The 72,089-nt window shown below is 44.8% G+C and overlaps 1 protein-coding gene and 1 long non-coding RNA gene across 2 annotated transcripts; both read left to right on the forward strand.

Annotated features, from left to right (window-relative positions):
- Window positions 1-29,519: 29,519 nt before the first annotated feature.
- Window positions 29,520-31,835, forward strand: SOX14 (SRY-box transcription factor 14). Its single transcript, XM_033150115.1, is given in 2 exon segments — window positions 29,520-30,495; window positions 30,497-31,835. Coding segments are annotated over 2 exon segments (717 nt in total). The 5' UTR covers window positions 29,520-30,118; the 3' UTR covers window positions 30,837-31,835.
- Window positions 31,836-37,033: 5,198 nt separating this feature from the next.
- Window positions 37,034-40,213, forward strand: LOC117046317. Its single transcript, XR_004426563.1, has 2 exons — window positions 37,034-37,241; window positions 40,013-40,213. It is a non-coding gene; the product is annotated as an uncharacterized LOC117046317 (long non-coding RNA).
- The last annotated feature ends 31,876 nt before the right edge of the window (window positions 40,214-72,089 follow it).

Genomic DNA, 72,089 nt, shown 5'->3' on the forward strand with positions numbered 1-72,089 from the left:
GGGATTTGGTTATTGAGGGGATATGAGATCACAGTGGGAGGAGTTTGACTTTCAGATGCGAATTTGAAACAACTAGACACATTTTGACATTCCTAACAGAACAGTGATTGGATTAGTACCATATAGTAGTGTGATAAAAGTGACCCGTTTGGTCAGATATAGAGAGGGCAGAGAAGGAGCTCATACTTTGAATGTGTTCTGCACGAAAATGGATTCCTTTTCTTAATTTCTTGAAACAGAGAGCCAGGCTCAACTAATGAGTCCTGCTAGCAGAAGCCCATGCAAGGACTTGTGCTAATGCAGTAGTGCTTAACTCCCTCTCCTCCCCCCCCCCCCGAATAAGCTGCCATACCCCTCAAATTTGGCCCTGGGGTGTGTTGGGAGAACCCCCAGAACAGCAGGCAAGGTGAGGAGAGAAAGGATCATTCTGTCTGGCAAGCTGAACAGCTTTCCATAGCACTACACTGGATTCCCCCCCCCCCCCGAGCTTGAGGCTGCAATCATCTATACACATTTACCCAGGAGTAAGTCCCATTTAATTCAATGGGATGTATCAGTTTCTATTCATCTTAGTCTCTTTTATGGTGTGCTGCATTTTAACCACACCACTTTAAAGTCTAAGAAATAGAAAGAATACTTCTGTGTTAGCTTTTCTCTCATCCAATGTAGTTGAAATGCCCTGGCATAACTTCCCATTTTCTCCTCGTTGAGTATGACATTGCATGACCTGGAAATCTGTCAGTATCAATCAAGGCACACTTTCATTTCTCTTGTTTGGTTCAGCTATTCTGTTTGGCTTCGGCATCAAATCATTAAACAATGTCAGGCAAAGGAAAGGAGGCAGAGCTGCAAATAGCAGGAGCTCAGAAGGTGTACATTCTGTTCAAGGCCTCTGGTTATGCCACTCTTAGAAGTCCTGGTTGGTCTAAATTCCTAGGAGGAGCACTCTTAGGGCAAGGCAGAAAGGAATGTGTTTGTAGCACAGTGCTCCCTAAAAGAATAATCTAGTTGGAAACATCTTACTTTTAAAAAGCTGGCCATAGTGGCTTCAAAACACAAAACAAACATTAGTCACAATCCATCAGAAAATTGAAATGAATGGGAATTTGAAATGAACAAGAGCTGCTTATGAGCATGCACTGCAGTGTTCTCATGAAGCCCCCATTCCTATCCTCTTGACCTATCCAGAATCTATCATTTAGTGGAACCGACATAGGAATAACATTGCCCCAGGCACAAAATTGTTAGGGATGCAAAATTTCAACTCCTGGTGCTGCCTCAATACAGCTGCACGCTTCCATTGCTGGGCTCTGTTGAAAATGTCTTCTCCATGCAAACCAGGAAGTGACCTCTCCAGACAATGGAACGACTCTTCTTTTCGTATCTCTGCGGCTGCAATCTCCTGGGTGACATGACACCATTAGGCAGCTGAATGTGCATGTATACTCCATTTCCCTCTCTACCACCCATCCTCCTCTGTGCAGCCCCAAGCGCTGGCAACCCACGCTACTCCACTGGCCACAAGACACTTTCTTGTTTTTGCAGCAACAGACCAGACTGCCAGACCAACCTAGCAATTCTAACCTAGATGCAGACTAGCTATGTGTCAGCCTGGGACATACAGTATGGCTGCCTTACAAGTCACATGTGTCTATAGATAATTCACCAGCAGCAATACCAGCCAATAATGCCCTTGTGGAGTCACACTGTTTGCCATTATGAAAAGTGTTGTGAGCATTTATTCCTACCCTTTACTTTTTGCCTTTTAACCAGTTTCCAATTCATAAGAGCACCACTCTTTGACATTTCCTTACATAATCTCTTGGGGTCCCGTTAAGCAGTTAGACCTTTGACTCTTTGAATCTTTTCCAGCTAACTTTTAAACACCTGGTGTTACATTAACCACATTCCTCTAGGATGCTGACCTTTCTGAGTACATAAACATATGTACATATACAGTACATAAACATCTTCTGTGTTCAGCAGGGGTTACTTCCCACAAATTGTGGAAAAGGATTGTGGGTTTAATAATAATTACACTTTAAACAGAGACACCTGCAGTTAACTTTATACTGAATCTGACCATTGGTCTATCCAGCCCAGTCGTGTGTACTGCAGCTGTCTGGAGGTCTCCAAAGTTTTAGACAGATGTCTTGCCCAGATCTGCTTCCTGAGATCCTGTTAACTCAATGTGCATCCAAACTTGTAGCGCCTCCATTTCAAAATGACCCTGCAGTGTCACAGTCAAGCACGCTAGTGCAGAACTGTGTGAATGCTTTCAAGAGCCACCAGGACAGTGACTGGTTACTATTTAGTAAGGCACTAGATGTTACAAGCAACACTGAAGCGCCACTTCGTGTCTCTTTCCTTTCTCTTCTCGGAAACATCTAATCCAGGCATCTCCAAACTTTGGCCCTCCAGACGTTTTGGACTACAATTCCCATCATCCCTGACCACTGGTCTTGTTAGCTAGGAATCATGGGAGTTGTAGGCCAAAACATCTGGAGGGCCGCAGTTTGGGGATGCCTGATCTAATCCAGGAGTAGCCAACATGGTGTCTTCCAGATTTCATCTCCCACCATCTCTAACCTTTGGCCATCCTGTACGAAGGACCCCTCGTGCAAAGGCATTTATATTATGTTCCAGGTGAGGTCCATGGGGATAATGGAGAGAGAAGAACAAATGTTCAGGTGGGGAGCAGAATCATACATGGCTCCAAGTGAGGCTGAGCAAAGAAAGACTTTCAAGTGCAGCAAAGTGAAATAATGCTCCAGTGGAATGTTGCTCTATTGAAGTTAACCAGGAGTCTAAATGGCCCTGCTGGTTGGTGCTCCTGGCTCCACCCCACCCCCCCAAATAAATTTCTGGTGATTAAGGGGGCAGTGCTATGTTCCCTAAGTGCTGTTACCATCAGGGCTGGGGAGTCTTTGGCTCTGCTAGGGGGTCAGGCATATAAGTCTGAAGAGGAGGGCAGAGCAACTTCCTCAGGATGTGGTAGCTGCAAATCTTGGCAGGTTTCTAGCAGAGTGGGTGGTTTCTAAGGGTAATTCTATCAGATATCACCCTCCTGCTCAATCTCTTCAGGCATTTTGTCTGATTGTAAAGGGTTTGACCCCTGAATGTCTGGTTGCAGAAATGTGCTGCTGAAATAGATATGTATAAATGGAAAATCCATAGAAATACCAACATTTAAAATGGAACACTTCTAAATTATGCATTCCAAACCTCACATTTCTCATTGAAACTCAGCCTTGTTCCAAAATGTAAGCGCCAGCACACACATGAAATATTGCAGTTCACCTCAAAAAATAATAATGAACATTTGCTAGAAACTCACAAGTTACATCTAAAATTTTAATTCCCATGCTGGCAACTTTGAAATTCAGTTTACAAATATGGCTTGAGAAGTGGCAAGTTACCTGCTCTCTGGTCACATGACAAAACCATTGATACTGTGATTTACCCTATTAAAGTGCATTGTGTAAATTTCTGGCCTTCAGAAAGAAGGTATTTTATTGCAAAAGTGTTTCAAAATACAGAGACAGACTTCTGCTTAATGCCCCACCATGTCTACCTTTTGTTCACCACAGATGCAGGTTGTCTAAAAGTAGTTGCAGCTCAGAGAGTCATCTAGTGGCTGGAAAATAGACATCTCGTCACACTGTGTGCAGCCCACCTTGACAAAAAGTAAATATTGGCTGTTGCTGCTGTTACTCATGCAGTGCTTACACAGCCGAGACAGCTGGGACTTTGAGAAATGCAGATTCTATTTCTTCTCTGGCCCTGAGGGAAACCTTTATTAAATTCTAATCCCTGTGCAAATTTACTGAAGGGTCTTAATTGGGAAACACCATGGCTGCAAAGGTGTAACTGACAGCTTAATTTGGCCTTAGAAAGTGTGTATTCCTGCTGATGATGTTGACTGAGATGGGAAGAGTCCAGGTCTGCCTTTCAGGCTATTTCTGCTCCAGCAGCAATCACTGTGCAGCATTTCCAGACCTGGTGCATGGTCTAGATGGGTAGCCCAGTCTTGTGCAAAGTTAGATGTACCTGAGAAGCTCATTGATTCCAGTGGATTTGGAGGGTTCAGAGGTGCCTTTGGAAATCTAAGACACTGTCGTGGGCACCACAAAATGCCCATTTCAGGGGGAAACTCATGATGTTCGGAATCCCTACCTCAAACAAAAGGAAAAACACCTGCACACACCCCAGACAAATAAAACATAGACCAGAAAAACCCCACAGGTTATCCCCCCAACCCCCCAAAATGGGCAGGGTGCTTTGATGGGTGGTATGGGATGTGTCTGATGGCACCATGATGCTCATGGGAGCTACACTGGGGAGCCCGGATCTAAATTATTCAGGAGCATCGTGTCCCACATATGATGTCTGGAGCAAGCAATGGGATGGGGCTGCCATTGTTGTTGTTGTTGTTCAGTCGTTCAGTCGTGTCCGACTCTTCGTGACCCCTTGGACCAGAGCACGCCAGGCACGCCTATCCTTCACTGCCTCTCGCAGTTTGGCCAAACTCATGTTAGTAGCCTCGAGAACACTGTCCAACCATCTCATCCTCTGTCGTCCCCTCCTCCTTGTGCCCTACATCTTTCCCAACATCAGGGTCTTTTCTAGGGAGTCTTCTCTTCTCATGAGGTGGCCAAAGTACTGGAGCCTCAACTTCAGGATCTGTCCTTCTAGTGAGCACTCAGGGCCGATTTCTTTGAGAATGGATAGGTTTGATCTTCTTGCAGTCCATGGGACTCTCAAGAGTCTCCTCCAGCACCATAATTCAAAAGCATCAATTCTTCGGCGATCAGCCTTCTTGATGGTCCAGCTCTCACTTCCGTACATTACTACTGGGAAAACCATAGCTTTAACTATACGGACCTTTGTCGGCAAGGTGATGTCTCTGCTTTTTAAGATGCTGTCTAGGTTTGTCATTGCTTTTCTCCCAAGAAGCAGGCGTCTTCTAATTTCGTGACTGCTGTCACCATCTGCAGTGATCATGGAACCCAAGAAAGTGAAATCTCTCGCTGCCTCCATTTCTTCCCCTTCTATTTGCCAGGAGGTGATGGGACCAGTGGCCATGATCTTAGTTTTTTTGATGTTGAGCTTCAGACCATATTTTGCGCTCATCTCTGTGTTTAGATCAGAAGCAGTGCTGAAGTCAGCAAGAATATGGGAGAAGTGATCTGATCTCAGTCCTATGCAGAGGCATAGAAAGGGGGTCGGTGGGGTCGGTCCGCCCTGGGTGTCATCCCTGAGGGTGTGTGTGACAAAATTCTCCCCGGACGGATCTCTGCGCTGCCCCCCTGGACGCCAATTGCCATGCCAATCACTCCCCTGGATGCCGATCACCGCGCTGATCGCCCCCAATGGTTGCTGATCGCCATACCGATCGCCTCCCTGGGATGCTCGCCCCGCCCCTGCGGGATCGTCACTCTACCCCTGCGGGCGGCTAGCCCCACCCCGGATGCACAGCATGTGCTCCGCTCCAGGTGCTGGAGCAGCTAGCTCCGCCTCTGCTCCTATGCTGTCACCTTGAGTTTGGGGGGACAGTCGTTTTCACAGAACTGAGTGTGGGAGATGAGATTCAATGTAACTGTAACATGATACGTTCTATGTCAGAAGATCCAAGCTGCATATTCATTTAATCTAAATTTGCGAGAGTGCATGCATTTGAATGAACGCACATTTCAAAAGACCCATTACTAGTTCTGAGGTAAAAAAAAAAGAGTAATAAAATGAAATAAATAAGCTAGATGTAAAAATATTTAAAATTATAAAATTATAAAACAATACAATATATAAAATTATAAAACAATAGTTGCAATGAGGAGACGAATGTGTAGATGCAACACTGCCCTCTGGTGGATGGAGTCAAACTATGTATGTCTCTCTCTAGGCAGGAAGCAGCAAGGGAGAGTTTCCTGTTTGGTGGAAGGGATGGGTTTTTAGCAGGAAGAACCCAAGTTATGTCTTTGTGGCTGCTTTCTTTTTCATAGTCATTGTATGTGTGCAGCAGAGTGACAACCATGAAGTCCTACACTGATTTGCTACAATACAAAATAAGCAAAAGAGTACTTAAAGGGAAACATAAGAAGCTAAAGAAAGTCAGAATCAGGAGAGGAGGAAAAAAGGCCTTAGAGAGATGAAAGAAGGATGGCATTAGAGGGACACAAATAAGGAGATACAATGAAACATGAACAATACACAGTATTAGAAGAGCCAGTAAAAAAATTCTTGAAAGGAAACTGGCTAAAATCCTAAACAGACAGAAACTCAGATGAAAGTTAAAGAATGTGAGGCTTGATTTATGGTCTATTTTGAATGTATTGTTGTTTATAGGCCAGTTTTCGCACCTGCTCATTGTGAGAAATTCTCATTCACATAACTAAAAGTACAACTCTATGCATGTCTAGGCTAACTGTTTCAGAAAGCTGTCTTGTCTCCTTGACCTACAGACATGGTACTCTTGAGAAGAACCCTGAGTCTATACAGAAAAGAGGCAATGGAGCAGGTGGTGCTCTGAAACTTATTTTTGTGATATGTTTTAAAGTGTCTGATAGCATGGAGAACCCGTGCTGGCCCTATAGTTTGACAGTACAGTATTCTTTTTTACATGCTTTCAGCACTGCTGGAAGACACTTGGAGGCCATGTGATAGCCTGGCATGTGATCATACTAGTTATATATAATAATGCTAAGAACATGGGAAGGTGCCTTACACCGAGTAAGAACATTGCTCTGTCCAGTTCTTTATTGTCTATGCAGACTGGTAATGGGTCTCCAGGGTTTCAGGAAAGGATTCTCCTCCAGCCATTCCAGGATATGTCAGGGACCTTCTCCATGCAAATCAGATGTTCTACCACTGAGCCACTGTTCTCCCCCAAAGAACTGTGGGGTATATGTGAAGAGTAAGTGTACATGATCTTTTACCAATGGCTAAAGTGTGTGGGCTGCATATTTTTGAGTTGGGGTAGAGGATGCTATAATTCTGTTCTGTTTTACTAGCAACATGTCAGTTATGTATCCATTGCAAGTCCAGGCTCCATGGTCCAGAGTCATGAAGGTTTTGGAGCATTTACATTTGGATTACAATTACATTTTGGAGCATTCTCATGGGACTAATACAGGATTTGCAGGCACCCATGTGGTGATCTCCTTTCTTTTTCACTGATTGATTCCTGCAGTCTTGGTTTGTTCATGAACTAAGGACAAAAGCAACTGCCATACATGTGAAGTAGAGGCTGATCCTCTCCACAATTCACAGGTGTATAAGCAATTAATCTCTCTCACTGTCCAGATCGTGCGATGTCACTCCTTAATTTCTGACTTCCTGCCTAGTCTCAAAATCTAGCACAAACTGCCTGTCCTGGCCTTAGAAGTAATCCATGGTTTCCCTCCCTCCCAATAGATGTCCTTTCTGTGACCTTCTCTCACCATCTCAGCCATCCTCAGCCATCTGAGGAAGTCCTGCTCCTTCAAACATCTCCACCTTTCTCCCTTGCCTTTTCCTTATTCTCTTTCCCCCGTTCCAACCCAATAGCAACAGTGAAGCATTACATCTGAGACTGAATTTGGTTTCCCAAATTCCCAAATTGGGGGTGTGGTGGGGGAAGAAATAAGTTCTGGGGTCATGTGGTATTGATGGAAAGGTCAGTGATTTGCAAATAGAATCAAATGAGACCCTTGGGCAAAAATTTCAGCAGACATAGTGGGACTTCTGCCGGGGCAGTTGAATATATTTTGCTGCCCAAGTTGAAGGACAAGATGGCACCCCACTCCCATTCCATAAAACGACCTGATTGGCAGTTAAATCTTGCTTCAAAGCTAGCCATGGGAGAGCATCCTCCATTGTACCTGAGAGCAGGAGAATAGCTGTGGTGGTGTAGGGCAGGCCATGTGGCACACACAGCTCCACCCCCACATCCTGCTGCCAACCCTTCAACATCGGCTACCTTGGGAAGCCACCTGACTCTGCCTAATGGTAGGGGGTGGTCCTGTTTGTGGCTCTAATTCTCTGGTGTGTTTTCCCTGTGTTAAGTTCACTTCTATGAAATAGGTCTTGGGGCAATTTCTAAAGTGTGTTGATCCTTCCTTCCTTCCTTCCTTCCTTCCTTCCTTCCTTCCTTCCTTCCTTCCTTCCTGTGCTGTTTGAGAGTGAATTGTTTTGGTAAGCAACAATGATGCATAACCGCTAAGGAGTGGTGATGGAAGGGAAGAATAATAGCTTAGAATGTGCCGAACTCATAACCTTATGAATGAATGAAAGAACAAGCTGTTACATTGCCTTCTAAGAAATGTTGCCTCTCCTCCTTCTCATTGAAACTACTGCCTGCCTAGAACCTTTCTTACTAACCTATGCTTGGCTTCCTACCTTGGAACTCAGTGGGGCAGCACAGGAAGCAGTACAGACTGTCTTTTCCAAGGTTTGAGTGATGCATCTCTCTCTTTAAGGGGGCCTGCTTATGGGCAGAGATAACACATTTAGTGCCAGCCTGGAAGGCGGGAGATGAAAACACTGGGGCCCTGATCAGTGCAGCGGTGCTTGACTGCCTCTTTCTATCTCTCTCAGGCCCAAAGACAGCTGAGCAATAATCTCACCAGTCCCTGACTGCAGCAGGGAAATCCATGACTTGGCAGCTCATAGGACTCTGGCAGCTGCCCAGGAAATATGGAAAACTCAGGAATTCCAAGCAGCACATTGGACAGGTTTTTTGCTACCCTCCAGTGCACGGCAGGTTTTGTGGTGATTGTCTACTTAAAACACTTCATTGTCACCTTAGCCAAGACACATCAGCCAGGAAATTACCTGCTCTGACTGTTGTTGAGCAATGGTTGGTTCCACATTTCACAGGTCATAGAGTAATAATGTAGTGCAGGGGTCACCGATGTGGTGCTTGCAGGTTCCAGTGTGTGTTGGAGAAACCATTGTGGCACCTGCAAAAGGTCTCAATAAATATCCCCTCAAAAATCCACAGTGCACAAGAGGCTGCTTGTTCTTCCTGCTCAGTTCCTTTCCTACACTGAAAGCTGCACTTCAGGGTTGGCACTCGAGGCAAACTACAAAATGGCAGGAAACAAGTGGGGAGAAAAGTTCTACAACAGGAACAAAGGGGGGAACAAATCGGGTATAGGGTGGGAGGAGACCAGCAGTGCCTCCTATTTACCGAGATGCGGCTGTGGAGGCTGCCAAGGAGGTAACAGATCTGGCTTCCAAAGAGGTGATGCGTTCCTTGGAGGCTGGATTTGCTGCCCCTTATATCCTGCCACCTGAGGTGGGTTGCCTCGCCTTACCTCATGGGTGGGCCTGCCCAACCCTACCCTTTAAACATGATTATTATTTATTTCATGTACGAATCACATGCCCATCTGTTATTGGATGCCAGGATTGGTCACACACCCTCTCTTCCATTCTGAACAGAGGAGAGGTGCAAACATCACTGTGCTGTGATTCAGTGTGGCAGTAGCATTTCCCCCCTGTTGATGAGGGGAGGGGAGTCTGGGGGGCATTGTGGTCTTGTATCTTATTCTGCTATTTTAGATGTGGCAGCCATTTTGTGCTATACCGCACACCCCACAGCAGCCATTTTGTGACTGGCACCCATTACACTTCCACAGAACCCCAAATGTGCCCACTCGCTCCCAAAATGTTTGGCAACTCCTGATGAAGCAGGACATAAATACCAGTAACATATGCTGCTTATTTTGTGTACCAACTATGCCCACAGAGTGCAGTCAACAGGGGCCAGGGGCATTAACCAACCTGGTGGTTGCTGAGGATGGTTGTAGCACCAGTGTAGTCTACACAGTGTCCTCAGCAGGTTTCTTGATTTCCACATAGGGTTGTCCCAAGGAAAAGCTACCTAGAGAGGTGCTGCCATGCATGTGAAAATGGAACAGACACCATACCTGAGAATGCGCCTGTGCGTTTAGAACTGGGAGGGAGCTTCATCCCCCCCCCTTTAAGGCTGGGGTTGCTTCCTATTGAGCCTTACCTTTGCTGAGGAGGTCTATACAGGCAGAGAACTTGTGGTGCCTCCAGCATCAAGTCTGGATTACAGAATCCTATGTGGAGGTCAGAGAGGGGAGAGCTGTTAGCAAGGATTTTCACTATCTGAATGAAAGCTTTAGGATTTCCCTTCACTTCAAAGAAGAGATGCCAATAGAAGCACATCCTTGCCTTGTCACATTGGTAGGCAGAGGCAGTATTAGCATCATTGACATGTAAGCAGAGGAAGCCAGGGGCTCAGAACTGTGGTTCCACGCTGTCACAAACTCACAGGAATTTTTTTTCAAAGCATTGCACCGAGATTCAGCCATGCAACTCCCATTGACTTATGTATTAGTAAAACAGCTAAATCCCCACGCACCACTTTGAACATTTCTCCTTAGGAGACTGAAAGGGACAGCAAGCTTCTGTTTTATTAGATCTAAAAGGAGAATTAAAGGAATATTTGTGTGGGAGTCAAGGAAACCTGCAGCATTATCTTTGCCACTCTCTGCATCCTCCTGAATGATCAGTGCTGGCCCCAAGTACCCCCACGATTAACCTAGCAACAGGGGGAGGGGACTTTCCAGGAAGTTATAGTTTGTTGTTTTTAAAACTTGCTTGCCACTCAATGTATTCTCTGGGTTTTACTCAGTCAACTGTGAATTTATCTTATGGATCAAGTGCCAGATTCCTCAGTTTAACAAAGCCCATTCCCTGGCATTTTGTTCCCAGGGAATAAATGGAGGGCAGGTGTTGTTGTTGTTGTTGTTGTTGTTGTTGTTGTTGTTGTTGTTTCAATGAATTCTGCTGGAAGAGAGGAACAGGAAGTTATCCAGAGCAATGAAACCTAGAGATCTTTGAGTAATTTGAACTTTGAAATTTCTTCCACGAAATGGTCAGATCCAGAGCCCTTAGCTATATCCACCAGACCTCACAGTTCTTTAAATGTTATAGTTACAGGTAGGTACGGTAGCCGTGTTGGTCTGCCATCGTCAAAACAAAATAAAAAATAAAAAAATTCCTTCCAGTAGCACCTTAGAGACCAACTAAGTTTGTTCTTGGTATGAGCTTTCGTGTGCATGCACACTTCTTCAGATACCAATGTTAAGATAACTTTAAATGTTATGATACAGTTCTCAGAAGTTTAAATGCATTTAAAAGAAAAGGCACATTTAAAATATATTGGCACATGTTAAATTGCAGCTTTTCCTGCCAGATGAATAGATCTCTGCCACGGGTGTCCACTTTGTATCGTTTATAAAGTAATCATCTGGCTTTTTGTGTGTGTTACTTTTAACTGTTTTTTTTTTAAGTAGTTTTTATTGTATTCTGTACATCACCTTGAGGTATATATGTGGAAGGTGATCAATAAATAACAACAACATTTAAATATTTATTTTTAGAGGACTTTAAAAAGAACAAAATCCACAGATTAATGCAGAAATGGAATGGGATTATGGGTAAAAAAAATGCAGAGATGACAGAGATAAAAAAAAAACAGGCAGTTTTGTCCACCCATACTAAAATCTCATCCCCTGACCATTGGTCTTCTGAGACCTCTGCAGGCTCTGTCTAGTCTATTTCACAAATGTCCACCCCATTGCACAAATAAAATAATGTTTCTTAGCACCTTCTGAAGTTTTTGTCCTTCTGTCTTTGATCTCAAAAATCGTTGTTTCCCACCCTTTCTTCTTCTACTTCTTCTTCTTCTTCTTCTTCTTCTTCTTCTTCTTCTTCTTCTTCTTCTTCTTCTTCGGCAACTGATAAGGCTTTACTGGGATTGTTGGGATGCTTTCCTGTTTGGTGGAACCAGGAATTCCTAAGTAGATGTGGACATTTTATTAATGCCATCACCACAAAGCTTCTGTCTAACAAACTGAACTCTTATCATCTCACCCTCCTCCCCGCCTCTGTGCAATGGCAGGGGACCACTTTTCCTTGCAAATTGATGTTCAAAGATAATAAGGGTTTTTTTTTTACACATCCCCTTGAAATGCGATATTATTTGCACAACATTCTAATAACATTTGGTTCTTTGTTTGCCTAGGCTATAATTGCTTCTACATGCAAATAGTGTGCCTTGAATAAATGAAGACTTGACTCATTCATGATGCTTCAGTCTCCTTTTTTTCTTTTTCGCTCTAGGATACACAGACAGCCGGGGCCATTGCACATTTATCCATAAAGGTGCGTTGCATTTCCTACAGACATCACATTGGCAAGTCTATCGCCTTGATATTTTGAAAGCAGCATCTTTATTACTCAGAAGGGTGAGGCTAATCAAAGCCTTTCTGGTGGGGGGTTTTCACATGCCTGATTTAGTGCTGAGGCTGCTGTGTCTTGGAGTAAATGTATGTGAGTCTATGGCTTTTCAAAACCATTTCATGTGTACAAGCCTTCTGATTTCCTGGACTCAGCAAAGAGAAGTTGCCTTTCTTCCATTTACGAATATATATATTTTATTGGTTTATCATAAACATATGTACAAGCTAACCACATAATCATACAAAGAATAACAGAAGCGTACATGGAAGATATTCAGTACACATAAAAAAACCAAATTATAGAGATGCAGTTCTACATATAGCCAAGATTTTAAGATGATTCTATATAGCCCAACCACAATGAAGAGTGTGTCATAGGAGGAATACTTACTGTATGTGCCTTTCTGATGTCGACTTTTCAAACCCTAAAACCTTGTAAGTTTTGTGCTGTGTAAATAGGAACCTGTGTTTTATATCTAACCTAAACCCAATATCCTTTCTTTCAGCAGATCTACACTCTGAGGGCCATTTGTTGTTATTGTATTAGCAGTATTTATAAGCCTATTTTTAAAACTGCAAAAGCTATCCCCGTTATTGCTCACAGATTATAAAATGTATAAAGGAGAATGCCACTGCAAAATAGAATTAGAACAAAAATAGAACTTCAAACTGGCGTGAACTTCCTCAGGGTGGGCGTGCCATGATTTTCGTGCCCTTGTCAAAAAGCTCCTGACTTAGGTAGCCAAACTGTGAACAGCAAAGAAACCTGAAACATGACCTACTGTATTAGGAAGATCTCCTGCTAAGGGTAGGTTCATATGAGAGCAGGCAGTCCTTAGGTGTCCTGGGTCTAGATCTAGACCCAGAAAATCTGTGGTCCGCCATATGTTATTGTCCTATACTTATCATCATCCCTGTCCATTGGCTAGGCTGGTTGGGACTAATGGGAATTTGAGTCCAACATTGTTTGGAGGGTCACAGATCCTTCATACCTGGCTTAGGATTTTAAAGATCAACATCAAAACTTTGAACTGGGCCAAGAAACCAACTGGGAGTCAAAGAAGCTAATTTCAAACTGTGAGATGTGTTCCCTACGTCTCCTCCAGTTGTAACTGTAGCAACTGTGTTTTGAACCAGTTGTAGTTTTCAAGAGATCATCAAAAAAATGCAGACTGTGTCTTACTTTGGCATCCACTCAGCTCTGCAGCCTGTGGTCCCTGCTTCCAATTCCTCTGCTTCTTAGTACGTTGGCCACTTATCCTCTGAATTCCCATCTTTCTGTTCCATAGTCACAGCATTAATTCAGTAGCTCCCATAAAGAGCTGGTTCACTCATCTGTTTCCCGTTGCACTAAATGTCTTATAAGCAAAAGCAAACACCTAGATCTTGAGCTGCTACTAATCAGAGTGTGGTTATTTCCCCCCATTATCATGCATTGAAGGGTGAAAAAGGGGGGAAGATCCACTATTTAACCATCCTGACGGTGGCTTGGTTTGTGCACAATCACTTTCCCCATACCTTGAATGGTGCTGCATATTTACCGGGTATTATCTCTCTCCCTTCCTGTCCTCCTCCCCACTCCTTTGCCTAGCTATTAAGTCCCAAATTAAGGGTTTAAGGCCTTTTAAAGGTTATTCTGTAATCCCACTCCCAATGTCATTTGTAATTCATGGTATATTTTCCAGTGCCTTTGGGTCAATACGGGCAGCCAAAATGTGACGCTGTATTCAGGTCATGATACTTTGGCAGTATATTTTTTAACTTTTCGCAATTTGTTATTTTAACATTCTGTTTGCCTTCTCTACAGTGATACTGCAGATTGTGTTCACTGACCTGCATGACTTGTGACCCACCAAGATGAAGTCAGTCTACTGCTCATATATTTTTGGCCTGTCTGGTGCTTGACTGCTACTAATTTGCAGTCTCTGTTTTTGCGGTGCTAGACAAGTAGCACATAAAAAAAATTATAGCATCCCAAAAACAGGCTGTGGGTTTCATTCAGCTTGGCAGGTCATAAGTTTTGTGAGACTGTAGATCTCATTCCTGAATGACTAATTAAGAAATAAACACTCATAGGGAGCTGCCTTACACTGAGTCAGACGATTAATCCATCTAGCTTAGTATTGTCTATGGCTCTCAGCCTATGACTGACCAAGGCTCTCCAGGATTTCAGACAGAGTCCTCTCCCAGCACAACCTGGAGATCTCAGGGACCTTCTGCATAAAAAGCAAATGCTCTTCCAATGAGCTATGGCCCTTCCTTCAGATTAAGACCTATACTTCTCAGAATTTTATTTTGTTTGTCTGCTGTTGCCTCGGGAATTCTTCTCAGTCTGGAAACACCAGTTAACTGAAGGAGCGTCTCCACCCCCATCGTTCAGCCTGGACACTAAGGTCCAGCCTATTATTATTATTATTAACTAGATTGGTACGAAGGCCAAGTGAAAACTATTTAGTCAGAATTGAAAATGGATGAAGAACCCATAACATGCGATCACTTGGGACCTAGCAAGATCCACACTTACATCTTGCTTAAGTTGAGATGTGTTTCCAAATGGAACATTCTGCCACAAATAATCTCGCGCAATTATGAATTTGTTAGTAATATAACTGGATTTCTCTCTGAACACTATAAAGCGCGAACAGTTCCACTGAAAATGATCAAATTTTATAATGATTGGTGTTCTCATTGGCTGCTCCTTAGTTGGTATTCCATCCCCCATAGTGGATAGTGCCTGGATATCTACTGGAAAAGTTAGTAGATATCATCATTAGTCTGGTTGCAGGAGTCTGGACCAGGTTACAGCCATTTGTAAAAGGAGTTATAAAGGGGGCTATGAATCCAGGATGCAACAGCACAGGAATGTGTTTCGATTAACCTGACCGAGAACAGTAAATTAAAAGCAATTATAATCAAAGATCATCCTAACATGTTGTTAATCCATTCTTAGGAATGTTGTTGTTTAGTTGTTTAGTCATGTCCAACTCTTCATGACCCCATGGACCAGAGCACACCAGGCACTCCTGTCTTCTACTGCTTCCCGCAGTTTGGTCAGACTCACGTTGGTAGCTTCGAGCACACCGTCCAACCATCTTGTCCTCTGTCGTCCCCTTCTCCTTGTGCCCTCCATCTTTCCCAACATCAGGGTCTTTTCCAGGGAGTCTTCTCTTCTCATGAGGTGGCCAAAGTATTGGAGCCTCAGCTTCAGGATCTGTCCTTCCAGTGAGCACTCAGGGCTGATTTCCTTCAGAATGGATAGGTTTGATCTTCTTGCAGTCCATGGGACTCTCAAGAGTCTCCTCCAGCACCATAATTCAAAAGCATCAATTCTTTAGTGATCAGCCTTCTTTATGGTCCAGCTCTCACTTCCATACATCACTACTGGAAAACCATAGCTTTAACTATACGGACCTTTGTTGGCAAGGTGATGTCTCTGCTTTTTAAGATGCTGTCTAGGTTTGTCATTGCTTTTCTCCCAAGAAGCAGGCGTCTTTTAATTTCGTGACTGCTGTGATCATGGAACCCAAGAAAGTAAAATCTCTCACTGCCTCAATTTCTTCCCCTTCTATTTGCCAGGAGGTGATGGAACCAGTGGCCATGATCTTAGTTTTTTTTTATTTTGAGCTTCAGACCATATTTTGCGCTCTGAGGTTGTTGATATTTCTTCTGGCAATCTTAATTCCGGCTTGGGATTCATCCAGTCCAGCCTTTCGCATGATGAATTCTGCATATAAGTTAAATAAGCAGGGAGACAATAAACAGCCTTGTCGTATTCTTAGGAATATGGTTGGTTAATTGCTGATACTGTGGCAGGAGAAATTGCCTAATTGGTAGTGATTCTTCCCAACAAAGGGCATTAATATGGAATGTTAAGCTACTAGATATTTTGCTGCACAGAGCTTTGAACATGCTGTTGGAGACAAGAATGCCACCAGTCAGCCCTGACACCTGGGAAAACTAGTGGAAGACCGCACCAGCTTCATTGGTTTTATATCATTGTAAACTATCTCAAAAACACAGCTGTATTTGTTTAAGAGTTTGTTTGCTTTTAAAGTTCTTCACCTTTCTACGCTGGTACCACACTGATAGGCTCAAACTGGTACCACAGGGTAGAAGGAATTTGGATTTTGATCTTATTAGAATTCGAGAAGATATCTTAATGTTGTATATGTTATGTGTTGAGAACTTATTTTTATATAGTTGGTTTTTAAATTGTTGTAACATGAGAAAGGATGGGATTAAAAACCCAAATTAATATTCATAAAGCACTTATCTGACTGGGGGGAATTGTGATATTTGTTTTTGCAGATAGAACTCAAATCTGTGCAATTATACTGAATGACTCATCAGGAAAAGAAATCTGGAGTGAAAACTAGAAGCTATCCTTAGTATTTATGCAGATTTGACGTGTGTGCATATGTGTGTAGAAATCATTCTTTAAGATTACTGTACTTCTGAGGTAAAGTTTTGTTTTGAAGAATTGTATATGAACTGTCTAGGGCTCCAGGCTTTCTATTATGAGCTGTGTATGCCTGGTATTAGAATGAGAGCTGCAGGTGCCTGCCTGACAGCTAACTGTCACATCACCAAGAAAACCAAAATAGTTTTGAGAGCGAGGTCCTGTATATACACAGAGATAAAGGATTGAAATCTGGTAGGTTTTTATTGGTCAAGTCAGTTGACATTCTGCCTCATTCCATTGGACCAGAGTGGTGGCTTGATGAAAGGGGCATCTTTGAAGCGATTGGCTGGAGAGAGGCCCCAGGTGGAAATTATAGGGCAAACTTGAACCAGAGTGGAGTCAATCTTCAAGGAGAGTCACTGTGGGTTGGTTGTTGATAAGAGGAAGACTGTGGCCATCATGGGAAGAAGACAGAACTTCTTATGTTCTTATGAACATCATGGCTTGGAAAAACTGAGAAAACTCAAGAATTGAAATCATTGGCTGGATCTGAGGAGGTATATGAGGGAGTGAAAATGTCCAGAGAGGCAGCCTTCAAGAGTCAGTGGAGTTGTGAAGCTCCTGAGGCAGGAGAGATTGCTGGACCAAGGTGAAAACTATATGAGAAGTCCTAACAGAAACCTGAGAGACTTCAGAGATCAATAGTTGAGGGCCAGAGTGGAGACTGCAAGTGTAGTCCTCAGAGCCTAGTTGATGAGTGCTAACTGGATTGGAGCGTGTAAAGGAAATTGACAATAGGTTTTATATAGGGAGAGGAAATGAATACCTCAACACTGTCTTCTTAATGATACAATAGAGATAAATACATTGTATGACAAAGGAGCTGTGGCCTGACCATGTTTACAAGAAAGAAGGTATCTATATAGTTTTCAAACAACAATGTATTGTGGCTGGAATGCTGGGGACAATGCCTGAGTAGTGGAAGCACAATTTTGGGTGACAATGTTTGTATCACCCACAGGAAACGAGTGACATCTATTCTCCCATTGTACCCTGCAAATGATTGTGTGTTTCTTAGTTGTGAGTCCAACACTTCATGATCTCTTTGGCATGACCTTGGGGGATGATTCCTCATTTTCAGATATTTGGAGTGGGAAAAAGGATTGCCCTCTGAACCAGCCCCAGATGTACCTACTACCCTGGAAGGGTACCCAAGAGGTTCATACCAGTGTACCTGAAGGAGCATCTCCAGCCCCATCATTCAGCTCGGACACTGAGGTCCACCTCTGAGGGACCAAAATCTACATGCCTGAAACCATCACATGCAAAGACACTTGGTACAATTTCCTCTTCATAAGCATCCAATTGAATCCTTTTTAAATAAATGTAAATAAATTTGCATATTACCAAAAACCTAAGTGTTTGAGAATATATGGGAATATGCAGTGTGAGATGACTTACAACTGAATAAATGTTACCATTTTCTCCTTCATTCTCCATTACAGTAACATACAAGACTCCTATTAGTAAATAAATAAATAAGCAAACAAGTGTGACCTTAACTTGCAGCTCCACCACTTAGAATTTGTTGTTACTGATTAAAATGGTCCTCTCCTGATGAATCAAGTCAGGCTTTGACTGATTAATCTAACTGTCAAACCAGTCAAAGCTTCCAGCTCTAATTTTCATTATGATACTTTACATAAAGATCACTAACCAAGGACACAAGTGTAATCTGTGTCATACCCAGCTCAAAAGCCAAAACGACAGAGACCCAGAAAATCCAGTGTTCCTGAAAATACCACAGCAGATCTTCTGCATAAAGAAGAGGATCACAATGGGCTGTAGTAAATCTAGGAAACAACATCAATACAACTTTATTATATTTAAACACCCTCCCCAGAAAAGCTAGTGATACCAATAATTGGAAGGGGCTCCATATTACTAAGCAGGAACAAGTTAAAAATCCAGAAAGATGTTTTTAAAATTGAGAAAGATAGTTAACACAAATTTATGCTACATTGTGTTCTGTGTGCCATATAATCCTTATCATATATAGAAAATACTAATGCCCGGTATAAATAATACTTAAATATAATGCAGCTGCCTAGAAATGTGAAGCAATAAATGCTGGATGAATATTGGACTAAGTTTAAGTATTTTAGGATATATGCTGATATAGTTCAGATAACCACATTTTACGTACTGCCACAATGTTCCATATAATAAGTAGACCCTCCACAAATAGTATCTGCATGTTGTTGTTGTTTTTAAAAATACTGTTTTTAAGAACACTTCAAGTTTCTCCACCTTTAAGAATACAAATGGCAGCCTCACCCAAAAGAGACAGAAACGGACTTATTTGAAACATGAAATGGAGATTCCTTATATTCCAGTATTCTTAGCTTCAAGCTCAGGCAGCCCATGACAAAATAATAGAATTATTTGTAATCTACTCTCTCTAATATCTCCAATTACTGTATATTTTGGAAGAATAGCAGGGGGGCAAGGCAGAAGTCATACACCCAATTTTCACATGTTGGCCTACTACTTAAAACGTCCTGCCGCTTCCCATTCTGTACCACAAATCCTCCCCACTGCTTTCTTTCCACAATACTTACTGCTCATGAAAATGTATAGGGCAATAAGCCCCACCACAGCACACCAGTTTCCTTGAGAGAGGCAGCAACAAAAAGGGTTTGAATGGAGGGTCAGAGTTCTAGGGTGCTTCAAGATCTTGGTGACATCTCTGGAAGTGTAGCAGGGGCCATGGGCATAGCCAAGGTGGGGCAGCTTCCCCCCCCTTCAAGTAAATCAATAAAAATACTTAACTAGCTGAGGTTCTGCCCGCGCCCCCCCCCCCAACATAAAGCCTGCCCCACCTAACATAAATCTTGGCTACGCCTATGGCAGGGGCACCATTAGCCAAACCAATTAACAATAATTGTTTTCAAAGTTTAGCAAAATTCAGAAACAAATGGAATCATTGAACATAATTGGTTTAAAGTATCAAATCCACATTCTTCCAAATAATTAATTTCATTTGGTCGTATTCTGAATCGGACCATCCCTTACTGATATTTCACTTCTAGCTAATTATCACTGCTGCTGGGATTTCTTAGTACAGTCATACCTCGTGTTACGTACGCTGCAGGATGCATACGTTCGGGTTACGCACCGCGGCGACCCAGAAGTAACGGGTTCGGCAGTTCGCACATGCGCAGACGTGTCAAATGCCGTCACACGCATGTGCAGAAGCGCCGAATCGTGTCGTGCACATGCGCAGACGCGGCGCTTCATGATACGGATGTCACGGGTTACGAACGGGGCTCCGGAACGGATCCCGTTCGTAACCAGAGGTACCACTGTAATGCCAGTCAGTCAAATTTATTGGCTAAAAACTACAAACTACAGTGGTACCTCAGATTAAGAACTTAATTGGTTCCGGAGGTCCGTTCTTAACCTGAAACCATTCTTAACCTGAGGTACCACTTTAGCTAATGGGGCCTCCTGCTGCTGCTGTGCCGCCGCTGTGCGATTTCTGATCTCATCTTGAAGCAAAGTTCTTAACCCGAGGTACTATTTCTGGGTTAGCAGAGTCTGTAACCTGAAGCGTCTGTAACCTGAAGCGTCTGTAACCCAAGGTACCACTGTATCAGACTGAGAGAGCTATTTTAGCATAGATGACCCATGGCACATTGAACCCCTATTTGTGTGAGTTGCCTTGTTACAAGGTTCATATTAGCTTTGCCTACCTTTACAAATAAGGGGAGGGCTCAGACTGAGCTGATCATTTTAGCATCTAGCGAACTGAGAGCCACTCTCTAATCCTTGTATTTTCCCATTTCTTCCACCTTTCAGGGGTTTTTTTAAGGTTTACCTGGCTCTAAGGTTTAGTGAGGGGATATAGATAGATAGAAATATTCTGCGGAATCTAAGAACTGTGGGAAATGCATATGGGAAAATCTAGACAATGTGTTATATCTGTCATGACATCAGGCCCTCATATAATAATTGCTGGTGGCTTTAAAACCAGAATGGGGCAAGATTATAAGTTGTTAATTAAACATCAGCTGATCAGTTGTTGAGGAAGAGGGGGTAGAGACTTCAAATGCCATTATATTTTTTCTATCTGCATAAGGGGGGAACGTTATTTACACGCTTCCTTCCTGCGCAGCAGTTCCATGATTGGATTATTTTATGGTTGTTGACCGGGAAGTGACCAATTCCTAACCAGACTCTCCCCCCCCCCTCTGCCCGCCCCAGTAAGGCTGAGGAGTGCCTTCAATATGGAAAGACATACTGGTAGTTAGATATAGACATAGTCAGATAGCTAAGACATACAGTATCGTCCAAGGCTCTAGGCAGGTTTTTTGGCCTGATCCTATTAAAGAAGGAGTGACCAACCTAGTTCATGATTATAACTTACCCTTAACATGACAAATTAGGTCATTTGGTTGACATCTTGGAGGCATCATAGCCATTTTTTTGTTGCAGTCTAATCCTTCCTAGTTAAACAATTTGATTTTGAACGCTGATTTGATTTTGAATGCTGGAGAGCTAAATGTTCTATTGAAAAAAGTTATAAGAGTTTTCAGAAGAGAAGGGTGCCACTCTCCCCCAGCAGATTACTGTGTCCCATCCCACATTGTTCATAATGGTCCACCAGAGAGGCTTTCTAGAGCATGTTTAGTGAGCTGCAGTGGGGAGGAGGGCAGCCTTCCTTAAGTTAACTTTTCTTGGCATCTAACACATTTCCAGCACTTCCCACTCTCGAGTGTAAATGTTAGAAAGTTAAATGTGAATTAAGAGATCCTCTGAAGCCAACAAGATTTAAGAGCCAGTATGTTTTACTGATTTAATAAATGTTGTTAGTTTTCTCCGGATTGTGTTCTTTATGTTTTATGGCCTGAATGTAACCCTGAATTTCTAGTGTTAGGTTGATTCCTCAGTTGTCATGCAACTTAACTTATGGTAATCAGTTAAGTATCCCAGTTAATCAACTTCTTTTTTAAATTACAGATAAAATCAAACATATTTGAACGGCTGAAGGGCCTGCCAGTGCACAGTGCAAATAGCCAACTCTATCCACTGTATATTAGGTCTGATGAAAAAGACAAAAGCAATGCCTTTTCCTTCAAGTCTGTATCCAAAAGTAGCAAATATTTGCCTTTTAGGGAGAAATGGTTATGCTGTTAATTCTAGTAAAAAGAACCTATGGCAACAGAAGCAGGCAGCGCTCAGCTGAAATCACTGCCGATATCACACACACCGGCAAAAAATAATAATAATAATCTGAACTTTCCACAGTACTGATGGAACTTGAGCTTGTTTTTTGTGAAGCTGTTTGGGGATGTTATCACAATAGGAAATATCACATATTTGTTTGATAGAGAATGAAATGAAGGTGACACTTCCTTCTAGCAATAAGGGGTGGTTTTGTTCTGTTATTCAATTTAATAAAATGTGCTGCCTTGCACTTAAGGAAAACTATCCCTTTCCTTCAGAAGCACCACAAACACATTTTCTTGGATGTTCTAGTATATGTGCACATATATTTCAATAGAACAATCCTCAGATTAATCTGCTAAAAGGTTAACTGGCTGAAACTTACTCCAAGGTACTTTCTGATCCTTTCCGCCTTAACTTCCAGAGAAGTTTTACTGCAGTAATGCTACATAATTAAACTTTCTGCAATGATGCTACATAAATGATGGCATATACAGATGTCCATGTAATTTAGGATAAAGTATCCAAATATATGAGAGTTATAATAATGTTTCAGAAATAAATTCTACTGTGTTTGTTGGGGCTTGCTCCCAGATATGTGTACATACAATGTGTCTTTACTCAGAAGTAAACCCCATTCAATGTTTTAGTTCCAGATACTTTCCTATATGACTGCAGCCACAGACATTCATGCGTTACATATGAGTGACAGGAAAATGGCTTTTCTGTGACACAGGAGGGCCAAATTGAAGACTGTGTTAGCCTAGCCTCAGATTTTATTCTTACACCATTCATGTGGCAGTTGAAAGACAGGTGTTCATTTGACTTGCAATGGTCCTTGAATGAGGGAATAAATAAGAGATAACAAAAACTGACAATCCTAAAAGATGTTTAAAAGCTGCAGGCCTGCATTCAGGTGTAACTCTAGAAATTTAATAAATTTATATACAAATTTAATGAATAATAATAATAATAATAATAATAATAATAATAATAATAATAATGTGTTTGGTGAAGGGAGTTAGTGGTTTTATTCTGTTTTCATACGTATATTGTGTTCTCATTTTGTATTTTTTATGTTGCAAACCATCCTGTGGTCTTTGGATGCAGGACAGCATAGAAATTTAATAAATAACAATAATGAAGCAGTTGTTTGTGAAAGAACCTGAAATGCCAGCAGATGCCAACGTGTTTGAGTGCAATTCCAAAAATAACACTGGCATTTATGTCCAAAATAAGAACAGGGGCTTGAACTTAGCCTGAGCATGTTATTAAGAAGTGACCCCCTCTAAAATCAACTGGACTTTCTTCGTGTTAATATGTTTAGGACCGTGGCCTCTTGAACAAGGAAGAAGGCTTTGATCCATGACTAAGGACTCTCAACTTAACTTATCTTTTCTCAGGCTTCAGAACTGCTCCTTTGAGCATCACTGCCGTACCAATGCCACCTTCAACCACCCTTAAGGATTCAGGAATTGGTGGACCAAAGAAATGGTAGTGGTCATCGTCATAGTGGTTATTGGTGACGGTGGTGATAATGATAGCAGCGGCAAGAAGAGTCGTCGGATCTCTTCATTGCTTTAATAGTTTTATATTGCTTTCTGCTGAAACTATTAGCCCTATCCTAAAAAAAATTAAATCAGTGTAAGTCCCATAGTTGCCAATACATATTTAGGATCGCAATCTTAAATCCTGTTACTTGTAATTACTCTGGGAACTCTTCGAAAGAAGAAGAAAGGGATTGAATGCCCGCACTTATTTTAGTGGAGCTAGTGGAATGTAAATGTCTGGATGTGTATTGCATATATATCGCACAATACTTCGGGTCCACATATTTTCATCAGAATGCCGCTCCAGAAAACCACTTCTCACATCGCCAAGGGAATTAACTGCATGTGTAGAGTATGTGAGGGCAGCGAATGGATTGTGATGCTGAAGTTCCTGACAGTCTCTCGAAAACTTCTTACGCACCCTCTGAGACCCTTATACTCCCCCGTTGACTTTGCTCTTTTGTGCGTGAAAAGCAACGCACTTTAAGGTTGATTCATTCTTAGCATTGAAACGAAGTGGTTAAGCTGCTCCCCGCCCCCGCCCCGCGTCTCCAGTTTAACTCAGAAATCATGACTTCTCCGGCGCGTCCGGTTAGATGGGTGCCGGGAAGAGAAGAATACTTAAACCTGGTCGGTCCTTGTCCTGTTGCTTCGCTGCTATTTTCTTCTGCCCCCGAAATAGCAAGCGCGCCCAGTTCTAAACCGGGATGACATTCGCCTGTGCAGAGGGCGCCTCCTAATTGGGCTTGAACGCGATTCCCAAAGGAAGCTGAACTGCCTTCGGGCGCAGCATTTACTCATATCTTTTGCTCTGCGGGAGATAACCCCCCGCAGTTATGACCCCGTCCCCACCCTTCTCTCTTGTATACCTTTTGGTGGAAAGAAGCGAGGGGAGGGGGAGCCAACCCCACAAACTTCCTCGCAAGCTTGCTGAAGTCGAGCGATTTGTCTTTGCAGCAAGCAGGTGGGTTCTCTTTTCCTGAAGACGAGGTCGCTGGAATTCCATGAGGGACTTAGTGGGCTATTCAACAGAACCCCACCCCCACCCCCCATTTGGGTGTCCCTCCCATGGGAAGGAACGATGTGGACACAATGCAAGAGAAAGTGTGCGTGCGCGCGCTCCTCCGTTTCCCTCCCAGGCTGCTTAAACGCGCCTAGACGAGCGCCGGGGAGTTTATTGGCAGAGCAATCTCGCTCCATCAATAGCCCCAACAATTATGGAGTGTTTTTTGAAAGGGTCTTCGACAGCCAACAAAGGGCAGCATTCAACTCCCAAACGATTGGTCTTGCTATCTGGATTATTTTGTAAACCCAGAGACCAAATTTCACTTGTTTCTAAGCGGGGGAAATGATAGCATGCCCCACCTCAAAGAAATACATACTTATCCTCCCTCCCACCCATCCCCAATAACAATGTTTTTGGGAAAATAAATAAATGGATAAAATATAATTTGGCAGGAAAGGAGGAGGAAAGAACCGATATGTGATCGAGCCTGAGTCAAAGGGACAGCACACCCAAGCTCAGGTCTGTAATGTGATTTTCCAGCCTTTTATCAAGCGCGGGTCTTTGCCTCGTGGCTCTGCACACCTTGGTCCATGTGAGCTCCCGACCTTGCGCTACAGTCGGGAGACAGCGCTTCCCAGCCAGACCCTCGCAGCAACCCCGGCTGGAAAGATCCCAGTGCTCTTTGGAGGTGGGAGGAATCCGCGCGCCCGAAGAAGGGATCGTATTAGGAAACTCGGCTGCCCTGCGCAAGGTGCATCTGGCTGCTGACTAATCCCAGGCGACGGCCATGAGCCGCGGGAGAGACGTTTGCTTTGGCAAAGGGCTCTGGGTGGCAGTTTCTCTCCTATTGGTCCTCCGATTCTACCTTCCCCAGCTTTTTTTTAGTTGCTGGTGGGGAATTGACGCAGAGAGGGAACCTGCCCCGAGGCTAAACAATCATTTTAGTTTGAGACTTGAAGTCTCAGCTGACGAATGACCCCTGTACATTTAGGCTTAGTAGGAGGATTCCTCGCACAGCGCTGCGCCTGAGCTGTCTCGGAGCTTTCCCAAGAAGTCGGAGGGGGCGAACGGGCAAGAGGGGAGGTGCTTTGGGTAGCTCCTTACAGAGCCCGATTTAGACCTGGGATTATTTTCGCAGTTGAGGAGAGAATGTGGAAGTTGCGAGGGGGAAAAATCAGTCAGTATCGTGAGCTGTGTTCTAAAAACAGGGCGCAAACCCGGTTCAAGAGCGCGCTTTACGAGTATTTTGGAGAGGACTTTTGTTCACCCGGAGACAAATAGCATCTGCAGCCCTGACTAAGCAACAACACGCCGAGCGCTTCCCCAGCCCACCCCGCTTCTCTTTGCCCGCCTGGTTGGGGTCTCATCCTGGCCTGATAGGCACCATAGTTTCTTTCCCAGCCCCCACTTCCAACGCCCTAATACATTCAGGCAAACGGTGTGAAATGATTTCTCCAGGAGTTTTCTTGCCAAGGAAAAAGTTGTGTGCGTGCGCTTATGCGCGCGCCCTTGCCGCTGCGGGTGCGTGAGGAGAGAGAGGGAGCGCTCACCTGTTCCCAGGGTCCCCGCCTCCAAATAGCCAACGAAATTTACTAAGGAACGTCTGGCCGCCGCCTTTGAATCATATTCCAATTCCCCCGGGGGTAGGATGTGAGGGCAAGGGACGGCGGCTCCTTCCTCCGACCTGGTGAATTATGTATCTTATGTGCAGTGCTTTTTTTCTTTTTAAAAATGTTTAGGGGTACTCTTATTTTCCGACTTATATTGAAATACTGCCCTCAATGAGGTCAGGCTTAGATTCACAACAAGTTTTGTGCGTACCCCCGCGTACCCCCACAAAAGCACTGCTTATGTGTATGTTTAGCGCCGTGCCGCGTGCCATCAGCTCTCTCGTCGGTGTTTTGGTGCCACCGCCGCCTTCAACTTCTGCCCGGGAGGGAGGGGAGCGAGCTCATAGATTATCACTATTGGTCATCTTAAATCTGGAAGTTTAAAAATCGACAGCGGAGGAAAACCCCTCTTTAATCACACCCGTTTATTTAAGTTACATATTGCGTTCAAGCCGTCTACGCGGGCCCTTGCAATGATACCATTCTTGCCGCGTAAAAGCGCGTGTAGAGCGCGGCCGGCCTGCGCCAGGGTTTGCTCGCTGAGCACCACGCCGGGCTCAGAAATAGCAGGCGCGCGCGGCCATTACTTCAGCTGAGCCCACAGGACGGGAGCACGCCGGCGTGTGCGGGAGGAATAAGCTTTATACAGCCATATTCGCGGGCGCCATCCATTTACGACGGTGGTGGGAATTGGGGAGGGTGGGAGAAGATTTCTGATGTTGTCTCGAAAAGGTACGTATGGACATGCATCGCCACAGGCAGAAGACACAAGCAGAAGCCAAGGTCCCAGACTTCAGCTATTTAAATCTTGGCAGCTAACGAAATCCATGTATACCCCCCTGAGCATTTGAAATGGCATGGGTTTACTCTCTCTCTCTCTCTCTCTCTCTCTCCTGTTAGTGTAGTTTTCTATTCAGGAGATCACTTCATATATATTATGCACATGCACATGCAATTCAGGAATCAAAGGCCACTCTTTACCCTGCATTAAAAAAAACCACACCAACAGTGGGTGTTTTTATTATTTTTTCCCTTCTAGACGCTGATATATTAGAAACCTTCCTTGGATAAAAGTGTGGCAGAATTGAGAAGCGGGGGGCGGTCGGATGGAGGATTCCGTTTGAAAAAGACATACCAATACACACGCAGCACAGCACCGATGCGTTACATATGCATGAACCAGCCGCTGGTATGGGGCATGTAACCTCTAAATATACCTTTGGGAGCAAAACGCAGAGGGCCCCGGGCACAGTGGGAGGGGGGAGAATGTCTCTGGCTGAAAAATGATTGTTGTTCTGCAAATATTTGCGATCTATTACATACGCCGTGCAAAGCGCGGGGAGAGCTGGTCGCTGCTGTTTCTTCCCAAGCTCGAAAAACAACAACAAACAAAACTATGGTTTGGTCTCTCGGCAGGCAACGGCACTGATTTCGAGAGAGAGAAAGCCGGCAGCACAGGGATATTTGTGTGCGCGCTTCTGTGTCCCGTGTGTGTGTGTGTACTTCCGAGATCTTTGAAATGAACCAGGATGAGCTAGGCAGCAGGTGTTGCCTGCGGGGAGCGGTTTAAGATGCCTCTCTGTACAGGTGTAAGGGACTGAAACTGGCCTTCCGTTGCTTTAAATAGGTAGTTGAGTAAAATCAGTTCGTCAGTGGAGGTTGGGAGAAGGGGGGGGGGGCTAATGGATAAGCATTATTCTTCAGGGGCCCCCATAACAACGGAGAGGAAAGAAAATGACAGGTTCCCGCCCCGCCCCTTAGACAGTGCTGCAAATCATATTATTTTATATTTGTAAGAATGTTTAACACTACGGGGCATAGCGGATGATATTTATTATTATTATTATTATTATTATTATTATTATTATTATTATTCTGTATTTTATTGAAATAAAAAAATGGATGATGCGCCTATATTTACATCCCGACAGCTTTAAATCACGGATGTAAAAATTACTTGGCGTGCTCCTTTTCCTTTTTTTTTTTTTTTTTTTTTTTGCAAAAATCAAAATCAAATTTGAACCATGCAGTTGCTAAATGAGCCCCAGAATTCCATATTTTAAAACATCCTCTCTCCTCACCCCCCACCCCGAGACTTGGAAAAGGCATCATCAAAGATCCGGATCTACAAAACAAGGGAAGGTAACCCAACTCCTGTTAACTCTGACGCGTCTTTCGAAAGAGCAGCTACAGAGCGAAAGCAGGCGATGGTAAACTATGGAAGAGGGTCGAGGGGCGGGGCGGGGGTGTGGAGGAAGAGAGGGAAGGCTGATGTTGGACCAATTTTGAACTCGGCAGGTGCAGAGAGCCAATAGGCCCTTCAAGAAACCCGAGCTCTTTAGGGATTCGAGGGAAATGGTTTCCATTTAATAAATATTTCCCCCAAGGCATTTTGCGTTAGGCAGCAATTATTCAAAGAAAACAGGCGTGGAGGGGAGAGAGGAGGGAGGGAGGGAGAGCTCCTGTGGGTATTTTGTTCTCTTTAGAAGCCAATCTTTTAATAGTTACCCCCCACCAAAAAAAAGCAACAACAAAAAACCCAGGACAGAGAAAGGCTTAGATTTAAGCAGAGGAGAAGCACGAGAGAGCGCATCACAAAAGGGCATCGTCACCAAAGCGCAGGGGACAATATCTTCCTCGCCGCGCCTGCCCCGTGCAGAGTTCACTCCTAGCCCAGTCACTTAATTCGGGCAGATCTCGTGCTCTTTGAGACTCTTTAGATTTTCGCCACCATAAAGTACGTATTGACTTTTAGTATAAAAATGCACTCCAAATAGCGCTGGAAGTTTAGGTCTATCCTGTTCCACTCCCGTCCACCCCATCGAAGTGCCAGACCTTAATGCATATGGATCCAGCTTCCTCCTTCCACTCCCCCCCCCGCCTCACAGCTCAGCCCCGTTTCTCCAGGTGGGCTTTTGCCAGGCTCGGCCCGGCCCGGCCCAACTCCTTGCGGGGCAAGGGGGAAGCTGGAGAGAGAAGCGTGGCTACATTCGTGCCGCTCTGCTCACTTTTGCTTTTCAACAATCGCACGCCCCCCGTCGCCTGTCATTTCTCTCTTCCTCCGCGCCCCCCCCCCCCGCTCCACATCTCTCTCGCAAGCCAGACTTGGTGCTTTTCTGGTGGGGTCGAACACAAGGGGGAAAACATTAACAAGACGCCCTTGTCCTTGGCTCGTGCTCTTGCCCCATTGACAAATTTACTCCGTTTGTTTGGACCCCACTCCCCAAATTAGGGGGAGGATTGCCACTACTCTGCCACCCCCCTCCCTGCTCAAAAGAGCTCTTTTCCACCCACTCCGCCCTAAAAACGAGGGGATGGGTGGAGTTTTATTGGCTGCTGCTATTAGCGCGCCGTCTAACAAAAGCGGCCCCTTTAATCCTGTGTCTTTAGTGATTTCTGCCCCTCTCCCCTCCCTCTCCCCCTCCTCTTTTTCCTCTTTCTCTTCTCCCGCTCTCTCTCTTCCGAAGGTATTCGTTCTCTCTCGCTCTCTCTTTCTCTGGCCGCTGATTGGGCGATCAGGTGAAGGGAGTGAACGCCCTACTCGCCGCTCCGTCAAGCTTGCGCGCCGTCCCGAACAGCCTCGCCTTTGAACTTCCCGCTTTTGGCTCCGAGTCCGCTCCTTGTCCTCAGTCCCTTGCCAGCGGAGCCAGACACCCTACGCGTCGCCACCGATCCCCGGTTCCAGGGCCGTCGAGGGGACCCCCCTGGCAATCCTCTGGAGAGAGGGAGAGAGAGCGCCCGCTCGCCGGCGGACTAGGCGCCCCTGGATTGCCTTTGGCCTCGCTCCTCCGGCTCCTTCGCCCTGCGGCTGCCTCCTCTTCTTCTGCTGCTTGCTCGCTCGCTCCGCTTCTCTTCTTCCTCCCCTCCCCGCTCCCCAGCCATCCATCGGGGTACCTCGGCGGAGACTGGATCGTCCGGAGAACTGGTATGATCAGCTGAGCGTGGTGGGGGGTCGCCTTGGCTGGAAGGCAGGAGGAGGAGGCGAAGCGGAGCCAGGTGCGCGGGGCGGGGGACAGCTGGCGGCGGTTGGGCTGCTTGACGAGGCGTCCGTCCGGCACACCACCATGTCCAAACCTTCCGACCACATCAAGCGCCCCATGAACGCCTTCATGGTGTGGTCCCGGGGCCAGCGTCGGAAGATGGCCCAGGAAAACCCTAAAATGCACAACTCGGAGATTAGCAAGCGCCTGGGCGCCGAGTGGAAGCTGCTGTCGGAAGCCGAGAAGCGCCCTTACATCGACGAGGCCAAGAGGCTGCGCGCCCAGCACATGAAGGAGCACCCCGACTACAAGTACCGGCCCCGTCGCAAGCCCAAGAACCTCCTCAAGAAGGACAGGTATGTCTTCCCTTTGCCTTACCTCGGAGACACTGACCCCCTCAAGGCGGCCGGGCTCCCCGTGTCAGCCACGGACTCTCTGCTCGGCTCCCCGGAGAAGGCGAGGGCTGCCCCCCACCTCCGCGCCCTACTCCTTACTTGACCCCAGCCAGTTCAGCTCCAGCGCCATCCAGAAGATGACCGAGGTGCCCCACACCTTGGCCACCAGCACCTTGCCCTACGCCTCCACCTTGGGATACCAGAACGGGGCCTTTGGCACCTTGAGTTGCCCCAGCCAGCACACCCACACCCACCCGTCGCCCACCAACCCCGGCTACGTGGTGCCCTGTAACTGTACGGCTTGGTCGACGTCCAGTTTGCAGCCTCCCGTGGCCTACATATTATTCCCAGGCATGACCAAGACTGGAATAGACCCCTACTCGTCAGCGCACGCCGCAGCCATGTAACCCCCCCGGCAAGCTCCCATCATTGACAGCCCCACATAGGGCAGGCGGCCTGGAAACCCCCACGTCGCCATAGCCTTGGTTTGCCGGTGGAATCGGAAGCCCTCCGTGGTGCATGTGATATTGACCAGACTTCAGAAACAAAGATATTTTAAGAGCCTAAGCGAAAGCCACCTGAGCACGGGAGAGATGTCCCGGAGACCTGATTTCACCTGGGGAAAGACTTTTAAGACTCGACTTTTTCCGAGGGTGGGAGGGCGGGGATGGGGAGACTCCGAGACTTTGTAGTCAAATCCAAAAACAAACACACAAAAGGTATTTTTCTTTCTGCACTTGGGGCTCCGAGGGGCCCCGAAACTTGTAAGAATTGTAAATGTGTCAAACTTTTAATTGCCCTTTTTTGGCCGAAAGGCCAAAACATCTTTGATGATGATGATTTCTTTTTTATTTTATATCTCAATGTCTATGAGTTTATATGATCGGATGTGAATCGGACTTGAATTCCTAAAATCCCGGAAGTATTCTGACTTAACGATTTCCTTTTTTTGCACATTAAAAAACAAGAGTTAGCTGTGTTATATATCTATATATCTATTTTACCATCCAGCACTAATAGCTAAAATTGCTTTTCATGTCAAAAAGATTAAAAAAGAAGAAGCTCTTCAGAGATATTAAAAAGGGTGAAAAACGTTTATATTTCAAACATGGTATGATAGTGTTTGCTTAATTTAAAACAGATAGTCCTTCAATTTGTGTGAATCAGTGCAAGTAGACCTAAGTTTACTTTTAGACAGAATGTCAGATATGAAGTCAGGCAGTAGAATTGTTTTTTTTAAATGGAAATAAAATTTAAAAAAAATGAATAACACGGTGGTAATTTAAATATGTTTTAACAATGTATTGGGGGAAGAATTGTATCCAGAAGGATTTTGCCTCGTTAATTCTGTTCATTTGCTGAACAAAGACATTTTGAATAAAGACAATCTGTCGTCGAACACGTCAGTTATGTGCTTGTGAATCTAGTCTCGATCCACACAAAACAAAACCTTCTAGACAGCGAGGAAGCTGGCTACGGCTACCTGCGCCTTGGCGGTGTGGTAGGGCCTGCAAATGCTGCAGAAAGTAGGATCAGAATACAAACAATTTCTAATATCGTCCTGTAAGCTCGATGATTTTTAAAGATCTGGGCACAATCTTCCGGGAAATTATCCTGCTAATGAATTGGGTTTTTGTAGGGAAGGAAAGCAGTTGCTCAGTCTTTCCTGCCGTGGACGAACTTCCAGGGAGATCGTGCCCATAGCTTGTCAAACTCCTTTTCACCCACCCACTTATTTATTTATTATATTTCGATTTCTGGGTTCCTCTGCTTCTAAGGCCCAGGGGGGCGTGTATAATGCTACATTCTCTCTCTCTCTCTCTCTCTCTCTCTCAAAACCAACTCTTCCTATTTTACAGATTGGGAAACTGAGGTTGAGTCAGAGACAATGACTGGCTCTCGGTCACTCAGCGAGTTCCCCAGCTAGCGATCTGTCCTCTGGGCTGCTCTGAGGCCGCAACCTTAGTAGTGTAAGCTCCACCGAACACAGAGTGGGGACGACTTTTGAGTAAACACGCAAATGCTTGTGCTTAGGGGAGTCTTTAATGGCATTCTGTTTGCGTATTTACTGCGAATGATCTCCCGTGCATTCAGTGGGCATACTCCTAATTAATTGCGCGTCGAACCGCAGCCTGCCTTGCAGCAGTGTTTTAAGAGACTGAACCGGTTTAAAGCAGGGCAATCGGTTACAGGTTTGCCGTTTACTCAGCAGTTAAGTCCCGTTGTGCTCGGTGGGGCCCATTCTCAGGTAATCCAAACATAGGATTTGCAGTCTGGTTGAGTGGCAAAGGAATAAATCTCACCTTGTTTAGGATTAGGAAGGAAAGAACTTTAAAGGGAGGTGCAGGAACAGTGGAACTTAATTAGATGGACTGGTCCATATTTTGCTTTCAGGGCTGAAAAGAACTGATCAAGTTCTCGAAATGTTTCAGGGGTAGTTGGAGGTACCAAAATATTGACCCCAAACTTAAGCAGCTATGCGATTATGCCTTGGCGGGGCTGTAGCTTTCCAAAAGCGAGGCGGCACAAAACAGCTCCGAAGGGCTGGGAAAGCCCGAAGGAATTCGCCTTAGCCTCGTCTACCTGCCTAGTAAAATGTAGGAAGTGAAGAGCGCTTCTGAGAATGTGCAGAATCCCTTCCGGCTGAACTAACGGCAGTTTGTGGGACTTCTCGACCTCTAGAAATTCAGTTTCCTCGTCTGCACGTATTGCAACCAGCGCCCACTTCGCCCTCGTTTCCCAGGTCCTGGGATCATTTAATGTAGACTCCAGACCTGATGATTTGATGACCTCCGCTCTTTCCATGTCAAAATGTAGGACTTCACTTCTTTCCAAATGTGGTGAGACAGCTCTCCTGCCCTCTGGTCCCTTTTGGTCCCTCTGCTGAGTGGGGGTCCAGGAGTGCCTCCGGAAAGTCCTCAAAAGCGCCCCCACCCCCAATTTCCACCACCTTCCCTGCCCACGTTTCCACATTTCACTCCCCCCCCCCCAATATCCCAAATCAGAGGGCGCAGGCCTGGAAAGAGGAAGAAGCATCTCGGAAGGGAGGCTGGAGCAGGGCAGATTAGCATCTTGTCCCAAACAATTAACAGCGTTTGGCGCCCCTATTCATCAGGTCTCTCCTTTTGTCCAGGAAAGGATTTTTCATTAAAAGGGGAAGGAGGGGAGGATAGAAAGAAAGGATGGGGGGGTGAGAGGGGGCGAGAAAGAGAGAGAAGAAGAAGTAGCAGTTGTCCATCTGGCTAAGCTGAATAGCCAACGTGATCCATGTTGTAGATGTTTTCTCATTAAGTGCTCTTTGGAGACCGCTGTTAGAATTAAATGGCATAACACAATTAACATACACGGGACCTGAATGGCAGGGTAAGCAGAGGAAGAATAGATAGATAAATAAATGAGAGATCAGGCGAAGGTAAACAAAAGAGCCGAGGAGAAAAGCTTTGAAAGGCGAGGTTAGAATGGCTGAACCACGCTTGTTTAGCATGACAAAAAGAGAGAGAGAGAGAGAGAGCCCACTTACAAATGGGCACAATTAAGACCTGGCTTGACTCGGAGGCGACAATCAGAGGCACAGTTGCGAGGGGACACTCCGAGGCAAGCCGCAATGAATGGACCCCACAGCGGAGGCGGAGGAGCTGCGCGCCCGGGCTGATTTAACCCCAGTTGACAGTTGCTGTCAGGCCCTGTGATAACACTCATAGCTCAGCGTCCTTTAACATCTAGCTAGATTAGTCTTAACGCTGCCCTCACAGGTACAGGCGGGAGGGCTGCCGTCAGCTGTCTCCTCCTCTGGAGATTTGGGGAAGGGAGTCCGGAGGGCTGGGACGGGGGCGCCAGAAGCCCCACGTAGAAAGGCCTGGAGGGGCGCGCGCGCTGGAGACTCGCCTCTCTCGGTCTCCTGGGTTCCCTTCCTGGGCGCTAACGCAACGGGCTGGCTGGACTCCTCCGTTTGGTTACAGCGTTGACTTGAAAGGGCGAGATGGAGAGGACATTAAGATGGTCCCAGTGGCAACTTGGCTGTTTGGCAAAATGGACTTGCGGGGTGTTGCGTGTGTGTGGATTTGTGCTTCTCTAGAAAACAAATAAATAATTAGGTTATATTGCACCACCAACGCCGCCTCTCAAATAAATAGGTTGATTGGTTTTGTAAAATACTGTCCTTACTGTGGTCATCGTGTAGTCGATATGTGATGCTGAGATTTACCTGTTGCCGTGTCGCCTCAAGGGAATGCAAAGCAGGAGAGGGGAGGGACCGATTTTTTTTTTTTTTCTTCTCGCAGGATCTTTCTCCTAGAGCTTTTGGGTCACACAGGACTCTTCGTCAGGCAGAATGGAAAAGGGTGCCGATTGAGCAAGGTTACATATTCCACTGCTCAAACTCGCCATTTAAACATATTCATTTTGCGAAATTCTGTTTTGATTTCAACGATAGATGTGAGGATGTCATGTCCACACGAAACTAGAGCTGCTAAATACTTCAGCACCCCAGGCCACCCTTTCTATTTTATTATGTATTTTAAGGTTAACCCAACACCAGGAGCTCCACGGAATATACAGCTCCTGCTCATATTTACTACAATCTAACGATTTTGCCGAGTTTATGTTGGATAGTTTCCACTCTGCTCTATAAAGAGTCCTGTGTGATTCGAAAGTTTGCGCATTGCTATCCTTTTGTGTTCTAGACGCCACAGAAATTGACTCGTGGAAGTTTGTGTGATTACTTTCCTCTCACAGAAATCCAGACGAATGCCAACAGGGCAAAACTTTAGGACTGTCTTGAAAATTCATCGCTTGTCCCCATCGCCCGCCCCTTGCAACATTTCCTCATTCCTCGCCAAATTACCACCTCTATCCGGCTCCTTCGTTTGCAGGTGCGTGTAGCTTTTATGCGTGCAGAGATAAAAATATTAAATAATCGCCATGACACCGAAATGAACCGATTACCGACTTTGATGTCAAAAGTACTGCAAAAGAAGGCGAGAGAGAGAGAACTATTCCCTAAAGGGAGAGAACGAACTCCTTGTCAAACCTGTTTCGCCACAACTATCTCCTCCTTTCAATAAAATCATTAAACAAAAGGCTGGGGGTTAGGAGACACCACGCCTTCCAAGCGCTTCCCAAAGAGCAGGGGACGGCAAGAGGATCCCATTTAGCCCTCAGTCTCCCTACCCCCGTCCTTTCTCTTTCTCTGGGTTGTCTGGGGTGCTCGGTGTGCCCAGTCCCTACTGGTCAGCTGGAGAGGTGATGGAGATGGACCCACACAGCTGGAGAGGAGGGAAATTGGGGGATCATGCGGAGAGATTATTTCATTTTTATTGATCGGCCTAGGATTCTGCTGAGCGAACGTGCGCATGGTGCTGGAGTTTTGAACCACTACTCAACTTTGGGTTTTGGGAACAATGCGGTCTCTCAACAAGTGAACACGCTACACTTAAGCCGATTGGTACACCCTCCCCTGTCTTCCAAAAGAAATCTCAGTGTGATTCTTTAGAAGGCAGCCCCGCAGCCTGAAACCAACGGGCCCTTCCTTCCCAGTAAGAGAGTTGAGGAGTGAGAGGCCAGCCCGATTGACAGCAGGGGGGGAGTGGCACCCGATCCTCAAACCTGTTTGCTTGCGAGCGATCTGGCTGAGCTGAAATAGATTGCCTATGACGCGAACCTGGGAGCAAATCCGCTTGAACGCAGCAGGATTTACTCCCGAGTAAACACGTTTAGGGTTACACCGCCGGGTCCAATGCGCAGCCCATTCTAACCGGCAGCAAAATCCTCTCTAGGTCTCAACGATTATAGATTGCGGTGTTATAAGATCGCGATATATTCAAGCAACCTTGATGAAGTGGAATGAAGATCTGGTCTTCCTCGTCCACAAATCATTGATTTCAAATAAGCTCCCTTTGAAGGCGGGCGGGGCTGGAAGTTCTTAATCCATTTCCCTCCTTTCAGGAAGGAAAGAAGCTATTCTTAGCTAGCTGTAAACTTCACTGACTCCCACTATTTATACTTTTTCCTAATCCTCTCCAAAGGCCACCCCTCTCAAACTCCAGCCAGGGGGGAAAAGAGGGGGTGCGCGCGCGCGCGCGCAAAAAAAGCGCCCCCTCATTTAGTTGCAGATGGAAACGCTGGATTCTTGGCCAACTTTGCTGCGGAGGGGATTAAACGAGCGAGGCCACGGACGTGCTGGAAACTTTCCTTTGAAAGGACACATTAAGAAGTCTCGGAGAGCTATTACTGGTTTCTGCTGATTGGTGATAATAAGGGCGGAAATTCGCCGCCGAGGACTATCAAAGCCATTCAAAGGGACTCTGGGAGATCAAACAGATCCCAGGTTGTGATTTGACAGTGCGGTTTTTTAAATATATTTTTTAATCCCTGCCCCCCTCCCTCCGTCTGGCTATATTTCATTCATTGTACTGTTTTTTTGCTTTTTTTTTTTTTTTAAAGGGAACGGGAAACCAGTCACATCATCTTCATTCTCTAGTCCATGAAAGTAATTTTAAGCAACGTCAATGTCTGGGGGGGGGGGGGAGGGAGGAAGAAGATGGAGACTCTTCTGGAAACGAGACTCCAAGAAATAACCCCAAAACGAAATGCGCGCGCCGCCGCCTCCTTGCCGAAAGGGGCTCTAGATTTGGAGCTGTCAATTCGGCAGACGCAGCGAGCCGTCGCTTATCGAGCTGCATCTTGTACAGAACATCTGGCGGAGCAGCTTCAAAGCGGCGGGGGGGGAAAGTTGCGCAGGTAACAACACGTTCTTCGCCGCATCGCCAGACCGCGATCGACGCAGATCCGGGCAGCTGCTGCCTCCGAGCTAGGTGGGAGCTCGCATGCTGCCTGCAGGAGTCTCGGGGTGGGGGGTGGGGAGGAGGATGTGTGGGGTGGAAAGCGACGCCTGGCGTCGTGGACGAGCTGCGCCAAAGCAACGCAACCTCCCAGTCGCACCAGGGGCCTTTCTGCCCAAGAGGAACTCTGGCCCAACAACTCCTCCAAGGCCTTTACTTGGCGAGGCAATGGGCCAAGCTGGCTTCGTTAGACTCCCTTTGGGATCTGCTTAAAAGAAATTAAGGAAAAGTGGGTGTGTGTGTGTGAAGTTCTGGGTTTGTGAAATTGACTAGACCAGCGGAAGTGGCGGTCCCTGGGCTAGTTAATCGCAAAGGTCTGGAGATTGAAATGGGTTCACGTCCCTGGCCGTCGGTTTCAAGAAGGCCAGCCTCGTGGCCTTCCTACCACTCAAGAGGGGAGATCGTCGGGACGGAGGAGATGCTTGAGGAGGAGATAATAACAGCAAGGGAGGCAGATGGGTTGAGAAGCGGGTGGGGACGGAAGGAGAAGCAAAGTTTTAGTGGCACAGCTCCCAGTCCTCGAAGGGGATGGGGGCGAAAATGAGGAAAGGGACGCAGAGGCGATCCCGTAGAGGGATGGAGGAGATTCTCAGACTGGGGCCCTGGGGTGAGTGTTTGGAGGCCTTTCCTCGCAGATCCCGTGGGAATCGGTTAAGCCTTGCAGGCCAGTCGTTTGCTTTTCAATTCGGGAGCGATGCTGCAGAGGCGTTTGATCTCTCTGGAGTTTACTGTTCCTCCTGCTAGGTCTTCATCTGCCTTTTAAAACGTTGTGTTTTAATAGCATCTTCCTCTCTTCTTCTTTCACACGCCTCGGCTTCGGTTCGGCCTTTTATAAGCACATCAAGGCAAGATCCAATCCTGCTTTCTTCTTTTTATTTTTCTTAATTTTTTTTATTACGACAAATCACCCAATATACTTCATTAGGGCCGAGCACGCCTCCTTTGAACCAGCTAAGCAAGAAATAACGTGCAAGTTCCGAGGAGGGAAAGATCACATTCCAAAAAGTTTGAGGGACTAAAAGGGGTCGAGAATGAAAGACTGCTCCTGTTGCCAAATTTTAAACCCGTGCACGGTAAGAGAAGCTTCTCAGGGCGGGCGTGGAAGAGAGAGAGAGAGAGAAGAGAGAGAGAAGAGAGAGAGAGGAGAGAGAAAGGAGAGAGAGAGAAGGGGAGAGGAGAGCGGAAGAGGAGAGAGGAGAGAGGAGAGAGAGAGAGAGAGAGAGAGAGAGAGAGAAAGGGATCAGGCGGCGCCAAGGAGAGGGAAAGAGGAGCGAACGTGCACGCCGGATTCCAGCGTCGTCGTCTGCACCCAACTGGCACTCCGGCGCAAAAGCGTCGAGCGCTCAGCTCCGGATGGGGCTCGCGTGCGCTCCCTTGTCTGGGCTTTGTGGTCCGCCCCCTCCCCCCCGCCCAGCCCATTGTCACACTGCAATGCAATGGGATTTGCACACTTGAGGTGTAATAGCATTACTGCATTAATTAAAATTTTCATTTCACGTCCAGATTGTTTACTTATCTGCTGGAAACATATGTTGAGCGAAGTTAAGATTCTGGACTCTGCACTGTTGCCCAAGGTGCAATTCAATACCGAGGGTTGGGAGTGGGGTTGTGGGGCTGGTGGTGGGGGGGGGGGGGAGCGGAGGAGAAAGAGAAGATACGTCTTCCGATTTATTATTATTATATCCTCCAGCCTTATCTTGGTGGCTATAAATTATAAGGATACCATTGAGCTGAATATTAAGATTATATTCTCTCTCACCCCCAATCCCCGCGCCCCTGAACATCGCTTCCTAAAGCTGGCCAGATCTCTGGCTCTTTGAAATAACCAAGCCTGCCTGCCTCCCTCTCTCTCTCAATCCCCTTCCAGCAGTCCTACCTTGCTTAGCAGCCAGGGGGTACCCCATGGCAGACAGACTCCCATCACCTCTCTTTGGCCATGGAGAGAAGGTGGAAGAGGAAGTCCCGGATGCCCGGAGCGGCTCCTGATGCTGAGAAGCTCTGGATCATTTGTGTGCCTTCAAACAGAGATGCGCTTCTTTAAAACGTGCAAAAAGGCAGATATATTTCGACGAGAGAAGCGTTGGCTTCACCGCCCGAAATGCTTCCTCCACTTCATTGCTTTCTATTTTTTTATATTAAAGAAGTTTAAAAAGCGTTCTAACAAACCAGCAGACATTTCATTCAGATCCGCCCCCCCCGCCCCCGCCGTGTCTCATCCGGATGGACCGGAGAGGCAAAACCTCTCTCTCTCTCTGGTCTATTTTATTTAAGCAGCAGAGCTGCTCTGGAAGAGGAATCCAATCTCTCCTTATCTCGCCCAGGCCTCCTTTCAGGCTGAGATCAGAGCAGGGAGGATGGAGGGGGGGGGAGGGGAGGGGGGAGGAAAAGAAGAAGAAGAGAGAGGGGGGTAATTGTTCTTTATTCCCCCTCCCCTTTTAATTTAATACGGCAGCCACCGCTTTCAGGTCATTTATATGCCTAATTTAGTGATAAAAGTCAATAAGCAAGGATCACAGCGTTGTCCCCTCCTTGTAAGTATTTCAGAGGAAGCGAGGCTCGGGCGGAGCGCGGGTGGGGAGACAGTGAGAGGAAAAGCAGTTTCCAAATCCTCGGCTTCAAAGCGTCCTTCTGGCTGCTCAAAAAAAGGGGTTGTGTGTGTGTGGGTTTTTTTTTTTTTTTAAGTGTAATGAGGCTGATATTTGTTTGGCGGTAGCTGTCAAGCCAGTGTGGCTCTTTTCTTGTAGGCACCGCTTGCCGCTCCCTCCCCACGACGCTCCGGCAGGACCCCACCGCGCCACCAAACGCGAGAGTCGGAGAGCGAAGCGCACGATATGATGATAGAATCGCTTCTTCCCCAGGATCCCCGCATAGGAACACCGCGGTGTTTCACCCCGGTTTGGACCAAGCCCCTGTCACGAAATAAACAGATTGCTTCTCCGTTTGGGGTGTGTTCTGCGGGGTGGGGAATTGTCGTATGTGGTATAGGCGAAGAGGCATTTCCCTACCCCCCCTCTAATTTTTAAAAGAGGAATGGTAAGGTGTCACCCTCCCTTCCTGGTCTATCTGTAATTGAATCTAGGTCAGTATTCTAAAGCAAGAAAAGTATGCTTCTGACTTTCCTACATCAGCCTAGAATTTAGGGGAGGGAAAGGGAGGGGGGGGCTCCTTGCAATTTCATTTAAAATGTAATGGTGGGATGAACTGATAAGCAAATGGTATGGGAGGGGGGGCACTGCTTAAAGAAAAAAAAATGGCACGGTTTTAATATGCTTCCAGGTGGGGGGAAATGATTTACATGGGAGTTTATTTCCTCTTTGCTGATATGAAAGAATTACAGATACAAAACCCACTGATCTATAGAATAAAAAAAGAAAGAAATGTTATTTTCCTGTAAAGGTATCAGTTCATTTATATTCATTTAACCATCCATCCATCAATTTAGTTTCTCACTCCTTGCACATACTCCTTAGCTCTGTTAAAGCTTCCCAACCAATATACTTTTCCAGAATATACAATGAAGTTCCCACTTTTAAAAAATAAATAAAAAATCATGGGCTGAAGTAGGTAAAGATGAGACCATTTCCACCCTAGGGAAACACAAACACACATTCGCCCCCTCTAGAGAGAATGAGCACTGCTGAAGTTGAATCAGTTGCATTCATTCATATACCGTTTATGAAACCGATTCATCTTTACCAATACCCATTCTCAATATAGAAATATGTGTACAGTCGTATGGTTTAAGCACCTCTCTTCATAACATTCATTTTGCTGATAACAGACATGATTAATATGCATCATGCATTTATATTGTAAATGTAAGATTAGTATTCAGATATATAGTACAGTACAGTATTATACACACACAATGGGATTGTGTTGTTTATATTTGCGCACCCATTATATACACATATACATTGGGTGATATCCAGTATGCATATCCTGATTTATTAAAATCAGTGAACTTGAGTGTCCATTCATGCCAGTGAGTCAACTCTGAGTGTGACTAACACTGAATAATCACCCAGATATTTATATTGTGTTTATTTTCATCATTAAACACAACATCTACACTGCAGTCAACACAATGTAAATGTGCATATTCAATCGTTAATGAAAGAAACGAAATATATATATATTTTCATTTAGAAAGAAAAGATCAGATTAGAGTCTCGTACGAATAGTCCCAGCTGGTTTTAAAATCGGTAAGAGATTTTAGCTGGGTTGGGGTGGGAGGAATTGAGAAAGAGAGAGACATTTTGCTCTTTGTAAACAGTATTTAAAGAATGCAAGGCCAGCCCCTTTCTTCCCATCAGCAGAACATCCTAACATTAAAGTCAAGCAAGACCATTATAGAAAAGCTCATTCTTATCTTTAGAGTCTGCACATTTGGTCAAGATATGGAGTGCTTTAAAGGGCTTTTCTCCAGTGTTTGACTCTGGCAGGCTTACCCAGGTGAGAGGTTTCAGGGAAGGAAGTGGGATTATTCACCAGCAGGGGTGGGCGTGGGGGGAATTACAGATTCAGGCTACTTGTAATTAATGGCTTGTTCTTGTATGTGTATAAATATATTTTAAAAGCTGGGGGGGGGAGGAGTGGGGAGTAGGAAAGTTAGATGTTTTAAATTGGACAAAAACAAACAGGGTAAAACCCAGAAAAAAGCTATGATAATTAAGTGTGCAATCCTGTGTACCCTTAAGTATGACTTAAGTCCAATTCAACTCAGTAGGATTTACTTCTGAGTCAACCTGTATAGACTTGGGCTCTGTGTCTCAATGGAATCAAGGAAACTTACAGTGCAATCCTATATATGTCAGAAGTAAGCCCTATTAAAATCAGAGACACTTACTCCCAGGTAAGTGCTTATAGAATTGTGGCACAAAACTAAATACTTCCATCATTATTAATGCATATATGACTTCCTGCCAGGATAGGCTTCTTAGGTGGTTTACAAAATACTTTAAAACAAACACCATTTACACAAAGTTCCATTTTACTTGTAAATAAGTCTCACGGTTTGGATGTACATTCAGAAATAAGTTCCACTGTATCCACTGTGACTTATTCCCAGGTAAGTAGTCACAGGATTGAATCTTTAGGTTTGATTAATTTTAAGTGATTGTGCCCAGCTTGTGTCTCCATTTTTTTTTTACTTCCAGCAAAAGAGTGCCTGTTTCGCAACTTATGTTTCCTTTTCAATCTTTCAGAAATATACATCTAAAAACATACTTGTAAAATGCTCCAAATATTCTTAAAGCTATGACATAAGCAACGTGACAGAGATTGTTCTTGTTGAAACTTATACCCAGAAAGAGATCAGGGTCTGAATGGGAGCTGCATGTTGTGGTTTGAGCCCATCCATGCACCTCCCAGGCACACAAGCATTTCATACAATAGTAAGGTTAGCAAAAGAAGAAAGCTGTTTTAAAAAAACAACCCAAAATGCTGGAAGTTAATGCATTTGTAATGCAAGCAGTAGTAGAAATCAGAAAGATTGGCACCAGCAAACTATATTTCTTTTTCTTAAATAGTATTATCAAAATGGTGCGATGTGGATTTTGTACTTGACTTTGGCAGAGGGTTTCTAAAGCAAGCACACGAGCCACACAAAGGCCTTGTCCTTCCTAACCAGCCTCATTTCAATCAGTGGGAGTTTGCCCATCCATTGCCATGAGCTCCCAGAGGGACTCCAGAGACCCATTTGGGTTGGGAACTGAAACGCTGCTGCAGAGTGTTTAATTTTATTAATCTTTTAAAGCCCACCGCTTTTGAACAAATGCCCATTTAAAGCAGTTTTGCATAATTACATGTTTCGGTCGCATTTGAGTTGATTCTTAATTTTTATTATTATTATTATTATCTTGGGTTGCATGGAAGTGCTCACTTTGCTGAAACTGAGTCTGGCCTCTTGAGTTCTCCCCCCCCCCTCTGAGATGCTTTTGGAATTCTCTGCCTTGCCACAAGAAGCTTTGGTCACGCAGAACTGTGCCAGCTCCTAGGACTGGTGAGTAAATCATTCTAGCATCTTTCAAATGCTTTCCCTCTGCCTGTTTCTCTGCTGCATTTGTCCCAGAATATAGAAGTTGCTCCCGTGCAGGGTATATGCTTCTTTATTTTATGTGTTCCCTTTCGTTATGATCACACAGAGCTGGGCTGCTGTGGTGGGAAGGTGAAGCAGGCTGCTTTGGAGTGCGAAACTGGGGGCACAGCGGAAAGCAGGAATCGATGACTGAACAGTGCAGTAAGATTTTCCAAAGTGTTTGTCCAACCATGAGGTGCATGTGCATGTGTGTGCCAGCCATTTGGTGACTTGGTGCAGGCAGCAAAATACTCTGGACTGGTCATGTAATCACTTCACTTATCCCATTTGCAGAACCACACAAAACACTGCAAAGCCAGCTTCATCGGATTGCCTGTCCTGAATTTTGCTTGGGAATCCACTTGAAGGTATTGTAACAGAGCTGCTTCACACATCACAGATACAATCCTGCCCAAATTAAGCACTTTTATATTAGACTGAGACCGTGTTCATACTGTACACTTAAAGCACCCCTAAAGAATCCCAGGAACTGTAGTTTACCCCTTGCAGAGCAACTCTGAACAAACTACAGTTCCCGGGATTCTTGGGGGGGGGGAAGCCATGTGCTTTATATGTACTGAGTGTACATGGAGTTTGATGAGAGAGTTAAGCACCTGCTTAAATCTTGAAATCAGAGGGACCTAACTTTGGCTGGATTGAGCCCTACACTTTAGATGTGCATGTGAAATGTTTGTTTCCCCCCCGAGAAAGTTAAATGTGAACATGCAGAAATACGTGTGAGACCACAGCTCAAAGATTATGCACATCCAGTGGCAAATACATGTTTAAAAAAAGGTAAAGGGCCCCTGACCATCAGGTCCAGTCGTGTCCGACTCTGGGGTTGCGGCGCTCATCTCGCTCTATAGGCCAAGGGAGCTGGCGTTTGTCCGCAGACAGCTTGGGTCATGTGGCCAGCATGACAAAGCCGCTTTCTGGCGAACCAGAGCAGCACACAGAAACGCCATTTACCTTCCCGCCAGAGCGGTCCCTATTTATCTACTTGCACTTTGATGTGCTTTCGAACTGCTAGGTGGGCAGGAGCTGGGACCGAACAACAGGAGCTCACCCCGTCGCAGGGATTCGAACCGCCGACCTTCTGATTGGCAAGCCCTAGACTCTGTGGTTTAACCCACAGCGCCACCTGGGTCCCAAATACATGTTTACCACTGGGTAATTTGAGAAGGGCCCTGTCAGCTTATTGAGACCCGTACGTGGATACTGTATACATAAAGGATCAAAGTGAGGGCAGCACAAAACAAATGAATAGATAAATCAGAGTGTTTGTATCACACATGCACACATGCTTCACACATGAGATTCTTCCCATAAGTTGCAGCCTTAGACATCCAAGTAAATTCAACATAGCAAATGCAGACTCTGTGGGTTGAAGATCCCAGTCACAATGTTTACGGGTTCTTTCAATTCTATATAAACCGAGTGTTCTTGAAGCCATCTACATATTGTTTGTCAGGTTACTGGTCCCTTAGAGCTGCTTTATGCAAGTGACCTAGTTCATGGCAATCGATTCTTGTTGACCACATTGCTTACTGGCTAGTTCAAGTTGCCTTCTCTGGTGAGCTGCTGTGGGTCATGTGTCTGCTGGATGTGGGAATCATGCATCTCACTGGTTATACACACATGTTCTTGCTTTCTTTTTAACCTGGGTTGTTGTTCCCTTGCTCTCTGTCTCAGCTCTGCATCTCATCCCTTAAACTCCTGCTTGCCTTAGTTGCATGGGAACTAACCTCTGGGACCCTCCTTTCTGGAGAACCTTCTTACATCTCCTTGTCTTGTCCTGATGCCTCTAAAGCTTCAACCCTGGGAGCCCATCTTCAACTCTGGACTTTTTCCAGGAAAGGTAAGCACTAGAAATCATTAATTTAGTAAGTTGTTATGGACTGTTCCTATTATAGCCAGTTGTCTCGTTTTGTATATCACTCCAGAATCTGAAAATGACCCTGATTTTTAGTCTTCTGCCTTGAAAAGTCTTGATATGCCTTACTGGCTTAGAGCAAGGAAATGATACTTGCAAGATAAGAAAACCTTAAAGTCTCATGCCTTCATTCTCACTATTGTGAGGGGAAATATTGTGCCGTAGAAGATCACTGCCTAAGCAGGGGTACAGAAGTGATGGTTTGCAGGCCAAATTTGGCCCCTGGTGCATTTCCTACTAGCTCTCATTTGAAACCACTGCTCAGCTGTTTCCTGAACAGCTGGAGAAGGGAAATTGTATGGAATGGAGAAAAACTTCCCCTCCTTATGCTCTCTCTCTCTCTCTTTCTCCCTCCCGCACCTGACTCTTCCATCCTCTTTAGATTATACTGTAGAGTGCTTTGGGTGACCCCCTGTCACTTTTCACTCTCCAAATCGTCCTGCTCTGGCCTTTTAGCACTCGTGAGTAAAACTAGGCCAACCTGCTGCTCTTTTTGGGCCTGACTTTATCATTTGGTGACTGGGGTTTCTTGGGGTCCTCCTGAAAGGTTATATGATGTGGACCTGTGTGTGCACACCCTTCTTGCTATTAAAGATCACTTTCGGACAGTCCATCATTACCTCTTCTCTTCAGTGTTATACTGAACATCCTGGCAAGGCATTTGGCTTGGCCAGAATTTTGATCTGTTCAAGGACAAACAATGAAACTATTGAACCAAAGCATTATTTATTCAGGAATGTATAACATAGCGTCAGGCATGCCCAAAAAACGTGACCCTGCAGTCTGACTGGTACCCCGATACCTCCTATGATTAATGAGGAATTAGTTCACAGGGGCATAGAAGATATTAGAGAGCAAAGAACTATTCCTAATCTGCCAGAGATTGTCTGCGACATGCCCATCAAATGGTCAGTGAAAAAAATGAATGACAATGACAATCACTTTTCTCTCCTGAGCCAACCCAGCAAGGGAAGATTGACCTTTGGAGAGCAAATGACATACCACAACCCTTTGAATTTGTTCAGAATTTATACTGTACCCTTTGCTGTGATCACTCCCACCACTTCTGAAATTCTCATGAACGGTGGACATTTAGGAAAGGCATGAACTGAGGCTGCCCCACCAGTAGAGGTTTCATCCAGAAAATCAAAGCAGTATGGCATCCGTATGATTCAAGTGCTTCTTACGGGAATCTTAGATTATGCATTTCACAAACAAGGGATAGAACAGGTTGAATGGTTTCAAAAATACATAGGAGGCAAAGGAAGAGCACTTTGTGACCATAAGAAGGTTTTACTGTCAGGATGCTTGTTTGTTTTTAATATTAGGAATGCATTTTTTTTATTTTGCAAAATGTAAGAGCTAGTGACTGTTTTTCAAGGAGCCAGGGAGGAGGAGTCACATTCTTCCTAAACGCTACACCATCCCAGTTGTTAGTTGCTAGGTTGATTTTTTTTGGTTTCTTTTCTTTTCTTTTTAATCTGGTTTTTATTGATAATGCTGTTTTGCTGTATTTTGTTATGGCTTTGACTGTAAGTCATGTTGAAAGGACCTTGCATAAAAATATTTAAATAAAGCAGGTAGGGGACCCTGCAGAGGCCAGTCCTGCTTCTGAGAGCTCTCAGGATCTGGCGCCAGGTACAGTTCCTTTACAGTGGTACCATGGGTTGCAGATGCTTCAGGTTACAGACGCTTCAGGTTACAGACTCCACTAACCCAGAAATAGTACTTTGCTTCAGGATGAGAACAGAAATCGTGCTCCGGCGGTGCAGTGGTGGTGGCAGTGGCAGTGGGAGGCCCCATTAGCTAAAGTGGTACCTCAGGTTAAGAACAGTTTTAGGTTAAGAATGGACCTCCAGAATGAATTAAGCTCTTAACCTGTACCTGATCCATGGAGTATGGTGTCAAGGCCTCCTCAGCGTTCCCTCATCCTCCACGAGTAGTTCAGGACTGGAGGGTGTGGTGTGAGCTTCTACACTCTTCTCTCCAGTCCCAATGCCATTGCAGGGGCTTGTCTTGGGACAGCGGAGGGCAAACAGCATTCAGCCCCTGAATCCAAGGCACCTCTCCATGTCAATGTTGGTGAGCTTTTGAGCTTTCAGAATCCATCCTATGGTGCTTGACAGGCCTCTTGCTTCCCTTCAGCCATATAATCTTTGACTTCTGGTGACTGAGGATGGTGCCTGATTGCTGCTCTCTGTTGACAGGGATTTTGAAATGTTAGCTCATGAATACAAGCCTGGTTCCACAGCAACAGGTGTGGGGGCAGTGGGGGGGTCGATCTGTTCCCTGCTTTTATTCATCAGGGGAATCACCATGCCAATGTTTTCTCATTCCTCAGTTTTGCATCCTCAGAGTTGGAGAGTGGTTGTGGTGGGACACGAGATGTGCTAAGTCAACGTTTTCTCAAACAGGGGGACCCTTTCTACAGATTTCAACTCCCCTCACCCTGCAGCATTTGCAGCTGCCTCACTTTGCCTAATGTTAGGGCTAGGCCCCCTGTGTACTTGTGCTATCGGGTACATGCAATCTTCCCTTGAGTGCGGTTCTCTGCATGTAGGATGGCCATTGATGGGGAACAAGCGTTGGTGATGAAGGGCACCCACAAATGTAGGGAGGGGAGTATGTGAGAGGGAACTGGATTATTCTTCCAAGTGACCAATCATTTAGACAAAAGCTCCATTAACAGTGAAATCATTATATGTATCTAGTCAGAAGGAAACCCCTTTGCATTCAATCGGAATTATTTCTTTAAGACACTTATATGAGTTGCAGCAGAATTATGGAATTAATTGTTAAAATATTATTGAAGTTTTGATGATAGGTTTTTTTCTGCAGCTATAACTAAATTAAAAAAAAGAGATTTCTAGTATTGTAATGAAGCAATGTTAGTGTAGAAGACCAACTTCAGAAGAATACAGTACATGATTTATGTTACCGTGTCTGTCTTTGCACCTGCCTATCCCCCGAAGCTATTCAAGTTTTTCTTATTCAGATTTGGTTTCCAAAATAACCCAAACTGGTAATAACCTCACCACAATTAAATCCAACAGCCTCTGGCCAAGCTAATCTGATCGTCAGTAGTAACATCTAAATTAGCCAAAAATAATTACAGAAACAAGATTCAAAATCAGGGAGAGAAATGGAAGCATTAATTGGGCACATGCGAAGAGGCAAATGTTTCTGAGCAAACGTCCTGTAGAACGGGAACATTTTGGTGGCGCATTTTCTGGGCTGGCTTCTTGAACAAACCTGTTTCCAATGGTATAGATCAGGCATGTCCAACAGGTAGATCCTGATCTACCGGTAGATCACTGGACGTCTGTGGTAGATCATTGGTAGATCATTGGCTCCCCCCAAAGAAGCTGAACAACTGTGGCTCCCCTAAAAAAGCTCAACCTTTTACCTCCTTCCTGAAAAAACTCAACAACTTTGACCCGAACCCCCCCCCCCCAAAATGGGCCTTCCTCCTTCTTTAAAAAAGCTCAAAAAGGGGGTAGATCACTGCCAGTTTTTAACTCTGTGAGTAGATTGCAGTCTCTTGGGAGTTGGCCACCCCTGGTATAGATTTTGCTTTGTTTGATAAATGGCCATTTGCGTAGCTGAATTTGCATGGTCACATTGGCAAAGTGAGCAGTAGGGGACTTTGTGTGGAATGTCAGATAGTTTTTGTTCTCTAGATGTGCTCAGCGACAGCCAACATATACTTGATCTCATTTTTGTGGGTTGCCTAGACAGGGAAACATGACAGATTGTAGGCTATATTTTTCCTCTTTTTGTCAGGGTGCTGAAATGGCAAGGCAGCTCTCCCTGTAGACTCGTGAGTAGTTGCTAGAGGAGGTATAAATGATCTCCTTCTTAACTAAGGCTTTGATTATTCCAAACTGGAATCACCAACTTTTGGGGCTCTTGGACCCATTTGCAAACCAGAGAAACCATTGTTGGCAGGCATCCTCAATAACCAAGCATATTCCCAAACCTATTTGATTGGCTACAAGGCAAATAAAAGGGGAGGGGACCCTGTGAGCACCAGGGAAGGTCTCTTGGGGGAACATCTGTACTCACGGGCACCATGTTGGTGACCCCTGCTCTAGAACATCGAGTAGAGAGTGACTTTTCTTACCTGTAGCCCAATCAATACCACTGGAGATGATGTCTGCCCTTCTACTTGTATTGATTGATGGAGATAGGGAACAATGGAGTGGTGTTTTATGGCAGAGCCTGTTGGTGTATTCTTCCTTTGAGGATGTCAAAGCTTGCATTTGCAGGGAAAGAGCCAAAGCTTAGTGGTATAATATGTGCCTTGCAATTAGGAAGCTCCAGGTTCAATCCCTAGTATTTTGAGATTGGATCTCAGGTAGCAGGACTGAATTACTGAGACCCAGTTACTGAGTTACTGAGACCCAGGCAGCTACTGCACTCAGATTAGACTGCACTGCGCTGCACTCAATGAATCAATGGTTTGACTCAGTCTAAGGCAGCTTAATTTTATTTATACCCCTCCTTTCTTTTACCACGTGGCTGACCTGAGACAGTGTACAGGGGGTTCCTGGGTGGCTCATACAGGCACTGAGCAGTTCAGTGGTAGCCTCATGTACCTTCAGACCATACACCAGGACAATATGTTTTCTGCTTTCCTCTTGTGTAGTTTCTGTTCATTTAATGCATCTCTCAGTGTTTAAGTTAGGTTGTAAAAGAGAGACAGGCGAGGAGAAGGCCAGGGAGGGTAAAAGTAAGCAAATCATTTTGAAGTTCCATGACTGTTAAAATTGTCACCGGGACTTGGTGCTTATCAGACTGGCCCAAACTGGAGCAGCAGTTCTCCAAGTTATTCTGGCAACTAAGGCAGAGAATCCTGCAAGGGGAATTTTGAATGAAACTTATGGCATAGCTCAGAGTGTGTGTAGGGTAGGTATGCTGTCAAGTATCAAAAAAGACTATTACCTTGGACTTCATATGTTCACTCTTTGTTTGTTGATAGCAATCAATACAATGTCAGGGATGTTTGGCTCTGAGGTTTGTTAGTAAAGAGGAAGGAAAAAGGAGTGATATCTGTTCAACTATTTCAAATCACTGAGATGTTAATGTTTTATTGCCCTCTTGGGAATAAATCTACACAAATAATAACTAACATTGCTAAACAAATTTCTGCCCTTTCAACGACACCCAGAACCATCTCTGTGTGGCAACTGCCTTGCTAAGCCCAAGTTTATGTAACTGAAATGCTCGTGCACTTTTCCGCTGTTTTCCCAACTTCTGTTCCCTCACTTGTGTTGAATTTTAGATTGTAAATAAAAATGAATTGGCAAATTATTATTATTTTTTAGATTATAAACTCCTCAGGGCAGTGATGTGTCTTTTTGTAAGACACATCTGTAAAGTGTGCACCCATTAATGGCTCTCTGCTGCTGCTATTGTTGTGATGGTGGATCCAAACTTCCCATGTGTGGAACTCTGCTGGAGTGGAGGGAGCAGTATTTGCTGTTTCTGCCTTCTTCCTGCAGCCCCTGGACCTCCCCAAGAATGTCCTCTGGAGAACTGGAGGATTCTCCAAAACCACGTGGGAGGAGTTGTGGCGGTGGTTGTGCAGGAGGGAAGCAAATCAAATGAAAATGGCCACCTTCTCCTTCCCCCAGTGGCAGCCCTCACTAGATCCCAGTTCCTTCCGTGAATGGAAGAAACCTTCCCATTTGCAGAAGGACAGTTCTGGATCCAGCCCATCGCCCCCACCATGAGCAGCAGCAATACTAGCGTAGGAAGAAATTACCACCATCTTAACCACCCCTTCACACAATTTCCCCTCTCTTAAAAAGCGAAACAGGGGAAAAAAAAGTCACCCACCAGTCTTAATATATAGAGGCCCACACATTTATAATTCAATTTCCTTGCAGCAGTTTTGTGAAGCAATCTCTGAACTTGATGGTTCCCAGGTTGGCACAGTGGCTCCCCACACAGGAGCCTTTACTTGCTTGGTCTTTCCACAACTGTTCTGCCCCCCAACCTGAGCTGCACAAGAAGAATTAGAAAGCAAAAATGCCATCTTTACAGGGAGTGAGAATTCCCCCCCCCCCAAGTTGACCGGTCTCCCTCAATTCCTCACTCCATTAACTAGCAACACTTTAAGGCAATTATATTACATCAAAGGATGATTTTATTATGGAAAGTAATTACAAGGAACAAGAAGGAGGAAAAGAAAGCGAGAGGCTTGAGTTGGCCAGCCTCCTCAGCAGTTTATAGCACCTACTCTGTACTTCCATTCCAGGCAAAATGGTCATCTGTTCCTTATAAATCTTTGGACTGATTCCATCTGGGAATTCACCATTGTTTTAGGACATTTCCACCGCTAAAACAGAAGAGCCTGCTGGATCAGGCCAATGACCTGTCTAGTCCAGCATCCTGTTCTCACAGTGGCCCACCAGATGCCCGTGGAAATCCTGCAAGCAGGATTTGAGCATAAGGGGACTCTCCTCCTGTGGTTCCAGAAACTGGTATTCAGAAACAATGCTGCCTGCAGCTGTGAAGGCACAGCATAACTGTCATGGTCTATAATCATCTACCCTCTCTCCTCCATAAACTTCTCCTTATATTATTTTTAAATTTGTATAATCCTCTTTTAAAAAGTTTTGCCATTTTCAGGTGGGATTCCACATACTGGCAAATTCAAGATACACAATTAGACTTCATCTGGAGGTCTTATCCAAGAAACCTTTTCTCCACCCCGCCCCCCAAATATTAAACTTTTTTGCAAAAGGGAAAAGGATGAGCAAATGGTGCTGTGAAGTGTGGGATGAGACTGGCTCGACACAACATTGTCTAACCTCCTCACAAGCAAATCAGGCTGAATACTCACTAAACTGCCAATGTCATCTAATGTCCTTTCAGGATGAAGGCTCAACAAACAGGTTGTCTGGAACACCTTCCAGCATCATAGCTTTTATGCCTGTTGTCTTTGTCCATGGAGTTTTCTTGGCAGGGATACTTGAGTGTTTTGCCAGTTCCTGCTCCAGGTGGATCATGTTTAGTCAAAACTCTCCACTATGACCTGTCCATCTTGGGTGGCCCTGCACGCCATAGCTCATAGCTTCTTTGAGTTATTCAAGCCCTTTTGCCGTGACAAGGCAGTGATCCATGAAGAAGGGAAGTACACTTTAGTTTGTCCAATTTACCATTTCTGATGGGAATAAAAGGCAATTGTACCCTCCTTTTGTCACTCTGAATACCAAATGGAAACTGAGATTTCTTGGGGCAGGACAGATTAGGAGAGATACAGTTTAACTGCAGAGCTGGGGATAATTTCCTGGTTTGTTAATACTTTTGCAGGGAGTTTGGGAGCTGGGGCACTTTGGGAACCCCTCAAGATGATATCACTGCAGTCCCTTTACAGAACTAAGAATGTGGATGAATTATAGTCCAAGCCCACCAAATAAATAGAATGCCCAAATGGGATTTCACCCAAGGGTTCAATATTGGTCACAGCTCTAGCTCAGAGATGGCGAACCTTTGGCTCTCCAGATGTGGGTGGATTATGGCTGCCAGCATCCCCGAGTGTTGGCCCTGTTATGGGAGTTGGGAGCTCATGTCCTGCCTGCTGGCTTCTCATCGGCATCTGGTTGGTCCACTTTGGGACCACATGCTGGGCTAGATAGACCTCTAGTCTGACGCAGAAGTGCTCTTCTTAAAGCAGGAGTAGTAAACTGGAGTGAGCTGCCCCCTAGAAGTGGTGTATCACAGAGATGGAAAGACAACTGCCTGAGTGGGGGTGGTTATTGGGTTGTTGCTTTTATTTTGATTATGTATTTTGTGGTTTTATATACTGATTTTATTCTGTGAACTGCCCTGAGACCTCTGGGTATAGGGCAGTATATAAATTCAATTAACAACAACAACAACAACAACAACAACAACAACAACACTTTTGGAGTCAAAACTGCATGGATGTAAAATAGAATATGACAAGTCCTTGGGGAAGTTTGAAAAGCAGGCTCATCAGTCTGAGAGACCCTAACCTAGACAAATGGCTGTGACAATTGAGTCCCATTTCTCTCTCTTTTCAACTTCCGTGCTCAGATGCAGATTCTGAGAGAGCAGTGAGGACAACCGTGGCCTCAAGCTGAGGACATTTCTAATTTTGCTGACCTTCCTTTTTTTGCTACATGATCTATCTTCAGGATGGCTTTTTGTCCCTTGTGTGAACATAGTGCACTTCTTCAGTGATAACAATTCAGCCTGTTTCTTCTGTTATAAAGGATCAGGGTGGGAGATGGTAATAATGCTCTTTTTCTTGCAGAGAGGGTGGAATGTATCCTCTCTCCCTCTTCCACAATTTGGAAATAATTGCAAGCATATTCTTTCATTGAACTGGTTGTAGCAGATATTATCCCCCAGTCATTTTATTTCAGTCCAAACAAAGAATTGTACAGGCTGCGCTGCTCACTTCAGTGTTGCGGAACGTTGCGGTCCCACAACCTCAGTTCACAAGTGGAGCTCCTGCAGCACAGAAAAGACTGGGGCATCCCATGCTTATGAGAAGGTCTAAGTGGTCAGTGCATCTGGCTGCAAGGTGGGTTAGGCTGAGAGGCAGCAACTGGCTCAAGGTCATCCAGTGAGCTTCATGGCCGAGTGGGAATTTGAACCCTGGTCTCCCAAGTCCTATTCTGACACTCTTACCACCACACAACACTGTTGCCAATAGGCTTTACAGCTGTAGTTTAATGGGCACAATATTTGGCCCATACTCCAAATGCCTGGTGGCAAATGATTGGCATAGCTAGGCAATGGTTCTATAATTTTATCTCCTTTTCTTCAGTTGTTTCATGTTACTGGCAGCTGTCTCAGCCTCACATTTCTTCTTTCCACATCAGTCCATCACATACCTGAAACATGCAAGTGCTAACTTGATGATAGAAGGAATCATCTCCATTTCCAGAATAAAAACTTGATAGATGCAGTTTGGGAAGTGTGTATGTATGTGAGAGAGAGAGGGGGGGCCCTCACATGAGCCTCAGACAGCAGGGCCCAATGGTCAGAGATGATGGGAATTGGAATCTAACAACTTCTGAAGAGCTACAATGTATTTTGATTTTCAGTACTGCTGAATGCTACCTGATTGCTTTGTGGATCATTTATAATCAGGGATTTCCCCCCTGCCAGAAGTGACTGGAACTCAGTTCTGACCCCTCTCAGGTGGGCCCCATTGCCATTATAAGAGAACAAGGGATATGTTCGTGGTGATTTCCGGCACCTCTTTTTCTAGAAAAATGGCACTGTTTATAATACTTCATCCAATGCTTATTTTAGTACACTTATTTTCAAGTGTGTTTAATTAAAGCGGGCAAGGCTTTCAAACTGACTGTGCTTAGCATTGGGACATCAGAGCATGTTAACTGTAGATTAATAATTTGACCCCAGATAACATAACCATGATTCATCCACTCTCTTAACCCCAGAGCTTAAGCAGTCTTTTCATCTCTGTGTCATCAAAATTTATACAAAGCAGGAATCAAATGCAAATCCTCAGGAAGCTGGAACTTTCTGTGGAAACTGCTAGAAAATGTTTTCAGTCTTAAATGGAGGGAAGTTAAAGTGACGTTCATAGACAAGAATACTAGCAGCTGTGCTGAAACCTGTCCTCCGATTTCTCAGTTTTTAAAAATTCCACTGCGAAACCAGCTTCCATTTCCCCGCCTCTTTCACAGGGCCTTTAGTAATTCTTTAGGATTTGGTTAGTGTTGGGTTGGGCCTATTTTATTCTTGTGACGTGGCTGTGGGTTGTATGTCTGTCTCTCTCCTCCCCCCCCCCCCGCAATGGATTTATCATATTTGGGCTTTACTGAGACATGCAACATTTCGTGGCATCTATACAGTTCAGTTGAAAAGATCAGTTGACCCCAAGCCATCTGTACATGTGCATACCTGCTGTTATCATCTGATTGGCAGGTGGGGCTGAATGGAGACTTAATTCAGTAGGATTCCTCCCTCTAATAAAGTGTTGGCACCATCTTGTTGGCCAGAGCTATGTTCACAGGGCAGGTTCACACGGGAGTTTTTCTATTCATGGAACATTTTTCTGAACCCTCTGCAGCCTCCCTGGCTGCCAGGGCTTCCTAATCTGAATAAGCCCCATGGGAGACGTTACTTAATTATGTCTCCCCCAGCTTTGTTTGAAGCCTGGGAGGCCTTCTCCAAGCACCAGAGATCAGTGCAGTCACTGTGTTTATTTTTAATAGAAGTCCAGACCACTTGAGCATACAAACCACTGATCATTGGGTCTTATGAAGCCTTGCTAAAAGCTGTTCATTGAGTATATGTTGTTACACCCACTATGTATTCCCAATGGACCAAATTATATGTGTAAGCAGTCTTCAAATAATGTGTGTGTGTGTGTGTGTGTGTGTGTGTGTATGCAGCAGGGTTAAAAAAATTATTTTTTTTTGTGAGGGATGTGGTGGAATACAGTGACAACTAAGCAGTAATATCAATCAAATAGGGGATCTTGAAAATCAGCCCATGATTTAGTCCCCTTTTGCCCTGTACTTTTGTGGGCAACAGTTTTATGCACCCCAGTTTGGAGGGTACTTCAACCATAGACATGCAATCAGTAATATTATTTGCCTTTTGGCTTCCATACACCTCATGAGCTAAAGACGTCCTGTAGTAACATCTCATTAACAGATGCCTTATTAATATTGATGGTTTTTTGCAGTTTAACTTTCTGTGCCAAGGTGGACCCCCACAGCCTTTGCTTTTCCTCTAAAAATAAAACCAAGTGTGCTGAATCTAGCTATGACTGCCTTAGTTGTTGGGTAATGCTCTCATTTAATGGCTTTATTTAGATCCATTTTCTGTATGCAAATCCTTAGGATTTGGCTTTGCAGCAGCCAGTTTAAAGCAGTGTTCATCCAGCCAGCTGCATTTGTTCAAGAACCCTGCATGTCCTGCTTTTCATCACCTCTCTTAAAGGCATGTGCGTGATGCAGACATTTTGATGGCCCTCTGTTTTTGGGTTTTTTTTTCATTAGCATGTTGGATTCTTACTTCATTAGCGATACAAGCAGCATGTTCATAGCCCACCACACGCTGTGCATGTCATCCAGCAATGAATGCCTGATATTCTCTGAAATCGTAGTTGACGGCTGGAGTACAAGCCCTGAATTTGGGAAGCTGACATTTAATGTTGCGGTCTTAAAACTTATCAACAAAGCCTTCAGGTTTTCCTTAAGATCTGTATTTCAAAAACAAATTGGAACAAAATTTCAAAGTTTAATCCGATTCTCTTCCCCCAATTTGAACTTGTGCAACATTTCAGCTTGTTGACCATACCGCCAGGTCCCAGTGTCATCATGGACAAACAAATCAATGCCCATCACTGCCCTGTTCATCTGCATGGGGTCTTGTGTCCAGTTTCTTTAAATGAATCTCCAGGTGAGTGGGCTTGCAAAAGTAGGGACCAAGTATAGAAGTGTCTATTTTTGAAAGCGATATTCTTCAGATTTGCTGACAAATGGTGCTACTGGAAGGATTTATTTATTTTTTTATTTGTTATCTAAAAAATACAGCTACTGAGGAACAAATAGGGTGATGGAGGATTTTCAACCGCTTTCCCTTTTTTCTAAGTAAGAACTGTTTGACACCCTTGAGAGGTTGTGGACTTGCCTTCCTTGGAGGTTTTCTCCTGCTCTGGAGGGTAGGACTTGAACCAATGGCTTCAAGTTACAAGAAAGGAGATTCTGACTAAACATCTGGAAAATCTTTCGAAGAGATGTTCAACAGCTGAACAGACTCCCACAAGGGGTGGTCGTCTCTCCTTCCTTGGAGGTTTTTAAGCAGAGGTTGGATGGCCACCTGTCATGGATACTTTAGCTGAGATTCCTGCATTGCAGGGGGTTGGACCAGATGACCCTTAGAGTCCCTTCCAACTCTGCAATTCTATGATTATTCAAGTTTAGAAAGTTTAGAAATGCACATTCCTTTTCTCCCGTACATTTTCCAGTATTTTCTCTTTTGCTTTTTTCTGCTCTTCAGCTTAGAATAAATGTACCTAGAAAGAGTTCATTCTGCAGGAGAACTGGCTGTGCTCCTCCAAGAGAGGTGGAGCAGCTCTACTCAGTAACCTGCAACTCAAGCAGCTCTGTTAGCAGTCTGCCTACGCTGTGGTTGATTATCAGATGAAAGGAAAGGTATGCGGAATCAGTCCCCTTGTTCATCCAGTTCAATACCATCAATACCGGAAGTTGCCAGCCTGTGGCCCTCCACACATTGTTGGAATACAACCCCCATTAGCCCCAGGTAGTATGACCAATGGTCAGCAACATCTGGAGGGTCAGAGGTTAGCAACCCCAGTTAGCAGTGGCTCTCTGGTGAGTTTCAGACAGAAGCTTCATTCCTAGTACTACCTGCAATGGCTGGGGAGTGAAACGGAGAGAAGGAAATGCTCTGCTGCTGAGCTATAGCCCAGGCATCCCCAAACCTGGCCCTCCACCCATTTTGGGACTACAACTCCCATCATCCCCAGCTAACAGGACCAGTTGTCAGGGATGATGGGAATTGTAGTCCCAAAACAGCTGACGGGCCAAGTTTGGGGATGCCTGCTATAGCCCTTTCCCATCTCTCTGGGTGTCTGCACGTCTGCTTCTATCTACCTGGGTGAGCAGTGCCAGTGGGAAAAAGTCTGCTTTATGGAGAACATATACAGCTGATGTCAGGAGTGGGAGTCAGGAGCAGGCTGGCAATAAATCACACAAAGTCAGTGAAGTTAACTTCCTTATTCAAGGAAACATGGTCAGCTCAGGAGGCCAAGCCTAGTGAGCACAGCAACTTGTCCTGGTAGATTGTGCCCCAATGAGGAAGTTGTGGAGACTGAAGATCCCTGCCTTCCCAACAGTTGCCTAAGTCTCCTCCTCTCCCAGGTTCTTCCCAAGCAATCAGAGACTCTGCCACTGTGCCTGTCCCTGCTCTTACCTCTTCATACCTCTTCTGGTTCTAGGAGACCAGGGGAGAGGGGAGCTGGTCACAGCAGAGGGGGAGAACCCTCTGGCTTCTTCATCAGCCTGACTCATCTCTGCCTTTGGTACCCCTTTGCAGCCTCCACTTCTGCCCCTGATTCTGGACTGCTGTCTAGCACATACTTTTCCTGCTCACTATACCCTGTTGCGTCTTCAGCTTCTGACACCTCCGCCTTCCAGTCTGCCCCCTCTTCTCCCCCCGACCAGTCATCGTCATACCACCACCAACCCCGTGGCTCGGAGCCTTCTTCCCTTGGAATTCCCTTGGAGGGTTCCCCAAGCTGGCACCTCCCACCACTCCTTGGCATCTGGCCAGTCCATGACAGTTGAGCATGTCTCCCTATAACCATGATGACAGCAGAAGGGTGATTCTGCATGTATCAAATACATCATTATACATTAAGGTCTCTATTCCCCACCCGCTTGCCACCTGATGTGGTCCCTGTGGAGATGCTAGAGCTCACATTTGAACTCCAGAGTCCCATTGAGACCCTGGCAACAGTGTTTATGTGCTATTCTAATGCTGGTTTGAGCAGCCTCAGTGCTTTTTAATGCATAGCATTACAGTGAATGTGCCTTATTCTCTCCCTTGCTGAAGGGGTGTCTGGAGGGATGTAATTCCAGTCTCTTGCTTCTGCACATCATTATTTACAAGGCACAGCAACATGACCACACCAAGCATGGAGAGAGACACTATCAAGCTGTAATTTGGCAACTGGCACGTGTGTGAGTGCAAGGATGTATGCACAAGATGGACTAATACTTTTATTTATTTCTGTAGAGCAGCAGTGGGGAGCCTGTTTCAGCCCGAGGACCACATTGCCTTCTGAAAAACCTGTTTCAGGCATCCTTCCAAATTCGTACGTATATCCGAATTGTGCAGTGCAATGTTCTCCATGCAAACAATATGTACAAAGTTGCATATATTTTGGGAAAGCAAGCATAGAAATTGGTGTATTATAGATGTATGAAATTAACATAGAAGTATGCATAGCATTGGGAGAAATTGCTTGTAAAAATGTTCACACCAGTCAAAACTGCAGCCAAAACTGTGTTTTTAGGAAAAATTCACATTAAAATGCTGAATAATTTTCATGGATGGGAGTCATAGAATCATAGAAGGGGTCATCAAGTCCAACCCCTGCAATGCAGGAATCTCAGCTAAAGCATCCATGACAGGTGGCCATCCAACCTCTGCTTAAAAACCTCCAAGGAAGGAGAGACAACCACCCCTTGTGGGAGTCTGTTCAGCTGTTGAACAGCTCTTCGAAAGTTTTTCCTGATGTTTAGTCAGAATCTCCTTCCTTGTAACTTGAAGCCATTGGTTCGAGTTCTACCCTCCAGAGCAGGATGAAAACAAGCTTGTTCCCTCTTCCATGTGACAGCCACTTAGATATTTAAAGATGGTTATCACATCTCCTCTTAGTCTCCTCTTTTCCAGGCTAAACATACCCAGCTCCTTGCAGCAGGCAGAGGTGGATTTAGGGGTAATACAACCAGTTTTGTTGTACTGGGCATGGAGCTTTGGGGATGCCACAACTATGATGTAGAATGGAAGGCAAGAGGCGGGGTGGGTCAAATTTTGGCACCCCACAGGGGCGCCACTGAGATTTGAGACCTACTGCAGTAGGTATCGCTTGCAGGCTACGCTTGCTGCAATTCTCTCTCTCTACACAGTTATTGAAAATGTAGGGACTTCTGCATCTGGCTATCCTAATTGGAGGCACTTTCCCTGATGTGGATGAATGAATGGTGGACAGGATGCATGCTACCAACTGGGGATTGCTCCGCATGGCAAGGCGCTCATGTGAAATGTGCGGCTGCACCAGTGTGTACCGCACCAGGACAACAGGCCAGTTCCTTTGCCCATTGTGCCTCAGTAACACCGTGTTTCTTGTTACAGGAACATCCTCCTTCTCTGCTTGACGGGGGGGGGGGTACTCCATGCTCCTAACCCCTACTCCACTGGAGGAACACAACAGTTTGGTGCCATCTCGTGGCCATAGCAAGTAGGGGCATTTAACAGCAATGTCACTTGGCAGAGTCACGTTAAAACTGTCTTCCACAACGTTGGACATGTCCAGTTGAAACATGCAGCAGCTGCATCACAAAGGACACATTTCTGGCTGATGAAGAGAAACCAAATCTGACAAAAGACGACAAGATCTGTTGGGGAACAATCAGTGAAATGTTCATGACAATGAAACTAGTTTAATGATTTTGCAAAGGTGATGTCAATAGCCTGGCGACGGTCATCTGCCCGATTAATTGATGTCCTATTGCTTTAATATTTGTATGCACAGATTTTGAAAAGAAAATGGATGCATATTCCAATAGAGAGATGGGATATTTGCACTTTAGAAGCCTCTACCTCATTACTGCCCTGTTGTTTCTTCATGCCATGGGGTCGCTGAAGGGGGATTGCACTATATTAAATCATATGGCGCTTTACATTTTCAATCATCTATTTGCCCAGAAGCAAATAAAACAAATACAGTATAGTGCAGGACATCAGTTTCAGAACTCTGGGCTGGTTCATGAAATATAGCTCTCCAGCGCCACACCATGCTCGGGAAAGCTTTTCTCTGCCCTTATCTCTGAGAATTCCTACTATTGTGGGATAGTCAGTCTCGTGCAGATCTGGGATTATAGAGGCAAGGCAAATTTTAGCTTTGAGATTTTTTTTTTTAAGTTTTGGATTGAAAAAATGGCTGCAGCTTTATTCAAATCTCAATGAAAGGGCATGTGGTTATGCAGAGTTCAGTCAAGCAGCAAATATCACATTATGTACCCACTCCTTATAAGCAGGCCATCCTGCCTTCCAGACAGGAGCGCCCATGTTTGCATATCTGTGTCTGCAGTGAGAGTCATAATAACGTGCTGTGGCTGGTGGGAAATGGCCTCGGATGTTTTATGACTTCCCATTATTATACCAATAGACATCGCCACCACTACAACAAGAATACAATGTTGTTGGTTTTTTTTTTAAAACCATTTATTTGACCCCCCCCCAACCTTCTGGTTCAAAAGTACCACTCAAGGCACCTTACAAAATTTAATTTTACAATTACCAATTGAATTAAAGCATTTCTAAACAGTCAACCAAGGAGACAGAATCAGCGGTTAAAAGCAAGCATAAAACTGAATTCAATTAGGTTTACCGAGACCCACAGAAATGTATAGTCTTAAACATGTTCATTAGTTTCAGTGGGTCTGTTCTGAATAAAACTAGTTGAATACCTCCCATTACCATAAAAGCATAATAGAATAGACAACCAATGAATAGTCAACCGTACTTCATGGGGCTAAGTGTTCCATAATCTGGGGGCAGCCACTAAGAAGGCCCATTTCTCTCAACCATAGGAGCCAACTCCTAGGGGCCAAGGTTCCTTTGCCCCCAATAAAATATGTCAGGGGGCCAGGGTCCCCAAAGTTGATGGTCATTGCTATTCAATTATGTGGGGTGTGGCTTAGCTGGCCCCCCAACTTTTTATGCAAGTTGGCACCCCTGCCCTCAACCCATTCTAAATGTGTTCTGCTCTAAGTGGGACTTCTCCTTATTTAGGGAGTGGAACAAATTATATGAAAGGAGGCAACATTCTGGATCTAAGTCATGTAAGGCTTTAATGCTCTGAATTGTGTGGCTATTGCAGGAGTAGTGTAACATGGCCCCATGCACCAACATCTTTGCAGCACTATTCTAGACTAGCTGGAACTTCTGGAGAGTTTTCAAAGTGTGTGTGCTGCAATAATCCAACATGGATGTAATGAAGGCATGTGTTACAATGGCCTTATCTAACCTCCTCCAATGGGCACAGTTGACAAAGACATTCCTGGACACAGTAGCCACTGTGGATATGCCAAGCCAAGTCCAGAAGATCCCACAGATGAACATCTTTCTGTTCCCTTCTAAAACAAGTTGTTCTATAGCTTCCCCCCTTCCTTATCAGGAGCATCTCTTTCTTATCTGGATGAAGCCCTCATTTGTTAGCCCACTACTACCTCCAAGCATTGATTCAGAACATCAGCACCTTCCTTGGTATTAGAAAAGCCAAGAAAGAGAGTTGTGTGCCATTTGCATGTTAGTGAAAATGCACTTTAAATCCTTGGATGATCAATTTCAGTGGTTCCATGTAGATGTTTAATAACACTGGGGCCAAGTTATTGCTGCAGACCAGCAGAAAGCTAATGGCCAAAGCACTTGAGCACAAGTTCCCAAAACAACCTTGTGGAACCGATCTTCAAGGAAGGACCAGAAGCATAGCAAAACTCTTCCTCCCATTCTATCCCTGCCAAATAGTCTAGTTGGACAATAGCAGCTACAATGTTTAATTGGTTACATTTTAAACTTTTGATCAACTAAAAAGGGGCACCCAGTTAATTGGCTATAGCAGGGTTTTTTTGTTTTTGTTTTAAAAATAATAATCAAAGTTTTAGAAACAGCAGATGGCAAACTTCATCATAAAGAAGTATAGATTAATTTAATATAAATAAATAAATTGCTGCAAGAGGCTTCAGCTCTGACATTATTAACAAATGTGCTCACTCAAATGAGGACTACTGGTCATAGTCACCAGCAAAAGCCTCCCATTTAGATGTGTACTCTCTTACATATATCTGCTTATTTAACCTTGATAAATAAAGATATACTTCCATAAACATCCATGCATGTGTATTTATGTCACTCCAGGCGGCTTGATGAGGAGCCTGTTACCTATGAAAGATCATGTGGTGATTAAACCCAGAATCTCTAAGATACCAAATACAGACCCTCACATGACATAATGTAGGGTGGGGAACCTCAGGTCTAGTGGTTAAATGTGGCCCTCCAAATCTCTCTGTGTTCCCCAGGACTCTTGCTAGGCCATGCCCCTTTCCAGGACAACTCTGCTAGTGCTACATGCCATTATTGAGGTGCTTTTGCCTGGCCTCTCAAATGTGTTCTTGAACTGTGTTGATGCCTCTTGCACGCCTAGATGGCGAGAGGGCCGTGTAAAAACATGCCAAGTTATACCGTAAGAGTCACATCTATTACTCCATTCAGTTTTGCCACCCTTTTTTTTTTAGCACAGAGAGAAAGTGGCCCTTGGGGTTGGGATAAAAAAAGTTCCCTACCTCAGTTTTAATGTGGTCGCTCAGCTACAGGAAAGCCGAGCGAGTCAAAAACCCCACAGTTCTATAGCTGGCTGCAGTGAAATGAGCTGTGGCACATCTAAACCCAGAGTGCTGGTCTGTTTACAAAATGGCAACGCGAAACCGAAGTATCGGGTCGTGCGTATTGTAGGTACGACGGGTCAAGGGAGCAGTGCTTGCCCTACTCCTTCCCCACCCTGCATGCTCTCCAATTAAAAGGTGTCACTGAAGGGGTTTCATAAACTGAGCTGCATGCACTGGGATGATACAGGATGGTGGCATGGGGACTTGACGCTTCTGAAGACTGCTCAATTATTCACCCCTTATTTCTGCATATACGAAAGGTTAATCCACCCGGTGCTTCCCTACGCAGGGAAAGCAGCTCTTGGGATGCAGTTTCACATTAAGTCCCCCCCTTCCCCCCTAGTGGGTTTATCGAGCATTATCTGTCCTCTGTTTCTTCTGTTTGCGGTGGGGGGGGGAAGTCATGGTTCGGGCACTGTTGCTCAGGAGGGACACTGTCTTGGGAGGAGACCCACTATAGAAGAGAAGGAAAGTGGAGATCAACTTGTAAGGTTTTAGTGCCCCTAGCAACTGCTTCCCTTTGTTGCCAAGGAGGTCCATTGTCCTAGGGATGTATATGCTTGCAATACCCATTGCCCTAAGTGTACCTGCATCCTATTTGCTTCATTCAGTGATGATAAACCTCCCCTTGTATTGAAAGCCGAGGGCTTTTAGTTCATCTCAAGATACCCATGTAATTTAGGCTGGTTCCAGCCTCAATGCTTCTTCCTTCTTCCCGAGGGGCATGAAAGGCTGGCAAATGTAATCATGACATCATAAGAGCCTTTTGACTTTCAGACCAACCCAGATTATGCTAAAATGGATCACATGCTGGATCCTGGCTCTTGCTTTACAGGTTTCGGTTTACTTCCAGTGCAAGGCGTGCAGAAACAAAATAGGGTGTACAGGAACACAGGGAGAAGATAGCTCAATCACAGCTCTGTAACATTGCTAAACCCAGGCAACACAAACATTCCCTCTATTTCTGATGGTCCCTCTGCTCCATGATAATAGAATACTGAATGACTCCTGGAATGGGTTGGGGTGAGCTGGGGGGGGGATGGAATGGTGTATCCTGGGAAAGGGCCATGGTTGTCTAGCTGGCACTGAACACTGAACACCACCATTCCATGCTACACCATTTTCTTGCAGAATCCAAATCATACAGTGAAATCATATTTTTTTTAATGATTCCCTGTTCCCCACACAAAGAGATGTATAGAACTGTACGTATTTTACTTGTGTCCTCCTTGTAAACATGGGAACTGGTGGCGAAATCTGGCAGGAACATACCAGTATTAATAAGGAATTATGGAAGTCCAGAAGGGAAACAAAACAAAAACAAAACCCTGCCACATCTATCACTGAGCTGAGTATTGTGCTGACCTTAACTCTCAAACATGTCTTCTTTGAGCACTGTTGTTCAATGCGAGCCCCAGAAGTCCTGCACTGAGAGCAATCTTCAGACTTGGAAAGCTGTATTATTGTTTAATTCGGAAACTTTAACCCTGTTACATGGCTGAACAAAACCCTTCTCTAGAGAGCCTGAAGTCATTAAAAACTGTTGTCATTATTTCCTTCGATTATTATTAAATGGCACAAAACACTAAAAAGGGAACACAGAGTGACATTGATCAACAGAGATGAGTAGCTTAAAAAATAAGTAAAGTTACAATTGAGGTCAAAATTACAGCTGAAGGGCTTGGTTATTGCCAATAAACAACAACAACCATGATGCTGATGTTTCCCCCATTTTTTTTTCTGGCACTCAAGACAGAATGGCTTACAAACAGTTTTGGGAAGGAATTCCACAATGAAGGCACCAGACCACTGAATTGGCCCTGATCTGTGAGGTTTGCCCATTGTGGTCTGATGATGTCAGTGTTTGTGGGGTGCCTGGAGGCATCTGCCTGGGGATACTAGTCTAGATAGTCAGATTTTGGTCTGACTGAGCAGGGAGTCTTGTTATCTCAGTCATGGATGGGGTGGGGAGCAGAGGGTGAGAAAAGGCTCCTAAGCAGGCCGACCTTATAGCCCCCCCCCCACCAACCAGTTTGGTCTCCCAGTGGTGATACACTACTACAACCACCAGCCTCCCTGTCCCCACATGTATAAGCAGACTTACCCTGGTGGGGTGGCACTAGGGCTACAATGGGCTGAGGAGCCCTGTCACTGGTGAGTGTGAAGGAGTGGGGTGACAACCAGCCTTCCCTGCCCCTTGACAGGGACTAGAGTGTCACCTGGGGAACCAAGACACTGAGAAGCTCCTGGTCCATCAGAATCCCACTGCTAGGAAAGCTGCTTGCTCATGAGACTGAGGGGGAGTTGGTGGCTAGAGCAGTGGCAGAAGCCAGGGGGCATATGTCGTAACAGAGACTGGTTGGCCAGTCATAGCCTGAATCTTGTAGGGTGTGGTGGGCCAGTATCAAACACCCCAGTATGCTGGGAGCTAATGCCAGGTCTTGAGAAAATATGCCCTGAAATAAATAAACAAATAAATATTACTGTGGGTTGAGCTTTCTTCGGCAATACGTTGCTTCATCAAATGCATGAAACAGACTCACATACCCTCCAACATTTCTCCAATGAAAACTGGGACATCCTATTCCATCATCATTACTCAACCCATTTGACTGGGTTTCCCCAGCCACTCTGGGTGGCTTCCAACATATATAAAACCTAATAAAATATTAAACATTCAAAAACTTCCCTATACAGGGCTGCCTTCAGATGTCCTCTAAAGGTTGTATAGTTACTTATCTCCTGGGCTCAGGGGGGGGGGGTCACATAACTGCATACCCTTCAATATTTCTCTGATGAAAATAAGGATGTCCTAAGGAAAAGTGGGTCATTCTGGGATCAGATCAGAAATTGAGACTGGCTTCTGTAAATCTGGGACTGTCCCTGGAAATAGGGGCACTTGGAGGGCACTCTGAACTCAGTGGCACGTACGTATGTTTGAGGCACATGTAGGATGGAGTAGCAAAGTGTTGCTCCATCCAATGAAACAAAGAATGCATTAGTTATAGGAACAAACAATGCATCCTAATAACTACCGGCATATTAAAAACAGAACTTAAGATTTACTAAACATTGAAACATGGGTATCTAGGCATTACAGCTGCTCAAAACATGAATAACCACATTTTAGACTGTTATTTGCAACAAGGGGAACATAACGTTACCTGTTTAATACACAATAGCAATAATGACTATTATATTGGATTCCTTGCCTGACCTGCTCTGTAAGGTCCCTCAGCAGTTACCATAATGAAGATGCTGCTTCCTTTCACTAGCAGTTACATGCTCTCAATAAGTAAGTGTCACAGCCTAGGGCTTTGCCTACACAAGAAATATGGATCCAAAGTTGAAGAGCTTTTAAGGTCCCACGGAAAACCCATGAAAACTGAAAAGTGCTTAACATTGGGTGGATTGTGCCCTGACTTGCTACAGCTCAGAGGCCAGTTTAAATCTAGTGCTGTGCTATTATGATACATGATTCTGCCAGTTGTGCAAGGGGGGTGGAGGAGGAAAGACAGGAAAATGACTTTGAACTGCTTTTCATCCCACTAGATATGGATGCCAGCAAAACTCTTGTTGCTTTGAAATGGAGCTTCAAATAAGGGATAAGGGAACCCTGAGAAGATTTTATTCAAAGGAATAGACTTCAGATGTGAATCACGTAGAAAAGCCACTGAAAAATTATGTTCAATAATTTTTTATACCCAAAGCAGCAAGGGACTATAACCTTTAAGATACTGTGTTTGCAAACTGGTTCACTAGTCATTAGAGAATTGGTAAGCATCGGTGACTCCTCTAGTAGGTAGCTCATGGACCAAAAATGATCAAGGGTCATTTCCTGGTAGCTTCCTAAGTCTGCAATCCTATGCACAGATACTATGGAGTAAACCCTACTATGTAAAAAAGGTTTTTCCTTCTGAATAAAAGTGCACAGGATTGTGATGTTAATGGAAAATCATGGCTGACATCCATAAATTAGCAACCCCGAAGCTGTTACAGAGATGCTCTATGTGACTTCTCCAAAGTAAATTATTATTATTATTATTATTATTATTATTATTATTATTATTATTATTACTATGGACTGGCTCCTTTAAGAATCATATGATTAGGGAATTAGGAATGAGTGAGAAAAAGTGTCACACAGATCATCTTATCACCTAGGAATTTGTAATTGGCAAATCCAACATTTTGACTTGCTCAAAGGTGTTGTATAACTTGGGTGTGTGTGTTGTGTGTGTATATCACAATACTGTAGAATCACCATGCGATTTTTGATCATGTGAAGGACTATTCATGGGAGATGGAAAGAGGGTTCTCCTTGGACAAGTCAAAGAAGGCCTGCACCTTGGCTATCCTTTGAGTTATCCTTTGGGAAAATTGAGGTTTAGAAATAGCTCAGATTTGTGATGGGATCCAGTGAGTCAGCACAGTGCATACAGTAACCGATGCCCCTCTTAAAAGCTGCTAGTCACACTGGATTGGTGACCCCTAAACTCTGGGTGACCCTAATGCTTTTCTATTATTCATCCCACCAGGCAGATCTCACAGATAGGGTTAGGAAGGTCAGCCCAATTTTAATATGTTGACTGGAGGACACCATAGGCTAGAAATTGAGCTTGTCACACCAGAGTGATTCTCACTGATGGTATTTGATTTGTCATTAATATTAATTTTTTTTCTTTGATGGACACTTAAAGAGATTGCCATATACTATCAGTCTGTGACTGGGTAGCATTTAGCTTTTGAGGAAAAAAAACACATAAACATGTTTCCTGTAGGGTTATTATAATAAATGCAATAGCATCCTGCATTCCCCACTAAGGTGATGGGTGAAGAATTCCACAGGGATGCTGATAATCTACCTGTCCTTTGGAAACCATCCACAACACAGGGTTGAAGGTATTTTAACTGACAGACAAACCCTCTTGCATTTTGACATGCCAAACTGTTGCACTCGGCTTCCAAATTACCACCAACATTTCAACATACTCCTTTGCATAAGCATTTCAAAGTGGAAAATGGAAGTTATTCCAGAATGAGCTGGAAAATGGGAAGCAAACATTCTTGGCAGAGTGTGTGGTCAGACAGAACTGCAGGATGAGATGACTGTAGACTGGTGTGAAATCTTCTTGTCACATCTGTGTATGACCCAGTGAACGACACACCTTTGCTTCACATGACAGAAATCCAAGCATCATGAAAGAGGTCCATGGCATGATAATAGTCTGCAATTTTATCAGGACAAGTTATTTGTTGTTTACTGTTGTAATAATTGTTTTCCTCAAATTTATCTTCTGTACCATGAAAATAAATAAAAACATCATGAAATGTTTTTTTTGTTTTGTTTTGCTCTCAGGCTGTACATTAGATCTTACCACAGTTATTGCTTAAGATAGGGGTAGCCAATCTGGTGCCCTTCAGATGCTGTTGGACTTCAGTTCCCACCAGCCCCAGCCAGCATGGCGAATGGTCAGGGTTGATGGGAGATGTAACCCAACAGCATGCAGAGGGCACCATGTTGGATATGCCTGATCTAAAGGCCAAAACAAATGCAATGTGGAATCTGCTCCTCGACTGGCCCTTGGCCATATGCCAGCCATCACTTTTAAGAGCAACCCTATGCTTGCACACTCTTCCACAGGCCCTGCCTGGCCTATAAGCCACACACGATCTTTTGGACTGGGATCTTAAAAAAAAACAAACACCACACATTCCCTCCCCCCATTACTCTGGCACCAAGCAGCTTTTAACCAAAACCTTCATTGCTCCCCAATGCACTGCAAGTCAAGTCGTTTTGTAGACATTGTGGCTAAATCAATCAATAGGTAAGTAAAATGACTGCCACCATGAAAAAAACATGTTTACTGTTGTAATAATTGTTTTCTCAAATTTATCTTCTGTACCATGAAAATCTATGTTTTTGTGATGGTAGCCATTTTTAGTCAGTGTTCTGGAATAACTCATAGATTCATGGGGGAAACAAAGTAGGCAGCGGAAGTCACTTGGTGTCAGGTAGCATGCTCAACAGTCTTGACAAAGTAAGTCCCTCCTGGTCGAAACCTCATGAACCAACAGTACAGGAGGGACACACAGAATGGCACTTTGCCAATGCTTTCTCTTTCTCCCTTTTCATTCCCTAATCCTGGAGCTGTCTCTGGTTCTTAAACGTCGAAGAGCAGCACAAACCGCAAATCAAAGTCCTTAGGAGTCAAAGTTAGTTTAGTAATAAGCAACTGCAACCTTCCCCTCTCTGCTTCTCTTCAACCCACACACACATTTAAATGCAAGATATTAGTAAGTATTAGGTCCCTTTAGGTTTATCAGAGAGCACAGTGTCCTTGTTAAAATAACACTGTGCAGTAGAACAGAAAATAAGATGTCACGGCAAGCTAAACTCTTCCACTTTTGCAACATACTAAACAGCCTTCTGGTGAGAGCTGAAGGCAACAGACTCATCTACCTCTCTGAGGTTATTTCATTATTTAGTTTGTATTTATACCTGGCCACAGGACCCAGCTGACCATTTAGGGGAACATAACAAGTCACTTGTAGATAGGCTATTACTCTCTTAGGCAAAAGGTGTGCTGTTGGGTGGACCCTAGCCTCCTTGCACGAGAACAGGCTGGGATTTGCTCTGAATGTCCATAGTGTGCTTGCTTTAACATCTTATTTTCTGTCTCATTGCACAGTGTTATTTTAATCTGCTCTCTGATAAACTTTGAAGATCACTCCACTGAGCTTCAGTGTACGAAAGCCCTGTGCACTCTGACTTTATTTATTGGTTCATTTTATTTTCTTTATTTTCCTGCCATGTTTAGTATGACTGAGTGGCCAATTCAATAAAAAATGGAAAACTCGTGCGGTCTGTATAATAAAGTGGAGCAGGTTACCGAAGGCTTGGTATTATGTTTTTCAATATTCTTTTCAAAAATACTGATCTGAAATACAGATATGCCGGATAAGATGGGTTGCCGATATTTCATTTCAATTCATATTATTGCTAAGAATAGGAAGAGTCACTGGCATATAACTGTGAGATCTCCACAGGGAATACATTCTTGGGAACAACTCAGCCAGCTACTGGAGAAAGAAAGAGAGGTTCGACTCCACACCACCCCCCACCAGCTATAAACATACAATAACACTACAGCACTACTGCACTATAGTTACTGTGCTATATTGAGAGCAACAGGGGCACTTGTTTAGTGTACACCGAATAGAAGCAAATACTGCAGAAAACACTCTATTGAGTAGGAACACAATAGAGGATTCAGATGACCCTCCCCATACCTGTGAGGGAGTCTGCAGGATCACATGGGCTGATCATGACCCTCCCTGCCTCTGCATTTGGCACCCATTAAGTTATAACTCAAACAAAAAAGCAGCCTGTTCCTGGCAGGGCCCCCTGGCCAGCTTAGCCCTCCAAGGCCCAGGGCAAGTGTGCCTGCCTGCCACCCCCTCCTGTACACAGGCCTCATACCCTCCAAGTGTCCCAGTTTTCCAGAGACAGTCCCGGAATTACAAAAGCCATCCCAGTTCCTGATTCAATCCCGGAATGAAGGAGCATGCAAACAATTTGGGGGGTGCTCCTAGCTCCATCTATGTCACTAGAGGCCCAAGTGACCACTGTGGCACTGTGGCCAGGGGTATTTTTTTATCAGCTCTGGCTGGTATGCAAGCTATGACTATTACTGGACAGCAACAGCTTGACCACTGTGGCCCATGCATTCATATCCTCAATACTTTAGTACTGTAATGTGCTTTATATGGGGCTGCCCTTGTGTCTGGTGTGGAAGCTTCAGCTATTGCAGCATGCAGCAGCCAGGCAGCTCAGCTCACAGGTGCAGATTATTGGCAGCATGTTACTCCACTGCTGAGCGAGATGCACTGGTTGCCAATTTTCTAACAGCCAGGTTCATGGTGCTTGAGTTGTTAGGAACTGGGAGTTGTTAGAAGACCCAAAGACCCCTAAAACCCAAATGCTCAGTTTAACAATCCACCCCTTTTCTCAGGGATCTCTGCAGATTGTAACTCTGTGAGGAGAATATGGTCTCTTAACAACTCTCAGCACCCTTAACAAATGGCAGTCCCTTGGCCTTTACCAGGGCTGGCCCTAAGATGAGGCAGAGATGTTGAGGTGGGAGAAGTGGCCAGAGCTGTGAATGCCATGTGGTCTGCCCTGTGCCTTGTACCCTAATCTGCTGCCTTCAAGTGCAGTGGAAGACCCTGTCCTTTCACTATTATTGTAGTAAGATTCAACTACTAGTCCAATTAGCCCTTTTGGAAGGGCACCATCTTGTCCTTTGCCTCAGGCAGAAAGATGCCTTGAACTACCCCTAATTATTACCAACATTCTAAATTGAGCTCAGAATTAAATGGTAATGAGTGCAATCGGTGTAAGGAAGATGTCATATGAGCTGATCACTTTGCCTCTATTTAGCAACCTGGCCGCTGCATTTTGTATCAACTGTAGTTTTCATATTGTTTTAACAAGAATCCTATACAGAGAGCATTGTGATGCTTCAGTTAATTGTGGCCTTAGGAGTCCCTTCTGCACAGCCATAAATTGCTGGCTGTATGTGTGTATC

The sequence above is a fragment of the Lacerta agilis genome, chromosome 5 (assembly GCF_009819535.1).
Source record: "Lacerta agilis isolate rLacAgi1 chromosome 5, rLacAgi1.pri, whole genome shotgun sequence".
NCBI lineage: Eukaryota > Metazoa > Chordata > Lepidosauria > Squamata > Lacertidae > Lacerta > Lacerta agilis.